The sequence below is a fragment of the Balaenoptera ricei genome, chromosome 10 (assembly GCF_028023285.1).
Source record: "Balaenoptera ricei isolate mBalRic1 chromosome 10, mBalRic1.hap2, whole genome shotgun sequence".
NCBI classification, from domain to species: Eukaryota; Metazoa; Chordata; class Mammalia; order Artiodactyla; family Balaenopteridae; genus Balaenoptera; species Balaenoptera ricei.
Window position 1 is genome coordinate 40,696,997 of NC_082648.1, and position 72,089 is coordinate 40,769,085.

General features: G+C 40.7%; 3 protein-coding genes across 3 annotated transcripts; 1 reads left to right on the plus strand and 2 right to left on the minus strand.

Annotated features, from left to right (window-relative positions):
• The first annotated feature begins 6,856 nt into the window (after positions 1 to 6,856).
• Positions 6,857 to 7,444, plus strand: CCDC184 (coiled-coil domain containing 184). The gene has a single exon (XM_059934567.1). The coding sequence runs from the start codon at positions 6,857 to 6,859 to the stop codon at positions 7,442 to 7,444; it is 588 nt and encodes a 195-aa protein (XP_059790550.1).
• A 14,904-nt stretch (positions 7,445 to 22,348) lies between these two features.
• LOC132373721 (olfactory receptor 10AD1-like) lies at positions 22,349 to 33,112 on the minus strand. Its single transcript, XM_059937348.1, has 2 exons — positions 33,095 to 33,112; positions 22,349 to 23,299 (listed from the first exon to the last, which is right to left on the minus strand). Exons 1-2 carry the CDS (start codon positions 33,110 to 33,112, stop codon positions 22,349 to 22,351), a joined length of 969 nt encoding a protein of 322 aa, XP_059793331.1.
• Positions 33,113 to 53,574: 20,462 nt separating this feature from the next.
• On the minus strand, positions 53,575 to 54,531 carry LOC132373722 (olfactory receptor 10AD1-like). The gene has a single exon (XM_059937349.1). The coding sequence runs from the start codon at positions 54,529 to 54,531 to the stop codon at positions 53,575 to 53,577; it is 957 nt and encodes a 318-aa protein (XP_059793332.1).
• Positions 54,532 to 72,089: the final 17,558 nt, after the last annotated feature.

Consider the following 72,089-nt stretch of genomic DNA (forward strand, 5'->3'; position numbering starts at 1 on the left):
GTGTATACATGTCAATCCCAATCGCCCAATTCAGCAAGTTCTTGTTGAAATTGTCCTACTTAGGTTGTTTAAAACTAACCTCAATCCCTGGAATACTGTTTTTCTGATCCAGGTTTGATGTTTGGTTTTTAATTTGATTTTACTATCCTGGAAAAACTGATCTTTATATCTCCTTTGTTATATATTTGATCAATGTGGAGACTTTTTGTTTGTTTGTTTTGGTTTGGTCATAGAACAGAAATAGGGAAGGCATAAGCAGAGGACAAAAAGGCCTCAATTTTATTATAGTATAAAGTACCCTGGGCTAACATTACACTAAATTACTAGCCTATCAGCTCAGGAACTCAAAGGGAAGAGAAACCCTAGCTTTACAGCACAGTAACCTTTCTCTTCATAATATCCCTTCTCAGTTAGCTACCAATCTTATAACCAGTAGCAGGGTACTTTTTCTGAGCCTGTCTCTAGTAGAATAAGGGTATAAATCAGGAGTTCTTCTCTGTGACATACAGGATGGGGATACAGGCTTGGCATCATCCCATTCTCAAACATTTGAGGGGAGGGGAGAGCATGCAGTCCTCTGACCTTGAAGTTTGACTAAAACTTGGCCCCATTCTTTGCCACTTTGATGGTGGAATATGCTGCTGGGGGTTCCAGTGGGTGGCTAGGTGATAATTCTTATTTCAAAGCTACAAGCACTTTTTTATCTTGCAAGAGGTGGGGACTTCCATGTGTCTTACAGTAAGTATTCCTTCGTACAAGGAAAGCCAGTAAATGGGCCATTTAACTCTGTGAACATAAGCCATAGATCATCAAAGTAGATGGCTAAAACCAAAGATAACCTGCTCTCTAAGATAAGGCAGAGTTGGAGCTCTGCAGGCTATGTGTCCTTAAGGGAGATGTTTCTTTTTCTAGGTATGGATTCAGGCTTCATTCATTCATCTATTCAACATATATTTATTGAGCATCTCCCAGGTGCCAGGCACTATTCTAGCACTGGAGATATTGCAGTGAACAAAACCAAACCTCTGCCATAATGGATCTTACACCTAGTTGGAGGTGAAAGACAATAAATAAATACATAAATGAATAAACAAACAAGTAAAAATACAGTATCACAGATGGTAATGGCTGTGGAGATGTATAAAGCAAAGTAGAGGGACTAGAGTATTCCAGAGTGAAGGGGATCCTAGTGCCTTAAAACAAATAAAGCAGGCATTGTGTCTATAAACCGTGAATGTGTAGTTGACCACAGAAGATGGAGCTGCTTTCATGTAAGACTTCCTAAAACAGGGGTTTCAGGGTCTTGGTGAAAAAGTTGGAGAAAGGGCCCTCCTCCTCACTTCTGCCTAAGATGCAGCACCTCTGCAGTCCTTTGAAGATGTGGATTACTTTTGGGGGACCCTGTTCATGACATAATCATGAATACTAGTGTAGTTGTGTGTGTTGAACAGAACCATAGTGCACCCTCACAGTGGTTGCTCTACTAGGGCAGCTGACAGTGCCTTGTTGGCCCTTGGAATACCACCTCATAGCAAAAGGGAAGTGGTAGGAACCACTTTTGATAGTATTTTTAGGGCCTTTGAGAAGTCTGGAGAGAGCATAAGTAGAGGCATTAGTAAGAGTGAGACCTGAAAAAATTTTTATATATTGTCCACAGACTTCCTTAAGATATGACAGGTGAGAAGGGGCCTAGAAATTTGCATAAGTCAGTATTAAGGAACTAAATTTCTAAAAATTCTTTTAAACGGAAGAGAAGTCTGAGGCAGGCATACCACAGTCCATACCCTGCCCAGATACTTGGACATAATTTCCTCCAAATTTGACTGATACTCTGGGAGAGGCAATTTGCCAAGCAAAATTGCCCCATGGCACCAGAAATTGTGGGTGTTCTCAGGTGGTGCAGCATTATCCATGCCTGATGAGGATCCTGACTTGGGGACAAACCAGGCCCTGAGCTATTGGCAACTTTCTGGGGGCAGAAAAATATATGGAGAGGATGCATGAGGAGGGTGCACCAGGCCCTGCACCAGAGGTCATGGGTGGCTCCAGAGCTTGGAATGTCTGTGGCTATGGCCAACTGCCCAGCGACACTTGGACAGGAACTAGTCATGTCCAGAGTGGCACAGGATAAATGACTAAACATGCACTGAAAGCGGAAAAACCCTTTGCAAGTGTTGATACAAGAAAAGCTGTTGCAGTGGGCAATGAAGAAAGGGGAAGTAGTGTGAAAACAAGCAAAGCAGGTTTAATTGAAATGACAGGCTATTTTCAGTGGAAGTGCAGACTGCATGAGAAGTCGGAAGGTCCCCTGGTATTCTTGCTCTGAGTAAAGTTAATATGAGTGAAAAAGAAATGGGGAGGGGTGGCCTTTAGGATTCCTAAAATTAGGTTGAAGGCACAAAGCAAGCAACTGAAAGCCCAGCTCTGGGCTTAAGTGAGGGGTGTGTGTGTGTGTGTGTGTGTGTGTGTGTGTGTCTCACCTCATGACCATATCTGTGACAGTAGAGACTCCTGAGTGTGTGAACAGTTGGACCCCCTCTCCAGTCAGAGGCTTATATGGATTTCGGATCTTTGCAAATGGCCATGCCCATTTCTCTGTACAAGTGTGGAGGAGATGAGCAAAGCAGGTTGGCTGTAACATCAGGCCACCCACCCTCTCATGATGAGAAAATTTAGTCTATGTGACAGACAAAATCCACAATAATGTGAGTATTCTCAGCCTCTCAGTCTTTCTTACCCTCTTGGAAGGAGACCCCTGTCACTGACAGCTGGGGCTCCTGGTACCTGTGCAGATCAGGGAACTGAGGAACAGAATCAAAGGAGCTGAAACAAGGACAAGGAGTTTCTTCTTGCAGAAGAGAAAAAGAATACACTCAAGAAGTAAAGGGGGTGGGGGAGTGAAGAAACAAGGGCCAGGCTTGAGAGAAAGTTTGGGGGTGTTGGGGGAGAGAGGAGAGAGAAGGGCAGCAACAGCTATGGTCACATGAGCGAGATGAATAGAGAAGGAGAGAAGAGAAGTTTAAGATGTTTTGCTCTGTGCTAAGAATGTAAACCCCTTTAGAGTTTTTCCAGAGACATAATAAAAATCTCAATTGCTTTTTAATTCTTTTTTGTTATTAGATGTGTTTCTTTTGAATGTGATATCATGCTGAGATGGGCCACAAGGCAGCTCAGCTTCATAAAATTTACATTTGGGGAGTACTGTCTGGGATTGCGGACCTATGGTGCAGCAGTCAGCTGTTCCTTGATTTTGACCATCATTCTAGATCTGAGTCAAGCGAGCATCTTTATTACAATTGCTGGATTTATAGTGCAAAAAGTACACCAGCTATATAAAATAGACACTGGAGATAAACTAGACACGAGACAGAGGAAAATGGCAGAGACTACTAAGAATCACAATTTTAGTGACAATTTGAGGTTTGGAACTAGGTGTACCTGATGGAGACCTTTATCTATGCAGCATGGAGTCTCTTCCCCCCATGAGCTGATGAGATTGGGACGAAGGAATAGAACAGCTAAGGTGATTCCCAGAGGAAAAGAAAAAGGCAGGAAGCAGAAGAGGAGTGCATAGGGCTTATTTTTTCTTGCTGTGTCTGAACACTCTAGTGATATGGCCAGAGTACCTACCCATTCAGCTTGGGGATGGACCCAATTAACAAACCCCAGGGCCCTGGCTTCCAAGAGGGCCCAGCACTGTAACCCAAACAGCTGACTGAGGCTCTGCTCCACTCTCTGCATCTGTCCCCCTTATTTTTCTGAGACTAGACCTCTCCTATTTCCCCTTGTCTCAATTTCACAGAGAATTCCTAAAATTATCTGGTTCTGAATCTGAGGCGCCAATTGTCTCCTTGTATTTTCAAGTCTTGGTACTAGTCCACACTCCAGATCCCACCTACCCTTGGCTCTCCAATGTCTGACTTGGAACTTGACTGGATCAGCCACACCCCTTGATCTCTGCACTGTTTCCCATATTCTTTCATGCTTCTCCAATAATTTCCCCTCCCTCTAGGCTCAGACCCCTGTACTCTCAGCATACCTCATGCCAGCGTCTCTGGGGAGCATGATGTAATCTTATGCTGAAAGCCTTGACATACATGGTATCCGCAACAACAGTGGCAAAGGGCCTTGTATGATGGCATAACCCAGCTCCTACTGTATGGGGGCTATGTTTAATGTAAGGTTAAGGCTAAGATGGGAGGCCCTGTGTTGGGAACAGGGTCAGTTCTTGTAGGTAGAAGGCAGGGGCCTATCTGAAGAGTGAGGGAGCTGGCAAGGTGAAATCATCCATGTGAAGTGCTGGTCAAGAGATGTGAAGTAACAGACCCAGGCAAAAAATCTGAAAATCATGCCAGTCTTTTCTGACTATAGCAAAAGTCTCCAGGGAAAGACGAACAGCAGGGTTGAATCCATAAGCCCTGAGAATATGCTTGCTATAAACTTATACTGTGTAAGCTCCGCTGTTTTTGGTGTGTCTTGTCTGTTTCTAGTTTTCCTACAGCTCCTTTTTGGTAAAGTCTTTTCGTGAATACCAGCGCACTTTGGCTCTGCTTAGGGAAACCAAGGAAAAGCATTTCTGTCTTCTCCTGAGCTTTAGGAATAACCTGTGGGACACATGGTGGAGGTGGGAGTGATAACTGAGGTGAGAGTCACAAGTCTGTGGAACGGAGGAAGGATGGAATGAGCAAGCAAATAGGATTGAATCATAGAAAATACAATAGGTTTTAAAAATTTCTCCATATATTTGTTTTGGGAAATCAAATTTCTAATGGCTGCATAATACTTTATTGTATCAACACTGCCTTTGATTAAACATTTTGCTGTTTAGGATATTTCCCCACTTGTTTCTATTTTAATAGCAGTAAGACAAGGAATAAGCCAAAGAGTTTTTTAGTGCCAGAAAAGTTTCTCTGGGCCAGCCCCACTCCCCAGTATGCAAGCAGGGAAACCTCAAGGTAACACATTTGCTATCACTGAACCACTAGTATACGAAACACCCATACCTAGCTCTTCCCCATCTTGAAATGATACAGCTTTTCTCTTCCCCAGATTTACTTCTTCTTGTGAACTTCATTTTGGTTTCTGAACACTTGGCTTCTCCAATTTACTAAGGTCATTATTAGTTAATATGCTGCTGCCCAGGTATTGTTTGCTTTGCAATCTGAAGTCATCTGTAAATGTATTAAATTCAATTTTTCTTCCTCCTCCTCCTTTCCCTTTCCCAGGAGTCCTCCTGACTCCGCTCCTCAAAAAGGGAAAGGCATTGTCACAAAGATTGAGACACTCAGTGTATGTCTGTACCTGGGTGGTGGGCCTGCTGAGGGGGAATTACCCTTACATAATCCCTCCTCCCCATCCCTTCCACACATTGTCGACAGTTCGCCCTTTCAACTGTGAGCTGATGCAGTGTTATTCAGAGTTAGAAATAATATTACCCAATATTACCCAGTCCAATCCCCTAACAGATCAGGAAAATGATTTATTCAGGGTCTCTGAACTAATAAATGGAAGAAACAAAACTGAATTCAGGTCTCCTAAAATCCACTACCTGTGAGCTGGAGAGTAATGGATGAGGGAATGGGACCCAGTGGTTCTTGTTAAATTATTCATTCAACAAACGTACTGAGCATTTACTTACTACGCGCCAGGTTCTATTTTAGGTGCTGGGGATTCCGTGCTGGAGGACACGGAGGAGACAAAAATCTCTGTTCTTACGGAGCTTTCTTTCTCAAAACTGAAGCGCTTTGCCTCACCGTGCTGGGTCTCATATGGGAGGGAATCCCATCTTTTCTCGGCTCCTGTACTACCTTACCTACAACGAGGGCTGATTTACTGCAGCAGAAGGGAGTGGCGGAAACCTCCGTAGTGCCCTCCCGCGCCTCTGCACCTCTAAGGCCGGGCGGGGCCGGCTCCAGGGCGCCACCGCGCCCCAGCTCTAGTCTGGGTAATAGGGTCGGCCTCGCTACCCGCTCTGCTTCCCTGCTGGAGGACAGAGAAGCAGGACCGGCTCTAACGTCATCCTCAGAGAAAGGATTTCGGGCGGGTGAAAATCCTTCCAAGGCAGTCGCGCTCAGTGTCTACCACCCAGGCTAGGGGAGGGACGATGTCTCCCCGACCTGGGGATTTATGCAGCAAACTGCTCTCTCATGCTTCCCTATTAAACATTGCAGCCACACGCTCTTTCAGCTGAGGCCACTGCAGCGTCCCCTCCCCTCCCGCTTCGCCCGCTAGCTCAGACTCCAGAGCCCCACTGCAGCTTCCCAACCATCCTCCCTTTTCTTCTCCACTTCCTGGTTGCCATGGAGACACACGTCATTTAAGGGCCGTGCGTCGCCTCGGAAACAGAGGAGCATCCGCGGCTCGGCTGGGAGACCCGCCCTTGTCACTTCCAACCACACTCGCTGGCGCTGCCCGTTAATGGCCGAGGGGAGTCCCGAGCTCGACCCGCTACTGGCCTCTGCCTCGACCTGAGCGCCTGTGCGAGCGCTTCTGTGACCCAGGGAACCCGCAGGCACTTGCCGCTCTTGGCGCCCAGAGGGCGGAGCTGACACGGGTGCAATTCAGGAGGCTAGGTAGGGCAGGGCGCTTTCGCCCCGTGGCGAGCCGGAGAGACGCCGGCCCTGCAACTGTAGCGCGATCCTCGTCCCGCAGGCTCTTCCCGGCCTCCCGATCCTGCCCGCACCCTCCGCCCGAGACTCACCTCCTCACGTCGGCTCCCCGCCCCTCTCGGGAGCCTCCTCTTACCTCCGCTCCTCCCAGCCCCTCCGGGCACCTCTCCCCCTCCCCGTACCTTCCCCCCACCTCGAGGCCGGGCTGGACCGGACCCGGAGCCGCCACCGCCCGCTTCTGCCATTCAATGGAGGACGGTCTGCTGGAGATCATGACGAAGGACGGCGGCGACATGCCGGCACCTCTGGAGGTGTCCACGGTGCCGGCCGTGGGGGACGTGATCTCCGGGGAGTACAACGGCGGCATGAAGGAGCTGATGGAGCACCTCAAGGCCCAGCTGCAGGCCCTGTTTGAGGACGTGAGGGCCATGCGTGGGGCCCTGGACGAGCAGGCCTCGCACATCCAGGTGCTCTCGGACGACGTGTGCGCCAACCAGCGGGCCATCGTCTCCATGTGCCGGATTATGACCACCGCGCCCCGCCAGGGTGGCCTGGGCGTGGTCGGCGGCAAGGGGAGCTTCCCGGGCGCCCCCCAAGAGCCGGAGACCCCTTCGCTTGGGATCGGGGACAGCGGTTTGCTGGGTCGCGATCCTGAGGACGAGGAGGACGACGATTCAGAAGAGAAGGAGATTCCCAGCTCCGCCACACCCACTAGTCACTGTGAGCGCCCCGAGAGCCCCTGTGCTGGCCTCCTTGTGGGGGACAGGCCACTTGTGGAGCCCCTCGATCTGCCCGACATTACCCTGCTGCAGCTGGAGGGAGAGGCCTCTCTGTGAGGGGACTCTGAGGGGGCACTACTTTCCCGGGCTGGCTTGGGGTTTCCGAGCGCATGACGCGAGAGGACTGAACCGCGCGGTGCAACATGCTTCACTCCGACCGCTATTCTTGCGGGTCAGGCGGAAGAGACTCCCTCGAGGAAGCATTTATACGGTGAAGGACTTTGGGAGCATCAAGAATTCTTTCTGCCTGACCAAGCGAGACGTAGCAAACTGCGGAAAGGTGAGGTTGTGGGAGAGGAAGCGCCCATCTCTGGACCCCCATCCAATCCCCTACCCTGCCCTTTCCCCCTCTCCAGCCAACAGGAGAACCCCTGAGTTGTGTAAATAAAATTCTGCTTTTTCTATTCTGAAAAAGGACTTATCTAGGACTCTGGCAAATAATCTCTAACAATTTACCTAGAAATTAAGGAGTTGGGGGTATTCTGTTCTGGCTAACAGAAAATTTACCCTTCTGATGAAATCCAAGTTATTCAGCATTCTGCAGAAGCCTCTCCCCCTCACAGATCTCTGCGGCTGCTGATTGGTAAAAGAAGCTTGAGGAGGGAACTGCAGCCCTGGGAGTCTGGGTGAATGGGGTTCCAAGGGCCTCTGGGCTGGGAGGAGCTGGCTATCAATGTGCATGAAGACATAATAGCTCAGCCTCTAGGATTTTGCATGCAGAGTGGATCCTGCCTTGTCACTGACTTCATCTGGGATTGTTTTATCCACTCACTGAGGCTTAGAGAACAAAGAGCCCAGTTCACAGGCAGAGACTTGGGGATGCTCAGCAACAGCCCAGACTTAGGGGACGCTGAGGGACTCTTGGGGGCCGCAGCCAAAAACTGTCTCTCTTCTGGCTATACCTGCTTAACTTCAGTTTTCTTTTCCTGTCAACACTTCCCTGCCCGCTGCCTCTTGGTGCTGCCTCCATAATGTCTTGTGTGCGTTATGTGTGCCGACCTGTGTAGTAGTGTGTGAGCCCTGAGGGGCAGGGCTTGTGGCTCTGGTGTTAGGTTCAGGGAGCTTCAGACCCTTCTGTGAGGCCCAGGCTCTCATGGCGCTTTCCCCTCTCCTCTCCTCTTTCACCCCCACAACCAGGGCACGGAGCATGTGGCTGCCCTGAGGCTCCTTCCTCAAGTGGTGACTTTATGTGCCCTTTCTCCTCCTCCGTGTATCCCTTCTCAGTGCTTTCCTTGGTGTTAACCTTAATAAAGAGGCGTCATCTCCCCTCCTTGCTGACTGGTACTAGGGCGATGTCAGGGTGGGGCTTCTGGACCCACTGCATGGACACAGGCTTAGTGGCAACTACAGGGACCATGCCTTTCCTCCTTTCTTCTTGCCTCTGGTTCCAAGGAGTTGACTGTCCCTGCCCTGATTGGGACATGCATTGCCAACTCTACCTGCTGTCATTTCCGACCTGGACCTTCACCTCAAGCTGGAGAGGGTACGTGTTGAGACTCCCAAACTAACAAGGGTTTTTAGTAGCTAGAAATCCAGATGTGCAGGAGACTTATTTTCAGTGAAGCACCTGGCTCCTGGGAGATGATTTCCAAATCTGAGTCCTGGAATGGTAGGCATGACACTTGTTCCATGGGAGGGTTAGGGAAGGGGTATTGTTCAGGAGGGATTGCCCGGAATCTCTGGCAGTAGAGTGACATATCACAAAGGAAACCACAAAAACTGCCTCAGGCCTCTTGTGGAGAATGCTCCCCCGGGAGCTTAGATTGACATCAGCTCTAGTCTGCTCCCTTGGGCACTGGAGATTTTCCAGGCTGCTCCAAACAAAATCTGGGAGAAGAATGAGCTGGGGTTCTGTGTGTGTGTGTGCACTTGCACCTGCATATCTGCATATGTATGTATGTGTGCTATGTATTTGTGTGTGTTCTTGCTGCTGGTTGTTGCAGAGAGATGGAAAGAGCACTGGCATTGAATCTCAGTTCCAACAGTAAATGAGTGTTTGAGACTTGCTTCCTTGCTTGAGGCTTAGTTTCTGCCTGTGTAAAATGGGGACAAAAATTGTTGAGGAGAAAAATATCTAAGATCCTTGGGAAGTCTTGTGCAAATGTTAGTTTTTTCTTATAGTTCTCTTGGGATAGGGGGTGATGGTGGTGACTGGCTCCTCTGGGAAAATACAATTACTTAGGGAAGGTCCTAGAAGCTCCTGTTTAGTATAATCCTTCCCTACCTAAAACTCTTATCATTCAAGATAGTCAAGGGGATGATGAGATTCCCAAGCTGACATGGACTTTCTTCATAAATGTCATGTAGTTATGGGTCAAAAAGGACTTAAAGCCAGCTCTGTACACATAGGATGACCAGAGGAAGCTTTGAGTTGTGCAGTGGTTGGGGAATATGTGCCAGGGCCCTAGAGAGGGCAGCTAAAGTATATTAGTGGGGAAGTGTCCCTGAGGGCTGGAAGATAGTTTCCTGTTACAGTTCCAGCATTCTGCACCAATAACAACAATGATAGCTATCATTTATTGAGCACTTACTGTGTGCCAGACACTGTGCCCAATTTTATCTCCCAACAACCTTATGAAGCAGGCACTATTATTATTTTCACTTAACAGTTCCAAAAACAGTCTCCAAGACTTGGTCAAGGTCATACAGCTAGTACTTGGCAGAACCAGGACTTAATCCAGATCTTCTGACTTAAAGAACCCTAGATGGGAACCACTCCGCTAATTGCTCTATTATTTCTTCTTCAGAGAAGGAAATCCCTTACTTCCCCAATCAAGAGTCTAAGAGTCCTGAACAGGAAGAAATGTTAGTTTTACTCACTTTTCATCTTCTCAGTTGGAACAAGTAATTGCAGATCAGGTTTTGGTTAGTGACCCTTCTCAGAGTCTAGTGGGTGATAATTCAATAATGGCACAGAGAAGATGGTCTTCTGGACTTGCTTCTTGAGAGGAAGAAGCTGATGTCCCCAGATATTCCCTGACACAGCTCCATTCTTGTGCCTCTTTCCTGTTCCCTGTAGCTCAGATTCCGCAGAGAGTGACATGAATCTCAAGGCAGCTTAGCTCTTTAGCACCTGTAGAAATGTCTGGTTGAGGCTTTTAATCCTTGATGCCAATTCAGTTCCTCTTCCTATGCCTACCATCCTAAATGGTCATCAGTCCTTTAGCCCAGGGCTCCTGGAATTTCTCTAGCTATTCCTTCCAAGTCCAGATAGATAAAAATCTCCCCAGATAAAGCAATTTTTCAGCTTTCTTTAGTGACCTGCATCAGCATTTCAGAGGGATACAGCACAGGTTTCTCTCCCACCTCCTCCTTTCTCCAGATTCCCCACTCTCCTCTGGCATTTCTCCTTTGTAATGCTTCTGATGAGTGAGTTTCAGGTGAGATTTATAACCTGGGACTCATGGATGGGGTCACTATGAATTTCAGGGGGCCATAGCCCCTTGAAATTGAATGCAAAATCGTGTATGTATATTCTCTAGAGAGAAGATCTATTGTTTTAACTTAATTCTAAAAGGTAAGAATTAAGTAAAAAGGTAAGAATCACTGAGCTAAAAGATAATGAGACTTTTAAATTCAAAAAGTAACAAAGAAGAAATGACCCTGCCTGAACTGATACACCCTTGCCTCCTGGGGCCTCCAGAGTATTTCCTACACTGAATTGAAATCTTTGCATAAACCTGATTACTCATCACTTATTCAACAAATTCAAATTATATTGATACCCATTAGAATGCACTAAGGATCTTGTCTACCATTATTTCCAAGTCTTCCAGTACTTGGGAGTTTGTCAGAGCACTGCTGATGTGTGGCAGTGAGGTGATGGTTCCCACCCCCTCCCCCCATAGCTTTGTGCTGCACTTTATGTCTGAGCCCAGCGCAATGCTGCATGTAAGTCATCACAACTCCTTCTGTTTCTGGCACTCCTATCTCTCATTGGGAAATCTCTCAGGGTTAGCTCTAAATCTCAAAATGAAAACATACAACTTCATAGAAATAAGCTACAACTTTAGCGTGGTACAACTAAAGTCTGTTCTAGAGAAATAGTTATTTCTCTAAGAGATGCAAACCGGCCTACAACCTAAATATGCAGTTTTATGTGGCTTCAGTATCACCAGAGTATGGTCTTTGCTTGATATGTATAATGAAATGGCTCACCTAGAAGTATTCCCAAAACTAAGGGACAGTTCTTCCCCAGATATATTTGAGTCTAATACTCCTTGCAAGACGGAAAACTGCTTGCATCTTTGAAAAGGCAGGTTTTCCTAAGCATCTTTCTCCATTTATATGCCTAGGAATAGAAATTCAGCCAAGAGTCTCAGCTACAATAAGAAATGATATATAGAAGTACAAAAGGAATATTTGTAAAAGTTGAGGGATAGTTGATGTACAGTACAAAAAAGAATATTCTTGAATCTTTAATCCCAGCTACCATTCCCTCCACCCCCCTCCCCAACCCCACACCTCTAGATTGTCCCCAGAAGGTGAATTCCCTCAAAGAAACACAGCCTTTCTGCTTGGAAGCACTGTGCATATAGAAGGAAGTCTGCTCTGTAAGTAATGCTGTAATGGTGCCACCTGGTGAGGGGACCATTACAAAGTTGCAAGGGGACCTTCACAAAGTAAATTTGTGGTTTTCAATTCAGCAAGCACCACCAAATGCTTACTAAAGGCCTGGCTCTGCCAAATAGTGGGTGGCCAGGACAGAAGGGGAACCGAATAAATAGAATGTATCTGAAGGATATAAAAACTAACTGCAATGAACTCCTAAATGGTCTCCCCTGGCCTCTCACACACCTATAATCCTGAAGATTGATTTTCCTAAACCACAGCTCTGAACATTCATTCTCCTCAGAAATCTGCATCATGTCCCATTACTTCTCGAATTAAGCATAAAATACAGTGGCGGTAGTCAAGCTCCCCCCAGTAAGGCCCTGGCATACTTTTAAACCCATACATTTCATTTCCCATTCATTTCATTTTTTAGCCATCATACCATCAGTTGGAAGCCTATATCATCCAGTCAGCTAGAAATGATTCTCAAGTGTATCTCAGCTCTTTTAATCTCTGGATGAGTGGACTGGATGTGTCCCCCTGGCCCTTGCTACAATTTCTCTTAGCCATTCTTCCCAAATGCAGTCAGATCCAAATTTCTCCTTCAGAAAAGGGACTTCTGCTGCCTTGGTCACCTGCACCAGCTTCTCATGGGGTGTCCTGCAAGGCTGCTTTCCCCTCCTCTCTCTTATGCTACCTGTAAATGGGAAATCCCCAGAAACAGTATGCAAAAAACCTTTTGATTATGAAATTTGTGCTTTTATTTCTAGGAATTGGGTTCATAGTTTTCATAAAATTCTTAAAGCCAGAAAACGTTAACAAACCCTTGAATCAAAATATGCTATTCACCATTCTCTAGAAATGCCCATTTTCCTGCAGCTGATTTCTTGCTCTCTATTATTCTTACTCTGTTCCATCTCTGCCAGTTGGAATCCTATCAGTTTTTCGAGGCCCTTCTCAAAGGCTACTTCCTCCATGGAACCTTTCCTAATGTGATCTCTTCCTCCCTTAAATATCCAAATCTTTTTGTTTGTAACTCTTTGGGGGACAATTAGTGTATTTTCCCTCACTTCTACTATTCTTTATGCTTGTTATTCCCCCTTCCAGATTATGAATATCTTGAGCTGGAACTGCTTTCTCATTTTTATAGTCTCTGAAATATTTATCTTATTTTATTGACTTTAAGGCACTATCAATTGTGTGGCACGTCATTATTTTAGGCACCATTAAGAAAGAAAAAAATACTGCCAATTCAACTATCACCATGCTTTCTTATCACATATTTTAAAATTTCATTCTTATTTAAAGAGCTTATTTAGACTTATTTAGAAAACGAACTTTTTTATATCACTACAATGCACACAAACATAACTGAAAGTCATTATAGTATTATTATAATTTCTTCATACTGAGTCTGACACTTCTGAGTCACTTTTTGACTCAGAGTTGTTGATGCCTGTACTTTTCATGCATTTATATTCTCTGGGCCATTTTGAGTGTTAGTGAAGCAGCATTTCTTGAAAGAGAGGGTGACTATTATCTCTGGGAATTTCTTCCAGACCACACCACCTATGCTGAAAGTTTTAAAACGGGGACTTTTTTTGATCTTGCCAGTGAGAGGTCAAGAAAGATGTTCAGACAATGACCAGGACTAATATTTCTTCAGAATATTGAAGAAAGCAAATTCAAACAAATTCTTTTTCTTATCAAATAGTTCATCTCACATTTAGACCCCTGGGTCAGGGAAATTTACCTTATTTCTACCTCAAGTACTTTAAAAAAAAATGTACGGTCTCCTTTTAAGAGGGTTTACAGTGAATAAACATTATGTCATTGCTTATAAATAAAGTAATAGATGGAATGACATGTGCAAGCTTGCATAGTCAATGACAGCATTAGGACTAGAATCCTGTTCGTTTGAAATAAAAATCAGGGGTTTTTTTGTTTTGTTTTGTTTTTTTCTCATTAAATGGGTCTGCATCTTACTCTGTTATAAGTAATTACAGTATGCTAAGGGAAGCTTATGGCGGCTTGGATTCTGCTTTGGGAATAAAAAGGGAAATTGAAAATTCCATTTAGAGTAGGTGAATAATTCTTATAAGGATGATGGAAAAAGACATCCAAGAAGAGACCCACGACTGACTCAATCTACCAGGAAGTGTGTGCCAACTGCTTACCATGTCTCATGGAAGGTGGTAGGCTCTGGGGCAGACTCCAAGAAGTCATGGTACCTGCCCTTATGTTGCTCACAGTCTAATGATGGGGGGATGATATGTTCTTGAACTGGAACACAGTGCTTCTCAGAAGATTGAAGGGAATGTTTTCTGTGAGCAATGTTAACTGAATTAAGAGAACTTCAATTTGAAAATGGGAATGGTGTGTGTGTGTGTGTGTGGGTGTGGGTGTGTGGTGTGTTGGGAGTCAGTGGGAGGGTGGGATGACAAAATAAAAATGGAGAGGACAACAGTGAAAAAAAGTGCTCACAAAACTTTATACCACAGAGGATATCAGATATGACACTGGAAGAAAAGCAGTAGCCGAAGCGGCATCCCATAATTCTCTGGAAAAAGTAAGTAGAAAAGGGTTGGGAAAAAAAAAAAGTAGTTATGGCCTCTACACCAGTGCACAAAGTACAGGTAATATAAAATAGAACTTGAGTTTTTACACAATGAGGAAAATAAAATGTCACATATATAAAGAAACTTGGTAGGATGGGACTCATGCCTGGACCATGGCAGTGAAAAAAGGTGGAGTACGTTGTTCCAAAGAAACAGAACTGGGTTCTGATGTGCAACTGGAAAGGAATTGCCAGTCATGTGACACACACCACCTGTTTGTGGGGAATTTGCTCCTGGGATAGCAGCAGCTTCTTTGCTCTGATCTACAGAAAGCCTGCCCTGGCCCTCAGTATTTGTAAAATTCAGAAAGGAAAGGAGGAAGAAGAAGGGCAGGGAGGGAAAGAAGGAAACAAGAAAAGAGACACAAGGAAGTAAGGAGGAGGAATAAAAACTAAAGAAAATGATAGGAGGAAAGTCAGAGTAGTACTTTACATCACGAAGATAGAGTCTTTTATGGGATTTTATAACCTTGAGAGTGGAAACAAGAAAGGAATTATTTAGGTGAGGATAAAGGAGAGGAAAATAAGTAATATCATTGTAAAAATGTGCTAGAGTCTGCCAAAACAGATAAACTCTATTACAGATTCCAGGACAAATCATGAAATGGCACAAAGCCAAGTTCCAGAAGTGAGGAGAATGTTGATTTAGTGTAGTCTCAGTCTTCATAAGGAAGAAGTTGGCAGAGTAGAGATTGCAACTCTGGGTCTAATTTTGACCAACAAAGATGGAATTGACTAGTGGAATGGGAGTGAGGAAAATCTTGAAAGACAGTAACTATGGTGATTTGGTTCTCCCTGATAGCCAAGGAGATAAGGTGAGATGTGTGTCCAGGATTATGGGAAAATTGACTTCAAATAGATAAAAGATATGAGTTTCATAGCCTGAGATTCTATGGAGGAAAAGGCTCAAGGAAGATGTGATCCTCTTAAGAATGAAACTCAGTCAGTGCAGATACTTTGGAGTCCAATGAAGAGGAGTAGATGCAATGACTACAGGGACCACTCCAGTGAACTCAGATTTAGAGATGCCAGGCTGAGAGTAGGCATAACTAAGAGAGTAGTCCACATATTTCAACACTTTAAAAAGCGTAAACCATATGGCAAAAACTGAGGAATTCGATTAGAAAACAATTAAAGATTTATGTTCTATAAACAGCACCATGGAAGTTAATAGGCAGATGGCAGAATGAAGAAAATATTTGTCTAAAACTGACAAGGATGTAATATCATTCTAAAATATACATGGAACTCCTGCAAATGAGCAGGAAAAAGACAGCAACCCAATAGAAAAAAAGGGTACAAATAATATCAATAGGCAATGTACAGAATAGAAAAACTAATATGGATATGGAAATTTGATCAAAACCATTATTACTCAAATGCAAATTAAACCAACGATGAGATCAGTTTATGTCTATAAAAACAGCAAAAATTAGAAATCTAGACAATTACTAATGTTGTCAGCAATGTGGAAATGTAGAAACTTGCACTGCTGCAAGACTAGTTTCACCACTTCTGGAAAGCAATCTGGCAAAACTTGGATACATTAAATAGATTCATACCCTATAGCCCACGAATTCCTCCCCTAAGAAATATAAAACAAATTCTTTACAAGTCCAGCAGGGGACTACTAGGAGGATGTTCTTTGCAGGGTTACTTGTAGTGGTATGGAGTTGGGGGCAATGTGGGTGTTCATCAATGGAGGAGTGGATAGATGCAACACTGTGAGTGAAGAGTGCACACCATGGAATAGCAGGCAACAAAGTGAAGCAACAGATTAAATATTAGCATCTGGCAATGTGGATGGAGATGAAAAACAGTGCTCAGTGAAAAAAGTAAGACACAGAATGAGACATGTAACAGTAGCTTTGGAGTACATTTAAAAATAAATGCCTACAAAATGATAACTATTTTCTGAAGACACATTTAAACAGAAATATACACACTAGAAAACTGCCTATTTTGGGGGGTGGAGGGAGTGAAGATACAGGATATAAAGATAGAATAAAGCAATAAATAAAGACATAAAACAAGAGAGCCTTTCCTTGCAGGGACCAATGATGGTGTCTCGTGAACTGAGGATTATGATTAATTCCATCCATTGAGGAACAAAAACTTCAAAACAAAACATAGCAAAACACAAACACAAATATATCAGCACTTGGACCATGAACAGAATGGCAACTGGAAAAGGAAAAGCAGGAATGAAGAAAATCTTGCAAAAATACTGACAGCGAAATGGGCTTGTCATTCCAAATAAGAAGTACAAAGAACAGAGAAGTCTGATGCTCAGAGCACATGGGTGCCATTTATAGCTGGAAGGGAGAAAGTAACATTTTTGGAGGCACTGATTTAGATGTTTGAAATACTTTATCTCATTTAGTCCTTATAATCACATTGCGGTAGATACTGCCTCAGCTAAGACTTTTTTGGTTGCAAGAAACAGGAACCCATCTGTAATAATTTTGAGGGGGGGAAAAAAGGAGCTTATTATAAGCATGCAAGGTTATCTCACAAAACCCAAGAGCAAGAATGCAGGTGGGCCTCCAAGGCTGACTAAAACCAGGGCAGTCATTATCTTGGGCTCTTTCTTTAGAGACATGGTGTTTTATCTCTGCTTCCCTCTCCTCTGACTTCAACCTATTCTCCCTGCTAACTTTCTTTGTTTCTTCAGGTACATGGCAGAAGACAATTGCTCCATAGGTTGGGTGTCTGCCTGTTCCAGCCCTGAACTGATTATACCCACTGCATACCAATTCCAAACTCCTGTGAAAGAGGACTTAATCCATCTAGCTTTGCTGCACTGATTGTGCTGATGGTGGAGGGTGGTGTCCCATGGCACTTACTAACTTGATTGCCAGGTTCACCCTTATGGGAGGAGAAGAGGGTTCTTAGGGAATGGGCTGTGTGCATAGCAGATACTCTCTAAAATCTCTACCACAACTGATAGGACTCTGCAGTATCTGCCAAATGAATGAATGATTGAATGACAGGAGACTCAGGTTTCTCCAACTTCAAAGCGCATGCTCTTTCTAATACATCATGTAGCCTTCAAATGTTTGCATGTGAGATAACTGTTTCCATTACCTCAGTAAAAGAGAATGGTCTTGTATAAGGGCATACCCAGGAAACAGATGGCACATTCAAATCACAATAATTTAAGGAAGTTTAATAAAGATTTATTTGCAAAGATGTGGGCATGGTGTAGGGAAATCACAAGGGCAGTGGGCAGTTCCCAGAATCTAGTATTAGAGGGGCTGAGCCTGAAGAGGTAATGGGAGATGGTGGTTCAAACTTAGAAACAGAGAGCTAGGTAGAGGGGGTCACATGGCAGGAGTGAGATCTTAGCAAGGGGACTCAAGCGAGTCCACAACCCTCATAGGGAAACAGAGGATTAAATACCCAACCTCACACTCCTACTTCCCTCTGATATTCTGCCTATGCTACTCACTGGCTGAACCTAATAGAAAGCCAGGGAAGTAAGGGAATCTGTTGATGTGGTCCATACAGGTTAGCCTCAAAGCCCAGAGCTGGGTGAAGAGGATAAGGAATTAAACAGAAGAAAGAAACAGCTATCTAGGTCGTTAGACTGGAAAATAAAAATAAACACGTGTAATCAGATTTGAAACCCCAAAATGAGATTTTTAAGGGTGTTCCTAGAGGCTCTAGATATGTTTAATTTTCGTGTCCTCGGTAAGCTATATATATTAAACTGATTACTTCAGCTGAAGTCACTAATTATGGTGCCTCAGGGGCTTCCTTGGAGGTCCAGGACTCTGGACACTCCCTCTCCACTCCTATCAGAACAGCTTTGCTTTTATTTGGTTAATACAACAGGATTCTGCTTAAGATTTCATTGAGGAAACAGCGCTATAGCACCACCTATAGTCAGGCAATGTGCTAAGGACTCGAACCACAGACTAGTGGGGAAGACAGAAAAGTAACAGTACAGTGTTAGGAAAACGCACAGGTGATGAAGGGTTAAAGAAAGTCCAGTGAACCCAGAAGGGGCGAGGGATCAAGGAAGGCTTCCTGGAGTCGGTAACTGGAAAGGGAGGCAAGGAAGCTCAGAGGACACTGCCTTTGTCTAAAGAGGGAAGAGGAGCCCAATATTACGCAATTCGCTGAAAGGGGGGTTATCACCTGGAAAGAACTAGGATACAGATCCGCGGACAAGGCTGGGAGCTAGTGTGACTGCACGTGACGGGCAAAGATCTTCGCTCAGTCCTGCCCCCAGCCCTGCTCCGCCCCCATCCTATCCCATCCCACCCCACCGTCCGCCAAAGGGGCGCGGCATTTCAACAACTGCACTCGGCTGGGAGGACATCCCAAGCCCGAGGCCCGCATCACCAGCTGGGGCGGATGTCTGCAGAGTCTCCCAGAATAGCTGGTGTCTCCCAGACTGGTCTGGTTAGGGCTCTCCTGCCCGGGAAGGGTAGCCAAGGAGAAGGCGCTCATTGGTTGCCATAGAGGCGATCCGAGAGGCTGGGGAAGGCTGATTGGCCGCAGGTTCTTGGGGCGGACCACGCCCACCTCCTGTGCCAGCTGCAATCAGGTCAGGGCCCCGAGGCCTCTTGGGTTGTTTAGTGGTGCGGCGCCAAACCGGGCTGGTTAACGTGGCGCCGGATTTAGATGGGAGGAGCGCAGGGCCGGACCACAGCTGAGTTCGGGCTGAGTCGGGACTCTCGGTAGAATTTCTGGGTTTTCTTCCCACATTTTCGGCCCTTCGGCCGGGCTGTGGTAACCCTACAGCCTGGTCGCGCGGTCTGGTGACCAGTGACTTTACATCGTGAGATGACGCGCATTTCAGGATGGCTTCTAGTTAATGCATTTACAGGCGTTTTCGCTGTCCCTGTGGGCTCTTCTTGTGCCCCCAGGGACCAAGGCAGAGGCTGCAAGGGTTACACGGCCAGGGCGGTGTATCTTTAGCGCTACAGCCCCACCATGCGTCGGTTCCCGTCTGGCGCCCGTGACTCCTGGGAGCCGGACCTTGAACCAGAAAGTGCGTGGCCTTGAGAAGACAGTTCTAGGTCACTCAGCCTGGTTTTCCAGCATTCCTGGCCAAACTTGCCCTTCTCCATCCACGTTGAACGCAACATTTTTATGACGAATCACGCAGTTCCTCTTGCCTGGAATCACTAGTCCCTGCCAACGCCGCACCCTGCCCCATTTTCTACCTTTTAATTCACTACTTATTCTTTAAGGCTTAGATCTAATATCACCTCAGTATAAAGCCTGCCCATTCTTCAGGATAGTTATTCTATTACCTCTTAAGGAGTGCAGGCTCAGGAAGCGGTGCCCAGTTAGTATTGCGGCTATGCCATTTGAAATGCGCTGTGATTTTGAGCAAATTACTTAACCTCCTTGAGCCTCAGTTTTGCTTCTCAAAATGGAGGCAGTAGTATTACTTCAAGGGTTTTGTGAGGTTTAGATGTAACGTTGTTAGAACCTAAGTGCTTAATAGTTGTGAACGCTGTTATTATCTGTCATCCCAATGTACTTTGTACATTGTACTCTGTTATTATCTGTCATCCCAGTGTACTTTGTATAGGCTTGTTATTAAGTTTGCCCATTGTATTACCATTATTTGTTCTTATCTGCCCTGTTAGAGCTTAAAAGCTGGAACTGTGTTTTGTTTATATCATCAGCATAAACAGTGCTGGGAAATGTTATATTATTTCTCAGAAAACTTTGTAAAAAGCACCCTTTCCTCTCTTTTCGCTTTTTTCCTTTCTTCTTTTTTTCTTTCCTTCACTTTTTCTTTTTACTCTTAAAGGCTCCTTGAGACAGGAATTTTCAAACTTGGAGAAGGAGCTGAGATCCTGAGGCAAGAATAAGCACTTCTTTGTTCTCCATGGTGACCAGGAAAGCCTTAACATTTCCCTTTCCCTTGACTACATTTAGGGCAAGTTTCTTCTTGACTATTGTCTCCTGATCTCTTTTTTCTCAGCGCATTAACTTTAGAAACTTGCAATTACAAATTCTTTCTCTGCCCTTTTGAAATGTATAGAAATCTCCCTAAAAGCCTCTTGCCAGTTTTAAGACCCAGGGAATGTCTTTCTCAAGAGCCATCCCTTTGAAGTGTAATCCTCAAGGAAGATAGCACCCCTATTTCCTAGTCTCTGTGGGAGGGTCGGAGCCCAACTTTAGTGGGTGTCTTGCTCCAAACTGTAAACTACAGCATGTAAACTTACCTTTCCTTTGGGTAAGAACAATTACCACCCACAGGTGGCCTAAGATCTCCCTACTGCAGCTCTTAAAAACTCTCCAGCCACTTGTTTCAGCAGAGTTGAATTCAGTCTCCTACCTCTTGCAGTAGCCTTAAATAAAGTCTTTCTTGCCTGCTTAACTTTGCCTTGGTGTAGTCTTTCTTTCATAATGTAAATGTTTAGGTTCTGTGCTTATTGTTTCTTCTTGATTACAGTGGTGTCTCATTTCTTACTCCTTGCTGTCTGAGAAGTGCTTCTCACATGTCCTCTACTATCTAGAGATTCACCAGTTTGGACTGAAAAGAGTAGAGCTTTGTGGAGTGAAGCTACTGCTTCAATTCACTGCAGGGTAGTTAGTATGTGATGTGCAGGATGTGGAAAGGGCAGTACATCTATTTGAGGGCATCCCAAGTGAGGTGTGTTCATCTTATGGAAGTAGCACCAGAAAACAAAGCACAGGCCTATGCCCTTTCCTTTCCTATCTATTATGAAAGGAGCATGAGAAAGATGTAATTTTCAAAACAGAGAACAGCTGGGAATATAATGCCCTATCAAGGGACACTGGGTTTTGTTAAGAAGAGAAGCTAAGCCAGAGAGGAAGCATTGCAAATAGAAAGCCTTCTGCAGTGGTGGAGGTAGTGTGGAGAGGTGTTCCTTAAAGTACAGGGAATTAAGTGGACCCATTTATGACGAGGAGGTAAGGTGGAATAGGACTGAATTGGAATGAAATGAAAGATGGTTGAGAAAAACAGGCCGTAGGGAGAGGGGAGTTAACTAGGACTATGGGTAACAGGGAAGGAAACTGGTAGTCTGAGAAGCTTGGTAGAGGTACTTATTACTTGGATCTGAAGGGAAATATCAAATAGTCATGTATTTAAGGAAACTAGAAGACTTAGGAAGAAGGGGTTTGACACCTGGCCTCTCCCCCTTGCCCTCCCCCAACACACACAAGCATAAACATACATTGAATGCAGTGTTGATTATTTAATGCCACCACAAATTCTCCCTCGTGGCCTAGTGGAGGCAAACAAGATGAAGCTCAGGCTGCTGATCCTTAGTTTTTCTTTTTCTTCTTTTCTCTAACTGACTTTTCTTAATGTCAACACTGCTCCCTAATTCCCTTTTTCTTACTTCTTCCTCTACTGTTTCTCATATAAGAGCAGGGTGGATGAGGGCAGATTCAGGAAGTGAGAGTGGAGTGTGACAAAGAAAAACAGATTAAAATAAGTTGAAAGAGAAAAAAGTTTACTCCTAAACATATATGCAGAACTCAGGCTGGGAAGAACATATAAAAGTGCTACAGAAAGAAAATGAAACAGAAGTGCACTTATGTGTTTATAGATCCTGTTGTGGTAACTTAGAAGAAAATCACTCAGGAAAGTCTCAAATTCTGTGTTTCCAAGAGAAAACAGTGCTTAAAGTTACATCAGACAGATGAGCATTATACATCAATAGGATCTTCCAGGTCTGATGCTAGTACAAAGGAAGCTATGAATGCTCTTTCCTGGAGCCTTTCAGCACTGGAGAGTTACCCAACTGTCAGGGCTGGAGGAGGGAGCTTCCCCTCCAGGAGTCTTCCCACTAGACAGACTTTGCCTGGGAAAGGCTGCTCCTCCCAAGGGCCCCCACCACGGCCCCTTTCATTTCTTTATTTTGAAAACTGTAGATGATGGGGTTGCACATGGGGGCGATGAGGGTGTAGAGGAGAGAGAAAGGCTTGTCTTTGTCAGGACCGTGTATGCTGCAGGGGTTCATGTAAGAGAATATGGCTGAGGTGTAGAGAAAAATGACCACAGTCAGATGGGAGGCACAAGTAGAGAAGGTCTTCCCCAGACCAGAGGAGGAGGCTCTGCCCAGCATGGAGGCCAGGATGTGGGCATAAGAGATGACAATGAGCACCATGGGGCTGAGCAGCACCACGATGGCATCGGCAAAGATGACTCTCAGACTAAACTGGGGGTCTCCACAAGAGAGGGTGATCACTATGGGGGCCTCACAGAAGAAGTTTTCTATGTGCTTGTCTCTGCAGAAGGGATTCCGGAATGACATATTCTCAAGAAAGATGCCGTTGATCAGCCCGAAGAACCAGGCAGTACTCATCAGCCTCACACAGACCTGCTGGCTCATGATCTGGGCATAGCTAAGTGGGTGGCAGATAGCAACATAATGGTCATAGGCCATGAAAGCCAAGAGGATGCACTGAGCCACACCCACACAGAAGACCAAGTACATCTGGGTCACGCAAGAGACAAAGGAGACAATATGGTTCTTCACCATCAGGTGGATCAGCATCTGTGGGATGGTGGTGGTGATGAAGCAGACATCCAGGAAGGACAGGTGGCCAAGGAAGAAGTACATAGGGCTGTTGAGCCTGGGGTCTGTCCAGGTGATGAAGATGATGCGGCCATTCATGGCCATGGCAAGGCTGTAGAGGGCTAGGAAGAGGGCAAAGAGCAATGCCCGAGTGGAAGGGGAGCTCTGCTCAAAGCCCACGAGGAGAAACTCTGTCACCATGCTGCCATTCCTTAGGTCCTATGGCTTGGACCTGTTTGAGGAGGAAGGACAGGAAAAGCACAAGAGAGACAGCTGTAGGGTAATGCAAGGTACTCACTTGGGGACAGAAACCCAGCTAACATAGATGGATATAATATAATATAATATAATATAATATAAGGATGAGTGGTGGTAAATGTTTTGTATTAAGTAAACATTATTTAATTGGCAACGTTATGGGGCAGTGAAAATGCCAGGGTCACTATAGGCTGCATCCATGGAATCACAGTATCAAAAATTAAGGAAGTGGTGGTTATATTTTATTCTAGTTTAATCAGGCCTCAAGTCAAATAAAGTACCCACTCCAGGATCCTCTATGATGAAGGATTAGCCTTTAGTCAAAATGTATTCAGAAGTGAATAAACAAGATAGTTTTTCAGAACCCATGCCAAACAGAGGAATGGAGTGTTTGAGGGGAGGGTATGGTAGCTATTAGTTTATAGAAGATCATATTGAGGATGTACTTGAAAGATATTTGAATGTGTATTTTTCTAGAAGAAAAAAATGCTCAGTCTTACTGTACCTATTTAAAACAATGAGTGGGTTGAGTTTTTAGAGAAAATAAAAACATGCTAACCCTAAGGATTGTCCCTTATGTGAGAATGATTTTCATATCTCTGGAAACCGTCATGCTTAACTCTTCCCAGTCATCCTACCTCTTTCCAGACTCACTCTCCCATTGGTTGCTGCTGCTGCATTAACCACCCACGCTGTGCATACTGGAGATGGGGCCTGGTTGTGAGCACTTGCAGGCTTCCTAACAGGAGATAGTTTTCCTGCTGGGGTTGGAATTTAGGGCTCTACATCTGTGCATCACTGGGTGAAAAGGATCCAACCATCCCTGTGAGAAAAGGGAAGTTATTAGCAGGGCACAAATTCAATCTTTCTGGATAGACCTTCAGACAACTTCAATCTGCCCCTTTACTAATAGGAGTAAATCTTTTCCTTTTTCTATAATCAAAGAACAAGCATTCAGAATTCTCATGCTCTTTTCTCATTGTTTAACTTTTAGGAAGTCATTATGTTCATATTAAATCTCTCCTACTTTTCATCTTATTTTGGAGTTAGTATATATTTGATAGATCCCTTCCACTTTCAGATGCTTATAGACAGTATATTCCTTCTTAACTTTCAGTTCTGCCAACCACTCTTCTTCATTTTCTCTTCCACTCCCTTTTCTACACACTCTCAATTTTCCCCCTCTGTTGTTTTTTCCCCGGTTTCCCCACTAACTTCCATTTCTCACTCTTTTCTTCTCCCTCTCCCTTTCTCATCTCTGGTGGTGGGTATCTGTCATTGAGCTACCTTTGGCTGAACTCCCTTCTGTTCTCCATGTCTTTAAATCTCTCATGTTGCCTTTCTTAATTTTAGGAGATACCTATGCCATTACTCTCACTCTTTTCAGCTCTGCATTCCCTCTAGGTGTTTCCTGATACGTCTAGGCAGTGTTTGGGCAGTAGGCCATTCCCATCATCTCTACTTTGGAATGATCCCCTGGAAGTTCTCCTCTTGGGGGCCCAGAACGAGAAAAGGGAGGGACAGAGAGAACTGTTTTGAATCCTGGGCCCAGTGCATATGTTGAAGCTGAGGTCAGAGTCTGGGCAACAGAAATAAATGAGCTGGGACAGCTTAGACAGCTGGGACTTGACCAAGAAGAAACTGAAGTTCAACCTATGGAATCACTAGGAAAGTAGTGTATTATACAGCAGTATAAATGCTTATTTGTGGTTCATTGTGCCAGAAAGAATATTCGGTGATACTTGGCATCAAGTGCCTTGTTAACTACCATCAGGGGTTAACCAATCAAACATTTGTGTAAATAAGTGGTACAACATCCTGAAAATCACATATTACCTCATTTTGTTGCTTGGCTGGTAATGATGTTTGTCACTGAATCACTGTGGCAAATAACAGAGAAACTCTCATGGTGTTTGAAGAATTTTTCCACGGAGGATGGTCTGAACTGGTGGGTCACTCTGGGAGAGAAGTTTTGTCTGATGACCTTGTTAGTTCTTTGTCATCTATACCATAGGTGATGAATGTTTATTTAAATATTACTAAGTTATGTGTGTACTGCATTTTATAGAATATGTGCGAAACTTTACATTTCACACATTCCATTTGTTAATAAACTTATTTTGTCCTCACTTTTTTATAGTGTATGTTTTTACTTTCTTAGGATTTTTAATTTTGTCTGTGATAACTAACTGAATTCTAGCACCTTTATTTGAAACCACATTCCCTCATAACTGTTAGTTAAAGAAATACCAGCAGGAAAATAAGAAGACATTCATTCTCCTTTAGCTTCAAATAAGCTCATATTATTCTGTAACATAAAACAAGTACTTGCAAATATTATTTCTGACAAAGAATCTTCTAAGACTGGACATCAGAAATTGTTGCTATGTGCTGTAAAGCTAACCTCGAACATCTAAAATGTAATTTTTATTGGTGGTCTTAATTATGGCTATGGTAATATTTAGATTGATATCTCTCTGATTTCTAAAAGGTACATATACTTGTGAGATTTCTTTGTTAAACCAGAAGAGGATCATGGGATTTTCTTTTGCCAAGTGCATAGAGATAAAATAAATAACCACTCATGACTCCTTGGGTTTCTTATTTAAAGACTGGAGGGTCTGTACTCTCATTTAAATTAACAATAGTTTATAAAATAGTTTACACCCACCATCACATTTGAACCTGAAATTTATTATTGTAATTTAATGATGTGATATAATCTCATTGAAGAAACTCTGTTATGTTGGACGGTGTAGCTGAACACAGTTTGGTAAGGAGAAAAGAATAGGGAATGAATTTTCAGCTGTGCTCTAGACTGACTTCAGATTTGATTTAATTAACTTACTGTTCTGATCCATTTTAGAACCGTCTGCAAGCAAAATAGAACGGCTGAAAAGCTCCAAGAGCCTTTCAACAGAGCAATGATTTGTATTGTAGGAGCAGCCACATGAAGGTGGAAGTAGGACTGTCTTGATACACCACACCCCTGGTTAACCAAAGACTTAATGGGGCAAGAGAACATAATGTTAGATATGGTTAGAGGTGGGTAGGGTGGGGAATAACTTCTTCTATATTCCTGATGTTTCCTTCCATGTGAAAGGAACTGTAGCACCATACTCCTGACCCTTCCCTTCTCCTTCATTCACACCATCTCCTGGGAGATGGAGTGGTTACCTGATTTTAGAAGGAAAACCGACCACATGTGTCTGTCTCTTTCCTCCAGTCTTCCCCTTGGGGGTGAGTGGCATTCTTAAGGGCAGGCCCTACCCCTGTTTGGGGAGGCAATGTTCCTATAGCTGCCAGCTACAGGGAAATAAGTCTGTTTAACTCTGTGTTTTGGCATTAGGAAGTCCAATTGCTCAAATTTCTGCATTGGTATTAATAAAGTTGATATTTTACCCTCCATTTGCAGACTCTACCTTATTTCTCAGTTGATTAAGAAGTGAAGGGAGGAGTAGTGTTATTTACTGGACCCATCAAAGTCCCAATTATTAGTAATATTATCACATACATGGAAATAAAATTGTAAACAAAGAAATATGATAGAGCTTTGGGTATAAAAAAAGAAACTGTGAGTCACAATGATGTCTGGCAGATCCTGAGAGGGAAGAATTCTGCTGATACACATATACTGAATTCTCAAATAACAGTGCTGGTGAGTTGAGAGAAGTCTACATTACATGACCACAGGAGCACCAATGAACAAAGTGTGCTACTGTAGACTAGACTGGTGGGAAAATGTCTCATTATAAAGTAAGACTCTGACTCCTGTCATATTTACCAAAGGGGCCAGGACACTTTTGAATAATTCAACAGTTAGCCACTATGTTTCTGTTGCCTTCCTAGAATGCTATGACCACAGGAAAGAAAATATACTTAGCATCGTATTGCTTATTTATTTTGTAGAGTACGTTTGTTTTAGGGATGAGGTTAGTTCACTCATGTTGTAAGGGAACTCACCAGACTTGTTTAAAATCATGTAAGTTCTTCTCTTAGAAAGTTTCAGCCTCTGTGAGGCTTGAATATCCTCTTACAGGTCTGCTTTAAATAAAACGGGCTTCTAGTAATTTCAAATCTTACCAGCTTGAAATCTGGTTCCTCTTCTGTATACTCTAATTCTTTACTTTTTGGATTAAATACTCATTTCATGGGCTTCCCTTGTGGTGCAGTGGTTAAGAATCCACCTGCCAATACAGGGGACACGGGATTGAGCCCTGGTCCGGGGAGATCCCACATGCCGCGGAGCAACTAAGCCCATGCACCACAACTACTGAGCCTGCGCTCTGGAGCCCACAAGCCACAACTACTGAGCCCGTGCGCCACAACTACTGAAGCCTGTGCTCCTAGAGCCCGTGCTCCACAACAAGAGAGGCCACCGCAATGAGAAGCCCACGCACCGCAATGAGGAGTAGCCCCCACTTGCCGCAGCTAGAGAAAAGCCCGTGCGCAGCAAAAAAGACCCAGTGCAGCCAAAAATAAAATAAATAAAACAAATAAATTAAAAAAACAAACACCATTCACTTACAAAAAAAAAAAAAACTCATTTCATGACCTTAAAGCAGAAAAGCATCATTTTTCTGGGTGAAAAACCTTATGGTAGATATATTCATACTTGGGTTCATGGACCCAAGGGAATCAATAGATATGTTTCAGAATGTCCACTCATGCATCTCTGAAAGGTTATAGGAAATGTTGTGTGTGTGAGAACTATTTTCTTGGAAAGTCCACCGTTTAATCAACTTCTAAAAGGCAGCTGGAACTCACAAAGGGTGAAAAAACTTGTGATTTAGAGATTTAAAGTCACTGAAGTCCCATAGACTTCTCTTCTTTAGACTGAACATGAAAGCACTCTTTCATCTCGCAGAACTGTTTGTTTCCTCAAAAGTGTCTTCTGGGGCTTCCCTGGTGGCACAGTGGTTGAGAATTTGCCTGCCAATGCAGGGGACACGGGTTCGAGCCCTGATCTGGGAAGATCCCACATGCCGCGGAGCGACTAGGCCTGTGAGCCACATTTGCTGAGCCTGCGCGTCTGGAGCCTGTGCTTCGCAACAAGAGAGGCCGCGACAGTGAGAGGCCCGCGCACCGCGACGAGGAGTGGCTCCCACTTGCCGCAACTACAGAAAGCCCTCGCACAGAAATGAAGACCCAACACAGCCATAAATAAATAAATAAATAAATAAATAAATAAATAAATAAATAAATAAATAAAATTTATAAATAAATAAATAAAGCAAATAATTAAAAAAAAAAAGTGTCTCCTGTGCAGAGTGATTGAGTGATGGTTGAGCACCCAATTCCACTGCCAATAACCTCTTGAGACTATAGCTACCTCCAAGATGTCTTAAAGAAGTCCAGGCAAACAGTTTGTTACTGGCTGGGGCTTTGGCTCCCAACCATGTGTTGAGGTACCCTAGCTGTCATGTTTGAGGGGGACCACTTGGTAAGCTTTTTTTCCTGGGCTATTCGGTAGCCTAAGACCTACAGTGCCTAAAGTAGCTGAGAAGCCTCCTTGTTGCTCTTCTCCAGACCTATGCTGCAATCTTGCTTTCAGAATTAAAAGGAGACTAAAATGACCTACGAGCATAGAGAACTGAGTTGGGGTGGTGAGGAGAGTGCAATAAGATGAGTAATTAAATAGCATATTTATGACGTAAGTTCAGAAAATGACATTCTAAATCACCACGGAGGCAGTGCCTCTGGCCATATGAGTAACCAGATCTTACCCAGAGAGAATATTAATATTTTTAATTGGGAGTAGAAGTGGGAGGAGGTGATGGAAGGAAAAAAAGCACTAAAATGGAGCTTCAAGGCACTTAAAGAAGTTCATCCTGGGGAATCCCTCTATGGTGGCCAGTGGTTTCCCATTTCTTTCAAGGTTAGGGCATGCAGATATGGTAGCTAGAGGAACTTCCTGTCCCAAAAGTGCTTTTAAACAATAATATGACTAGCTAAGGGGTGTAATTTCCTGCTCTGTAGGTTTTAGAGAATATTTCTATAAAAGCTTCAGTGTGTCAAGTCTGGTTTAGATTTGGTCTAGTAAAAGACTAAGGACAGATAGCAGTCTGCAGAGTTATCAGTGTACCGAGGAGCATGGATGGCTCTTTGTATTAATCTCCTCCTTAGTTAACGGTATTAATTGAACCCTTAGTAACCTAAATCAAAAACCATGAAGTCACTTTCCACTCCCCTCTTTCTAACCTCTGTATTATATTGCTATTAAGTGTTGATAAATACTCTTTATCTTCCCCTACTCTCCAACAGACACCCTATACCCCAGCTACAACTTTTGTTTCCCAAATACACTGTAGTTTCCTAAACTTCCAAGTCCCAGCTAGTCTTCTTTCTGGAATTCAGTCTTTATATATTTTCTCCATTTCGCAAACTCTTGTTTCTACAAGACCAATCTCAAGTCTTGCAACCATAGTGAAGTCTTCAGTAACTCTTCCCATGTCAGCCTATTTGAAGTTGCACTTGTTCCTGAGCTCCTTAACTGTAGAGATTTTACATCCCTATCTCCTGGCACACTGCCTAAGACATAGTAGTTGTTCAATATATTGAATATGTATGTTGAAGGAATAGTGGAGTAAATGACCATCTGAGCTCCAATTTTCTACATTATTTAATGTTGTCCATGATAAAACCTTAAAAATCAACTCCTAAAAACCCGTTTTGTCATCTGTAAAATGAAGAAAACTATATTTGTCTGTGTAGTTGTTGTGAAGATTAGGAGGAAATTATTCACTCAGTCAAAAGATATATTTATATAAAAATATACATGTAAACCACACAGAACAATATCTACAATAGGAAAAGTGCTCAAAAAATTTTAATCTACTGTTCCTTTTTGTAGGTCACTGATTAAATGAAAATATTAATTAGGACATTCATGTTTTTAAATGTCTGTAATCCTCAAATTCCTAACGCCTTTTAAAAACTGAATCTGCATATTAAAAATGCATTTCTCAAATACTGTTAAGTTCTGGCAGAGCATGCAGTACAGTTGAGGGCAGGGATGTTTTACAAATTAAATATAATATGATATGGTTAAGAGCTCTAATAGGGCTTCAATAAAATATTGGGGGATCTGAAGGATAATGAAATAATAAAGTACTCAGGAAAAAATGTGCACAAGAAGAAAAAATATCAGATGCAAAAAAAATATTTGCTAATGACTGACAGATTTAAAAAGGCTGTTCTTGGAAAAAGGCATCTTTGGTAAAAGAAAAAATGATCACTCTAAGTGAGAAACTGAGTTAAGCCCAAAATGTTTCAAATTAGGTATAAAGCTGAAATTACATCTAAATTTTGAAAAGACTTTAAGAGGCAGAAAGTAGCCATAAAAAGATGTTCTTTTAGTAAATTTAATTGTTAGTGGATATAAAGCAGTTCCTCTTCAATCTTTATTAGGGAAGATAGAAATTCCTGCTCTCAATTTGACAATGTGAGAATAGATTGTAGGTACCAAATTCCATAATGGCCAATATGCAATAATTTTGAAATCAAATACATACAATAAAAAGTGTAAACTAATTGTGGCTTATTTGAGGATTGAGTGAAGATTGCCCTTGCTTCTCAAGGCCGGGAACTAAAAGCCTGTTCTTAGTACATATAAGGCTTGTATTCCCTCTTCCAACTCTGAAAATTCTCCTAATCAAATAGGAGTAGATCAACAGGCAACCTGCAGGAAGAAGGCAAAGGCATCCACCCACCTGATTCCAGCTCAGAGAATGGGTAGTTCACCCTAAAGTGGCTAATCAATTTCTCTTTGTTAACTAAGAGTGAGACAACATAACTTTTTACTAAATAGGAAAACTAAGAGAACTTAGAAATCAGATTTAAAAATGTAATATAGGGCCATTCATCATTTAAAAATACAGACATGGGGCTTCCCTGGTGGCGCAGTGGTTGAGAATCTGCCTGCCAATGCAGGGGACACGGGTTCAAGCTCTGGTCTGGGAAGATCCCACATGCCGTGGAGCAACTAGGCCCGTGAGCCACAACTACTGAGCCTGCGCGTCTGGAGCCTGTGCTCTGCAACAAGAGAGGCCGCGATAGTGAGAGGCCCGCGCACCGTGATGAAGAGTGGCCCCTGCTTGCCGCAACTAGAGAAAGCCCTCGCACAGAAACGAAGACCCAACACAACCAAAAATAAATAAATAAATAAATAAATAAATTTATTAAAAAAAAAAAAAAACAGACATGATGACAAGCCCCAGAAATCAATGAGGGATGAGCCCTGAATTAGCCCTGTTAAAATAGAAGGGCAACCAGGATCTACAGAGATCCTTGTTAGTGAGACCCCAGTCGTCCACAACCAGAGATCAGAGAGAATGCACAATTGAAGGGCTGTTTAGAAGATTTTGGTAAGTGCACAGGAAGAGAACCAAATAGTTGTCGCACAGCAGGAATGTCAGAAAGAGAGGAAACTACAGTGGGTCCTTTCACTAGGAGCAAAAAGGAGAGAAATTAGAAAGACCTTGTAAGACCAGAGCCCTTGTTCTCCAGGCCTCTCTGACCCTGCATCCTATGACACTAACCGCATCATTATAAAGACAGGCCAGGCTCTTACCAAATCCTTAAATGATCGGAAAAGAATAATTGTTTTCCCTGCACATATTATTCATAATGCCCTGGAATTATGGCATTTTAAAAAAATTTATTTATTTTTATTTATTTATGGTTGTGTTGGGTCTTCATTTCTGTGCGAGGGCTTTCTCCAGTTGCAGCAAGCGGGGGCCACTCTTCATCGCGGTGCGCGGGCCTCTCACTATCGCGGCCTCTCCTGTTGCGGAGCACAGGCTCCAGACGCACAGGCTCAATAGCTGTGGCGCACGGGCCTAGTTGCTCCGCGGCAATGTGGGATCTTCCCAGACCAGGGCTCGAACCCGTGTCCCCTGCATTGGCAGGCAGATTCTCAACCACTGCGCCACCAGGGAAGCCCCATGGCATTTTTAAAGGTTTTAAAATGTGACATGTAACTTTGGAACTCAGTGATTTTCACTAACACATCTACATGAACTTTGAGGAATTTAGGAATAATATTGGGAGATAATAGGAAATAAAATTTTGCCATGTAATACTTAACAAAGTTGTGTAGACAAAATCATATGGATCCATGGACGGAAAGATATTTTGAGGACAGATGTAAATGACTTTTAAGGAAGGAAAACTAATTGTTAGTGTGAGTCCCTGGAGGCCTCTGCTGGTAACTCTGTTACAACTTAGCAAGCTATCCCAATGTCTTACGAATTTACTTAGAAGTATTTCTATAGGCCTACCTGTTTCCTCTCTTTTCTATATTAACTTTATTCCCATTTCCCTTTTCTTAAGCAAGATGGACAATGCTCTTTTTGCTCCTCATAGTGCCTTGCTAATAATCGGCTTGCAACAGAGATTAATCCAATTGAGTTAAATTGTAGAAATCTTCTAAATTCTCTCGTCTCTCTCAGTCTTCTGCCTTCTTTTTGCTTCATCCTCCTCCTTGCTACTGGATCCACATCAGTTTCTCTATTTCTTTCTGAAACAGAACCTCTGAAGTGCCTGCACCCCCTGATGATGGCCTGGTGAGGACTAAGTGTTATAAATGCACCACAGCTGGGCATTTCAGATGCCTGTGATGACCAGATCCCTGTGATGTCCAAAGGTCCATGTAGGTCACAAACTCTCCCAGAAGACCATTCATGTAGATCTGCACTAATAGGAGATACCATAAATAATGGAAGTACTGAAAATAACCTCAATTTCATTTTATACCTGAGGTTTTAACTCCATATTGTACCTCCTTCCATCTCTTGAAACTTGATCTCCTTCCATCATCCCTGTTCATTCTCCAGCTGACCCCTAAAGTGAATTCACTATTCCAGTAGAAGCTGTAATGAAACCAGACTAGATCTGTTGCTCCTCTCCCTTCTCACAGTCACCTTCAATATGGAGACTTAAACAAAGAGTAAAACAACTAGATAACCAAGGAAAAGAGACAGGAAATGATACACAGAAGTATCCATAATGATATTCCTCTGAATATTCAGAGCCTGTGTATAAGTCCAAAGATGTATTAATAAGAAATCTGGGAGGAGGGACTTCCCTGGTGGTGCAGTGGTTAAGACTCCACGCTCCCAATGCAGGGGGCCCAGGTTCGATTCCTGGTCAGGGTGCTGGATCCCACGTGCCTGCCACAACTAGGGGTTCACGTGCCACAACTAAGGTGGCCATGAGCCACAACTAAGGAGCCCACCTGCCACAACTAAGGAGCCCACGTGCTGCAACTAAGGAGCTGGCAAGCTGCAATTAAGGAGCCCTCAAGCTGCAACTAAGGAGCCTGCTTGCTGCAACTAAGACCCAGCACAACCAAATAAATCAATATTAAAAAAAAAAGAGAAATCTGGGAGGAAAACTTAGTAATCAAGGAGAATTATTGAACGTCAGTGGATTGGATAACTTCAGTTATTCCGTGTCATTGGTTAATCTCAGCTATTTTGGTACTTAAAGTGTGTGGAAAAAAATTTGCAATGACTCTAATTAGCTTCAAGAAGGGAATAAAGAGAGAGAAAAAGTGAGGGATAATGTGAGAGAGAAAGAAGGAAAGGGAGAGAGTGAGATGTGTACCAACACAATAGAAGAGAAAAAAGCTGAAACTCAGAAAGATTCTTAGACTAAGAAATAAATGATTTTGAGAGGTGAACAGATATATTTAGAGATTAAAAAATATTATCTCGGGGGAGCTTCAAGATGGCGGAAGAGTAAGGCGTGGAGATCACCTTCCTCCCCACAAATACATCAGAAATACATCTACATGTGGAACAACTCCTACAGAACACCTACTGAACGCTGGCAGAGACCTCAGACCTCCCAAAAGGCAAGAAACTCCCCACGTACCTGGGTAGGGCAAAAGAAAAAAGAAAAAGCAGAGACAAAAGAATAGGGACAGGACCTGCACCAGTGAGAGGGAGCTGTGAAGAAGGAAAGGTTTCCACACACTAGGAAGCCCTTTTGCTGGAGGAGACTGCGGGTGGCAGAGGGGGGAGCTTTGGAGTCACGGAGGAGAGCGCAGCAACAGGGGTGCGGAGGGCAAAAGAGAGAGATTCCCGCATGGAGGATGGGTGCCGACCTGCACTCACCAGCCCGAGAGGCTTGTCTGCTCACCCGCCAGGGTGGGCGGGGCCTGGGAGCTGAGGCTCGGGCTTCGGTGGGATCCTGAAGAGAGAGGGGACTGGGGTTGGCTGCGTGAACACAGCCTGAAGGGGGCTAGTGCGCCACAGCTAGCTGGGAGGGAGTCCGGGGAAAAGTCTGGACCTGCCGAAGAGGCAAGAGACTTTTTCTTGCTTCTTTGTTTCCTGGTGCACGAGGAGAGGGGATTAAGAGCGCCGCTTAAAGGAGCTCCAGAGAAGGACACAAGCCGCGGCTATCAGCGCAGACCCCAGAGACGGGCATGAGACACTAAGGCTGCTGCTGCCGCCACCAAGAAGCCTGTGTGCGAGCACAGGTCACTATCCACACCTCCCCTCCTGGGAACCTGTGCAGCCGCCACTGCCAAGGTCCCGTGATCCAGGGACAACTTCCCCGGGAGAACGCACGGCGCGCCTCGGGCTGCTGCAACGTCACGCCGGCCTCTGCCGCCACAGGCTCGCCCCGCACTCCATACCCCTCCCTCCCCCAGGCCTGAGTGAGCCAGAGCCCCCGAATTAGCTGCTTCTTTAACCCCGTCTTGTCTGAGCGAAGAACAGACACCCTCAGGTGACCTACACGCAGAGGTGGGGCCAAATCCAAAGCTGAACCCCAGGAGCTGAGCGAACAAAGAAGAGAAAGGGAAATCTCTCCCAGCAGCCTCAGGAGCAGCGGATTAAATCTCCACAATCAACTTGATGTACCCTGCATCTGTGGAATACCTGAATAGATAACGAATCATCCCAAATTGAGGAGGTGGACTTTGGGAACAATGATATACATATATTTTCCCCTTTTTCTCTTTCTGTGAGTGTGTATGTGTATGCTTCTGTGGGTGATTTTGTCTGTATAGCTTTGCTTTTACCATTTGTCCTGGGGTTCTGTCTGCCCGTTTTTTTTTTTTTTTAGTATAGTTTTTAGCACTTATTATTGGTGGATTTGTTTTTTGGTTTGGTTGCTCTCTTCTTTCTTTTTTTTTAATACTTAAAACAAATTTATTTTAATAATTAGTTTTTATTTTAATAACTTTATTTTATTTTATTTTATCTTCTTCTTTCTTTCTTTCTTTTCTCCCTTTTATTCTGAGCCATGTGGATGACAGGCTCTTGGTGTTCCAGCCAGACATCAGGGCTGTGTCTCTGAGGTGGGAGAGCCAAGTTCAGGACACTGGTCTACAAGAGACCTCCCAGCTCCATGTACTATCAAATGGCAAAAATCTCCCAGAGATCTCCATCTCAACACCAAGACCCAGCTCCACTCAACGACGAGCAAGTTACAGTGCTGGACACCCTATATCAAACAACTGGCAAGAAAGGAACACAACCTCATCCATTAGCAGAGAGGCTGCCTAAAATCATAATAAGGCCACAGACACCCCAAAACACACCACCAGAAGTGGACCTGCCCACCAGAAACACAAGATCCAGCCTCATCCACCAGAACACAGGAACTAGTCCCCTCCACCAGGAAGCCTACACAACCCATTGAACCAACCTGAGCCACTGGGGACAGACACCAAAAACAATAGGAACTACCAACATGCAGCCTGCGAAAAGGAGACCCCAAAAACAGTAAGTTAAACAAAATGAGAAGACAGAGAAACACACAGCAGATGAGGGAGCAAGGCAAAAACCCACCAGACCTAACAAATGAAGAGGAAATAGGCAGTCTACCTGAAAAAGAATTCAGAATAATGATAGTAAAGATGATCCAAAATCTAGGAAATAGAATGGAGAAAATACAAGAAACGTTTAACAAGGACCTAGAAGAACTAAAGAGCAAACAAACAGTGATGAACAACACAATAAATGAAATTAAAAATTCTCTAGAAGGGATCAATAGCAGAATAACTGAGGCAGAAGGATGGATAAGTGACCTGGAAGATAAAATAGTGGAAATAACTACTGCAGAGCAGAATAAAGAAAAAAGAATGAAAAGAATTGAGGACAGTGTCAGAGAACTCAGGGACAACATTAAACCCACCAACATTCGAATTATAGTGGTCTCAGAAGAAGAAGAGAAAAACAAAGGGACAGAGAAAATATTTGAAGAGATTATAGTTGAAAACTTCCCTAATATGGGAAAGGAAATAGTTAATCAAGTCCAGGAAGCACAGAGAGTCCCACACAGGATAAATACAAGGAGAAACACTCCAAGACACATATTAATCAAATTATCAAAAATTAAATACAAAGAAAAAATATTAAAAGCAGCAAGGGAAAAACAACAAATAACACACAAGGGAATCCCCATAAGGTTAACAGCTGATCTTTCAGCAGAAACTCCGCTACGCAGAAGGGAGTGGCAGGACATATTTAAAGTGATGAAGGAGAAAAACCTACAACCAAGATTACTCTACCCAGCAAGGATCTCATTCAGATTTGATGGAGATGAATGGATAAAAAAGATGTGGCACATATATACAATGGAATATTACTCAGCCATAAAAAGAAACGAAATTGAGTTATTTGTAGTGAGGTAGATGGACCTAGAGTCTGTCATACAGAGTGAAGTAAGTCAGAAAGAGAAAAACAACTACCGTATGCCAACACATATATATGGAATCTAAGAAAAAAAAAAAAAAGGTCATGAAGAACCTAGGGGCAAGATGGGAATAAAGACACAGACCTACTAGAGAATGGACTTGAGGATATGGGGAGGGGGTGGGGTGAGATGTGACAGGGTGAGAGAGTGTCATGGACATATATACACTACCAAACGTAAAATAGATAGCTAGTGGGAAGCAGCCACATAGCACAGGGAGATCAGCTCGGTGCTTTGTGACCACCTAGAGGGGTGGGATAGGGAGGGTGGGAGGGAGGGAGACGCAAGAGGGAAGAGATATGGGAACATATGTATATGTATAACTGATTCACTTTGTTATAAAGCAGAAACTAACACACCATTGTAAAGCAATTATACTCCAATAAAGATGTTAAAAAATAAATAAATAAATACATAAAAGTTCCATTTCTACCTCTCAGAAAAAAAAACAAAACTTTACAGACAAGCAAAAGCTAAGAGAATTCAGCACCACCAAACCAGCTTTACAACAAATGCTAAAGGAACTTCTCTAGGCAAGAAACACAAGAGAAGGAAAACACCTACAATAACAAACCCAAAACAATTAAGAAAATGGTAATAGGAATGTACATATTGATAATTACCTTATGTAAATGGCTTAAATGCTTCAACAAAAAGACATAGACTGGCTGAATGGATACAAAAACAAGACCCGTATATATGCTGTCTACAAGAGACCCACTTCAGACCTAGGGACACATACAGACTGAAATTTAGGGGATGGAAAAAGATATTCCATGCATATGGAAATCAAAAGAAAGCTGGAGTAGCAATTCTCATATCAGACAAAATAGACTTTAAAACAAAGATTGTTACAAGAGACAAAGAAGGACACTACATAATGATCAAGGGATCAATCCAAGAAGAAGATGTAACAATTGTAAATATTTATGCACCCAACATAGGAGCACCTCAATACATAAGGCAAATACTAACAGCCATAAAAGGGGAAATCGACAGTAACACAATCATAGTAGGGGACTTTAACACCCCACTTTCACCAATGGACAGATCATCCAAAATGAAAATGAATAAGGAAACACAAGCTTTAAATAATACATTAAACAAGATGGACTTAATTGATATTTATAGGACATTCCATCCAAAAACAACAGAATACACTTTCTTCTCAAGTGCTCATGAAACATTCTCCAGGATACATCATATCTTGGGTCACAAATCAAGCCTTGGTAAATTTAAGAAAACTGAAATCGTATCAAGTATCTTTTCCAACCACAATGCTATGAGACTAGATATCAATTATAGGAAAAAATCTGTAAAAGATACAAACACATAGAGGCTAAACAATACACTACTTAATAACCAAGAGACCACTGAAGAAATCAAAGAGGAAATCAAAAAATACCTAGAAACAAATGACAATGAAAACACAATGACCCAAAACCTATGAGATGCAGCAAAAGCAGTTCTAAGAGGGAAGTTTATAGCAATACAATCCTACCTCTAGAAACAAGAAACATCTCAAATAAACAACCTAACCTTACACCTAAAGTAATTAGAGAAAGAAGAACAAAAACCCCCAAAGTTAGCAGAAGGAAGGAAATCATAAAGATCAGATCAGAAATAAATGAAAAAGAAATGAAGGAAACGATAGCGAAGATCAATAAAACTAAAAGCTGGTTCTTTGAGAAGATAAACGAAATTGATAAACCATTAGCCAGACTCATCAAGAAAAAAAGGGAGAGGACTCAAATCAACAGAATTAGCAATGAAAAAGGAGAAGTAACAACGGACACTGCAGAAATACAAAGGATCATGAGAGATTACTACAAGCAACTAAATGCCAATAAAATGGACAACCTGGAAGAAACGGACAAATTCTTAGAAATGCACAAACTGCCGAGACTGAACCAAGAAGAAATAGAAAATATGAACAGACCAATCACAAGCACTGAAATAGAAACTGTGATTAAAAATCTTCCAACAAACAAAAGCCCAGGACCAGATGGCTTCACAGGCGAACTCTGTCAAACATTTAGAGAAGAGGTAACACTCATCCTTCTCAAGCTCTTCCAAAATATAGCAGAGGGAGGAACACTCCCAAACTCGTTCTACGAGGTTACCATCACCTTTATACCAAAACCAGACAAAAAGGTCACAAAGAAAGAAAACTACAGGCCAATATCACTGATGAACATAGATGCAAAAATCCTCAACAAAATACTAGCAAACAGAAACCAACAGCACATTAAAAGGATTATACAACATGATCAAGTGGGGTTTATCCCAGGAATGCAAGGATTCTTCAATATACGCAAATCAATCAACGTGATACACCATATTAACAAATTGAAGGAGAAAAACCATATGATTATCTCAATAGATGCAGAGAAAGAGTTCAACAAAATTCAACACCCATTTATGATAAAAGCCCTGCAGAAAGTAGGCATAGAGGGAACTTTCCTCAACATAATAAAGGCCATATATGACAAACCCACAGCCAACATCGTCCTCAATGGTGAAAAACTGAAACCATTTCCACTAAGATCAGGAACAAGACAAGGTTGCCCACTCTCACCACTATTATTCAACATAGTTTTGGAAGTGTTAGCCACAGCCATCAGAGAACAAAAAGAAATAAAAGGAATCCAAATCAGAAAAAAAGAAGTAAAGCTGTCTCTGTTTGCAGATGACATGATATTATACATAGCGAATCCTGAAGATGCTACCAGAAAACTACTAGAGCTAATCAATGAATTTGGTAAAGTAGCAGGATATAAAATTAATGCACAGAAATCTCTTGCATTCCTATACACTAATGATGAAAAATCTGAAAGTGAAATTAAGAAAACACTCCCATTTACCATTGCAACAAAAAGAATAAAATATCTAGGAATAAACCTATCTAAGGAGACAAAAGACCTGTATGCAGAAAATTATAAGACACTGATGAAAGAAATTAAAGATGATACAAATAGATGGAGAGATATATCATGTTCTTGGATTGGAAGAATCAACATTGTGAAAATGACTCTACTACCCAAAGCAATCTACAGATTCAATGCAATCCCTATCAAACTACCAATGGCATTTCTTACAGAAGTAGAACAAAAAATTTCACAATTTATATGGAAACACAAAAGACCCCGAATAGCCAAAGCAATTTGAGAAGTAAAAACGGAGCTGGAGGAATCAGGCTCCCTGACTTCAGCCTATACTACAAAGCTACAGTAATCAAGACAGTATGGTACTGGCACAAAAACAGAAATATAGATCAATGGAACAGGATAGCAAGACCAGAGATAAACCCACGCACATATGGTCACCTTATCTTTGATAAAGGAGGCAAGAATATACAGTGGAGAAAAGACAGCATCTTCAATAAGCGGTGCTGGGAAAACTGGACAGCTACATGTAAAAGAATGAAATTAGAACACTCACTAACACCATACACAAGAATAAACTCAAAATGGATTAAAGACCTAAATGTAAGGCCAGACACTGTCAAACTCTTAGAGGAAAACATAGGCAGAACACTCTATGACATAAATCACAGCAAGATCCTTTTTGACCCACTTCCTAGAGAAAAGGAAATAAAAACAAAAATAAACAAATGGGACCTAATGAAACTTAAAAGCTTCTGCACAGCACAGGAAACCATAAACAAGTTGAAAAGACAACCCTCAGATGGGAGAAAATATTTGCAAACGAATCAACAGACAAAGGATTAATCTCCAAAATTTACAAGCAGCTCATGCAGCTCAATATCAAAACAACAAACAACCTAATCCAAAAATGGGCAAAAGACCTAAATAGACATTTCTCCAAAGAAGATATACAGATTGCCAACAAACACATGAAAGAATGCTCAACATCATTAATCATTAGAGAAATGCAAATCAAAACTACAATGAGTTATCATCTCACACCAGTCAGAATGGCCATCAACAAAAAATCTACAAACAATAAATGCTGGAGACGGTGTGGAGAAAAGGGAAACCTCTTGCACTGTTGGTGGGAATGTAAATTGATACCGCCACTATGGAGAACAGTATGGAGGTTCCTTAAAAAGCTAAAAATAGAACTACCATATGACCCAGCAATCCCTCTACTGGGCCTATACCCTGAGAAAACTCTAATTCAAAAAGAGTCATGTACCAAAATGTTCATTGCAGTTCTAATTACAATAGCCAGGACATGGAAGCAACCTAAGTGTCCATTGACAGATGAATGGATAAAGAAGATGTGGCCCATATATACAATGGAATACTACTCAGCCCTAAAAAGAAATGAAATTGAGTTATTTGTAGTGAGGTGGATGGAACTAGAGACTGTTATACAGAGTGAAGTAAGTCAGAAAGAGAAAAACAAATATCGTATGCTGACACACATATATGGAATAAAAAAAAAAAAAGTTCTGAAGAACCTAGGGGCAAGACGGGAATAAAGACACAGACCTGCTAGAGAATGGACTTGAGGATACAGGGAGGGGGAAGGGTAAGCTGGAACAAAGTGAGAGAGTGGCATGGACATATATACACTACCAAACGTAAAATAGATAGCTAATGGGAAGCAGCCGCATAGCACAGGGAGATCAGCTTGGTGCTTTGTGACCACCTAGAGGGATGGGATAGGGAGGGTGGGAGGGAGGGAGATGCAAGAGGGAAGAGATATGGGAACATATGTATATGTATAACTGATTCACTTTGTTATAAAGCAGAGAGTAACACACCATTGTAAAGCAATTATACTCCAATAAAGATGTTAAAAAAAATCTGAGGACAATTAAAAAATGGGCAGAAAATCTGAATAGACATTTTTCCAAAGAAGACATACAGCTGGCCAACAGGCACATGAAAAGATCCTCAACATCACTAATCATCAGGGAAAAGAAAATCAAAACCACAATGAGATATCACCCTTATAACTGTCAGAATGGCAATTATCAAAAAGAGAACAAATAACAAATGCTGGTGAAGATGTGGAGAAAAGGGAACCCTCCCACACTTTTGGTGGGAATGTAAATTGGAACAGCCACTATGGAAAACAGTATGGAGGTTCTTCAAAAAACTGAAAATGGAACTACCATACGACCCAGCAATTCCACTCCTGGGTATTTATGCAAAGAAAATAAAAACACTAATTAGAAAAGATATATGAACCCCTATGTTCATTGCAGTATTATCTACAATAGCCAATATACGGAAGCAGCCTAAGTGCCCATCAATAGATAAATGGATAGAGAAGATGTGGTACACACACACACACACACACACACGAAAACCTGATCTCATCACTTTGTAAGGAGGCAGTGAAGCACGGGGTAAAGTACAGGGACTTTGGAGGCAGGCATACCTGAAATTCAGCCTTGACGTTGTCACTTACTATAATGTGGAGTTGGCTAGCTGATTCTCAAGTTTTTTCTACTATAAAATGAGGATTAATTAAAATAAGATATAATTAGTGCTGGTACAGATTGGACAATAAACATTAGTTGTGATTTCTGTTTTCTCTCCCTCTCCCTGTGGTTTCACTTCACTTGTGAAAGAAATACTGTAAAGACTTGGCCAGTGTCCCAGTTGGAAGCCAAACTGGCCCTGCAGAAACCTGGAAAGAGGAGAGGATCTCATTCACAGTTTATAATCCATCTTAATGGTTCCTGCTTCTCCCTGTCAGAAGGGTCTTTCCATTTAACACAGGTTTTTCCCCTGATATTAAAGTCCCACTTTCTCTTAATCTTGCTCCTCAAAACACTGCAAAAAATATGGACCTCAGCTCTGTATCACAACCTCTGAAAGAGAATCATCCTAGAGTCACTTCTAAGCTTCCTTTTCTCCAGGGAATAAGAAAGAAAAATGTTAAAATTCTAGAAAATGCCAACATGCACAAACATGAAGAGGAAGGTTGAAAAAGAAAGAAATGAAAAAAAGTACTCCTAGAGATAGGATTGTCTCCTTCTCTGCAGCAATGGGTGACAGGCCTTTGTCACTGTCATGAGCATGAAAGAATGCTCAAAATCATTAATCATTAGAGAAATGCAAATCAAAACTACAATGAGATATCATCTCACACCAGTCAGAATGGCCATCAACAAAAAATCTGCAAAAAATAAACGCTGGAGAGTGTGTGGAGAAAAGGGAACTGTTAACCAGAAGGGCCCTGTCAGACACACCCAAGCCATCTGTCCCTCAGCCAGAGCTGGGAGGGCCAGTGGGCAGTCTCTGAGAGCCTGATGGAAAGTTGGAGGGGAGATCTAGAGAACAGACTAGCTGGAGAGAGTTGGAAAAGCAGAGACAGTTAGATGTCTAGAGAGGGAGAAAGGAGCAAGGTGGAGGTTAATGGAGTCAAAATCTGTGACATCTCCTCCATGGCCACTGTGTGCAGAGTCCTGGTGTGATCTAAACACAGGTGGTCACTGAGGAACCCAGGGATGTTTATCTCTGATGGATGCCAACAGAGTCAGGGTCAGCTTTCACTGGAGAAGTGAACACATTTACTGACCTTCTGCATTGACTTCGGCACACCCTGCTGATGACATTGGCTGTGCTGATCTCAGGCCCAGAGGAGGGATCAATAGGCATAGAGTGAGGGTGCAGTGAGTTCTGCTGCAAACCAGCTGCTCATTTATAGGGTAGGGAGTATGGGCTCCTTGCGCACACACACACACACACACACACACACACACACACTCAGGCAGGCATGAGCTTCTACCTGGTTACTGTTGGGAGCCAAGCGTAATAAGGCCAACTATCTCATCTTGAAGTCTTACCATTTTAACTGGACCCCTGGTCTCACAAGGGTATGAGACTATGTCCATGGTAAGTGGCCTGGAAGGTCTAGAATGGTCTCAGGGTTTCCCAGGAAAGTTCTGTTCCGGTTATAAGACGAGCTGATATTTAAGGGGCCCTGGCAAGTGTCATTATCCTGTGTCCTTAGCTTCAAATCTTGGAGCCCTTTAACTCTTGACCACCTATTTCGCAATTTTATTTTGAATTAATTTTCTAGTTAGGGTTTCTTATGACTTAGATATCACTCCTTGTGCCCCCAATTCAATATTTTTTCATATCATTATACTATGTTCAACACAACAATAAATATTGGCTGAATACACAAATGAAGCAGTCACCTTATTAAATGCTGCTGACAGGGTGAAAGACAGTCAAAAGTGCTCCCTGGTGGAGCACACATATTTGATAACATGCTCCCCTCCTAACCTCCATCCTCTACCTTTTCATTATCACAATTCTATTCTTCAAATCTCAAATAACCTTCTTCTCCTTAATTCACCCACTGTTCTCCCCAGATCCTGCCTGATACTGAATTAGATTATGCATAACTCCAAGAACTTCTCTCACTCCTTCAATCCTCTGCAGCACCGGTCTCCAACATTTTTGGCACCAGGGACCGGTTTTGTGGAAGACAATTTTTCCATGGACTGGGGTGGGGGATGGTTTTGGGATGACTCAAGCGCATTACATTTATTGTGTACTTTATTTCTATTATTATTACATTGTAATATATAATGAAATAGTTATACAACTCACCATAATGTTGACAGGAGGCGGCGCTCAGGCAGTAATGCAAGTGATGCAGAGCTGCTGTAAATACAGATGAAGCTTCGCTCGCTCGCCCGCCGCTCGCCTCCTGCTGTGCGGCCTGGTTCCTAACAGGCCACGGACCAGTACCGGTCTGTGGCCCGGGTGTTGGGGACCCCTGCTCTGCAGCTCCTCTTACTACTTTTGGAGCACTTGGATTCCTATAAAGTTGAAGTTTATGCTGCTTGTGCCCTGACTCATTCTAATTGTGTAGGATGGTTTCACCCCCAGCTTCACCCTATAACATATATCTCAAGCACCATCTCCAAGTGTGGGTCTTGGAGAAATCTAATACAATTGGGGTATTTTTGTAACATAAATGAGTTTGGAGGAAAGTGCAATTTTTAAGCATAACGCACAAAAGTTAAGCTTCAGGAAACTGACCTCTGCAGTAAAGATTTTTGATGATCCTTCAGATATCCACTCAGAAACGTCTGAAAAAAAGTGAACTTGTCAAGCTCTTTTAAAGCACCTATTTCTACATCATTCATTGGCATGTTAAGAAGGAAGCTCATTGGTCTCCTCACTTCCTTATCACAACTGGTCCATAGTATTTATTGACACAATTCCAATCCAAACATGATGTGCAATTCAAATGTGGGTGAAAAAATAATTATACCAAAAATGAGCAGTCCAAAAATGGTATAACTTCAAGAGTCATTAGGACAAAGAGTATATCTATCGATGTTATGTGTTAAGTCTCTATATATTTCCATTTATTTAGATTTTCCCTAGTGACAGTCCATAAATTTACATGCATCTTTCCATGAAGGATTGCTCTATTTCATTATGGTTATTCCCAAGTACTTTTACATTTTGGATATTATTTAAAATGGTCTTAAAATTTATTTTTCTATTTTGTTTGCTGGAATATAGAAATGCAATTTGATCTTTGCATATTGATTTTGTATCTAGTAAACTTGTTAAATTCTATTAATTTAAATAAATTATCTCTGCCTTCTTTTAATTTTTCTATGAAGATAATCATGCCATCCCTAAATACAGTTTTCCTTTTTCATTGCTAGTTCTTATACCATTTATCTACTTCCCTTGCTTTATTGTACTGTCTAGGATTGTCAATACAATCTTGAATGAAAGTAGGGATAATGGTTACCCTAGGTTTGTTTATAATCTAAAAGTAATTTTAATGTTTCACTATTAAGGATGATGCTTGCAGAGATTTGGTATATGATCACTTTAATAGCTTAAGGAAGTACATATCTATTCCTGGTTGGCTGAGATTTTTTTTTTTTTAATATTATAAACAGGGGTGAATTTTCAGTAAAATCGATGCCTTTCCTACATCTACTAAGATTACCATGTGGTTTTTCTTCATTTGTCTGTTAATGTAGTGATTTATATTAATTCATTTTCTTATGTTAAATAAACTTTGAATGTACTGGGACAGACTCAATTTTGTTCATGATATAAGGTATTATCTTTTTAACACATTGTAGGAGACAATTCTGTTTAGGAATTTTGCAACTCTGTTCATGAGTGAGATTAGATTATTTTATCTTTGTCAAGTTTTGGTTTCAAAGTTATTTAAAAAGTTGAGGTCTTCCCTCTTTTTTTGTTGTTATATTCACTAGTTTATTTTTTAGATTCCACGTGTAAGTGATATCACAGAGTATATATTTTTCTCTGTCTAACTTATTTCGTTTAGCATAATACCCTTCAAGTCCATCCATGTTGTTTGCAAATAGCAAAATTTCATTTTTTTAATGCCTGAGTAGTATTCCACTGTTTTTAAATATACCATATCTTCTTTATTCATTCATCTGTTGATGGACACTTAGGTTGCTTTCATATCTTGGTTATTGTAAATAATGCTGCTATAAACATTGAGATGCATCTATCTTTTTGAATTAGTGTTTTCTTTTTCTTTCGGACATATATCCCAGAGTGGAATTGCTGAGTCATTTGGTAGCTCTATTTTCATTTTTTTTTTTTGAGGTCTTTCCATCTTTTCTAGTATACAGGTATACCTCCATAATATTGCGTGTTCCATTCCAGACTACCACAATAAAGCGAATATTGCAATAAAGCAAGTCACACAGATGTTTTGTTTCCCAGTGCATATAAAAGTTATGTTTACACTATTCTGTAGTCTATTAAGTGTGCAATAACATTATGTCTAAAATACAATGTACATATTCAATTAAATAAACTTTATTGCTAAAAAACGCTAACCATCATCGAGTCTTCAGAGAGTCATGGTAGTAACATCAAAGATCACTGATCACAGATCACCATAACAAATATAATACTAACTAAATATTGCAAGGATTACCATAATGTGACACAGAGACACAAAGTAAGCAAATGTTATTGGAAAAAATGTGCAGATAGACTTGCTCAATGCAGAGTTACCACAAACTTTCAATTTATAAAAATCGCAATATCAATTGGGAGATTGGGATTGATATATATACACTACTATACATAAAATAGATAGCTAATGAGAACCTACTGTATAGCACAGGAAACTCTACTCAGTGCTCTGTGGTGACCTAGATGGGAAGGGAATCTAAAAAAGAGTGGATACCAGGCACCCTAGAGCCCGTGATCTGCAAGAGAAAGCCACTGCAATGAGAAGCCTGTGCACTGCAACGAAGAGTAGCCCCTGCTCACCACAACTAGAGAAAGCCCGCACGCAGCAATGAAGACCCAACCTAGCCAAAAATAAATAAAATTAATTAATTAAAAAAAATTTTTTGTGCTACACTGGTATGATTAGATAAATATTTAAAGTGGATCTTATAAAATGTGATGGCTATATTTTCTTTCTTATAAGCTTGTTTTATTCCTACATTAAAAACAGCCTTCTTTAAAAAGAAAAAAAGAGTGGATATATGTGTATGTATAACTGTTTCACTTTGCTGTACAGCTGAAACTAACACAACATTGTAAAGCAACTATACGCCAATAAAAATTAATTAAAAATCGCAGTATCTGTGAAGCACAATAAAACAAGGAATACCTCCATCTAAAATTAGAATTTTTTGTTGTTGTTGGCAGTATTTGCCTTAAAAGCATATGTCTGGCTCTTTATAGAGAAAAAATTTTAACTACTGATTTAAATTCGTGCATATAGGTGTGTTCAAGTTTTCTATTTTTTCCTCTGTCAGTTTTGGAAAATAATATTTTTCTAGTGATTTTCCATTCATCTAAGTTAGCAGATTTAATGTCATAAATTTTTCCATAGTATTCTCTTAGAATTTTAAAGACTTGTATTAGTTTTCTATTGCTGTGTAACAAACTACCACAAGTTCAGTGGCTTAAAGTAAAACAAACTTATTATCCTTACAATTTCCTTGGGTCAGGAGCCTGGGTAGGATTAGCTGGGTCTTCTGCTCAGGACCTCACCAGGCTGAAATCAAGGTGTCAACCAGGCTATGATTCTCATCTGTGGTTCAGGGTCCTCTTCCATGCTCACTGGTTATTAGAAAAATCCATTTCTTTGAAGTTGTACTACTGAGGTACCTGTCTACTTACTAGCCATCAGCCAGGTACTGCTCTCAGCTCCTAGAGGCTGCCCACGGTTCCTTGACACATGGCCCCATAGGTGGTTCACAGCATGAATGTTTGCTCTCTGCCCCACCATCTGGAGCATTTGTTTTGACTTCCAACTATCTCTAGTCTGCTATGATGTAGTTTTATATGAGATAAACTTTATACCTTGACTTTCATTGTTGAGAAGAGAGCTTTCAGTCTAATTGTGATTCCTTTGAAAAGAACCTCTCTTTTTATTTAGGTGGCTATTGTTCTTTTTTCTTTGTCTTTCATTTTCAGAAGTTTTAATGGTGTGACCAGGTGTGTTTTTCTTTTTATAAATAATATATTTTGGGGGTACTTAGGACCTCTGTAATCTGTGGACTGATGTTGTTGTTTTTTTTTTTTTTTTTGACTTTGGAAAATTCTTGGCTATTTTCTCTTCAAATTATTGTTATTGCTGTAACCATTCTTTCTTTCATCTTCTTTATGACATATCTCCCACTTTACCAGTTCTGTAAACACACATTGAATGTTCCTGTATCTTGGCTCAGAAAGTCTTCACAGAATTTTTAGTGCTTTAATGCCTTCAAGAAGATCGTTTTAAATAAGTGTCCAGCTTTTGATTGTTCTTAGTGAGATAGTTGTTCCAAATTACCTAGTCCATCTGTATTAGAAGCAGAGGACAATTTTATAATTCAGTCTGCAACATCTGTAATCATGTGCTCCTTTCATTCTTTGTATAGTTTAAGTTTGTTTATTTTTGGTCAGTCACAAATTATCAATCCCTTCTAACTCTATTAATTTAATCAAGCTTTGGATTGGTTGAACAAATCATATGCATTTTCTCCTGCTTTCCTGTGTAATCTATTAATCTGTGATTAAATTGGTAGTTTATTACATTTTAACTTTTTTTCTAATAAAAAAAAGTGCTGCTCTAGCTACATCCTACAAAATTGTATGTAGATCCATCACTATTTTGGGGTTTGTGAAATTTTCTATTTTTTATCATAATTGGCTCTTTTGTTAAAAACCAGACACAAGGTATCAGGTTAAAGGAACTGAGGTAAATAGGCCCTTAGTGGGGGGGTTTATGTTGATCTTGTTAGGTGTTAGGTGGTGTTTAATGTTTGCTGTAGCTGTGGTGTCAGCGGCTAATATTTCCTCTGCTGTCCTTGTTTTTGTCTCCTCTGTTGTCTTTTCATTTCCTTAGAGACGCCTTCCTAAATAGGGACTGAGGGTCACAGGTCTTTCAGCTGTAATCCTTGAAATCCTCCAGCCCTACTGAGGTGGTGGTAAGGTGTGGGGGGATTCTATGGTCCTATGATTAGGTCTCAGTCTTCTAGTGAGCCTGTGTCCTTGGGCTGTGACTTTCACAAGTGCTTCTCAGATTTTCTTTTTCTTGGATCCTTCCCCAGGTTGGTTAGGTTCTCATATGATAGATTTCCATGAAGATAGTCTGTTAAGGAGAACAGAGCTCTCTGGGCTTATTTCAGAATGGTTATTTTCTTTTCCCACTGCTGAAGTATAAGAGGATTTTTTTTCTGATCTTTATCATGAGAATCTGGTGGGGATGCTGGAGATAAAACTCACGGAACTATGAAGACTTCCGTAAGGGTGAGCCTCCAGGAGTTTTTTTCTATGAAGCTAGTCCATGCTCAGTCTTCAGTAACTAGTCAATTTTCCTTTAAGTGTTCTGACCAGGCTCTAGCTGCAGCTTCTGTTCCTAAGGAAGCTGTGATTCTCTGTGTTCACCCGTCTTCCAGTTTTTGGGGTGGTGGTTTGCCCTGTGACTTCAATTTTCTGATGGATCTAAGAAGTGTTGTTGATTTTCAGTTTGTTCATTTTTTTTTTTCTTTTTCACTGATGAGGGTGGAAATGACAAGTTCCAAGCCCTATACTCTTTCCATGTTAGACTAGACTTATAATTCATTCTTTGCTTTGCAGGTAAAATAGAATTATGTTTCTTAATTTCCAAATATATGTGTTTCTTTCCAGTTATCTTTTTGATACTGATTTCTAAGTGAACCGCATTATGACTGTAATAGAGCGCTGCAGTGCACAGCACTTAGCACTCGGCCATTGCTGTGCACCGTTACCCCTCACCCCATTACCAGGCAATGGTTACCGGGTGGGACGGTTAGAGCAGCGTTGGTCTAACCATTGGTCGGCGCTGCAGTGGGCCCCTCCCCCAAGCGAGCGACTGTCAAGGAGCAACCATTAGAGGGGCACTGAGCCAACGGCTGGTGGGGTGGTTGTCGTCAGGTGGAGAGTGAGGTAAGAGGCAGATCCCCGTCTTCTCCCCGGGGCCCTTCAGCTCACCCAGCCTTGGGCTGGCGGGTGAGCTGGGGGGCCCAGGGAACAGGCTGGGGGTGTGTCCTGCAGGGTCCCAGAGCCCTTGCCAGGACCACCCACTGGCCGGGCTCAGGCCCTGAGAAGGCAGTGAACCTTTCCCCCATTCCTGCCTCTGCAACCTAATGGCCACATCGTTCAGGTGGCCTGAGGAGTCACACTGGGCTAGCTGGGTCCTGGGTTCCTGGCTCCCTCAGCGATGTATGACCTGGCCCTGAGGGAGCCACCAACTGAGATCTGCCTCTTCAGCCAGGCCTGGGCACTGGCAGGAGGACCCAGATTGGGTGCTGGACGAATGCTCTGGGGCAGGGTAACGCCCCCGACCCCGCAAGGACCCCCTTCTCTTAGCCAGGCCTGGACCTCAAAGGGTGAAAGTTGTGCCTTGGGACCTTCTCCTTTCTTGTCAGAACAGAGAGTAACATTTGTTTGGTGGAGATTTACAGGAACATCATTACCTGACTTTGACTGACCTCAAGAACAAAGGATCTGACACCAAGACATTTGCAACAACTAACAACGCCCCTCCCTCACCTTTCCTATAAAAGGGCTTTGCTGAAAGCTTTCAGGTAGTTTGGGGGTTTTAAGGCATGAGCCACCCATCTCCTTCATGGCCCTGCAATAAACCTTTCTCTGTTCCAAACTCTGGCGTTTTGGTATTGTTTGGCCTCACTGTGCATCAGGCACACAGACTTGCATTTCGGTAACATGATCAGAGATCTTGGTCTGTGTGATTCCATATCTTTGAAATGTTTTAAGATTTGCTTTATGGACCAACATATGGTCTATTTTGAGAAATTTTCCATTTGTTTTTGTACTAGATGCCTGGTACCTATTACTGAGCCAGTTGGTGTGGTGGAAGGAAATAGTTGGCATACTTACGTAGGGCCAATGAGGGGATGTGGACAAGATTAAGGGGAGTCAAAGAAGGGTGGTAAAACATCCTGGGCTCTCAAGAGGGGGAGAAGGTATTACCTTCCGGGGACAGGGAAGGGAGCTGTAAAACAAGGCCACTTGACAGGGGCTCTGGAACATCAGGGAAGGAGACAGGAAAGTAAACACACTCACTCACTCTCTTCCTGCCTTCCTCTATCCTACTAAGACACTCTTATTAGTTGAACCCAACCAGAGCCTAGAAGGTAATGAAGCCCATTGAGGCAGTCAACAAAGGTTTTTATACCAGGACCCAGATCAGGGGGAGAAGGTGTATATTTATTTCTAGAGGGGCAAAAAAAAAAAAAAAAATCCAGCACACATGAAAGGTAGAGCAGACCCTTCAGGATGGGTGGAACATACGGGTGGGGAAATATAAGCATTGGTAAAAGAAGGAGATTGGTAAAGGGGATGAGAAAAGTGTCAAAATTCTAGGGAGTATTTCCATAAGAGGTTACATGGCTTCCACAGGTTGCACTAAATGGCATTTGTAAGAGTCCCACTGCAAACAAGCAGAGGTGATGAAGGGTAAGACTGAGGTAGGCAAGAATGTGAGATTGGTGGGAACAAGGAAAGGATGGATGTTGGGTGGATGAAGTTTGGTTGGAAGTAACAGAGGAAAAGGGCAGAATTTAAGTAGGAGTCCACACTGGTGATAGACAGAAGGGCATGATTGAATAGGAAATTCCTATAACTTGAAAAAACTTGGGGGGATGGATAGGGGTAAGCTCAAATAGAGACAAACACAGAGGTTTTAGGGAAGGTTTTATTACAAGTACTTACATAGCCTGTTGCCATGGCAGGGCCAGCAGAAATCCTGCCCACAGTCCAGCAGTAAATGACTTTGCAGATAGAATTCTGTGTTCTAAATTCTCCTTGGTTTCCTCCTCTCTCTTCACTCCCCAGATCAATAACTCTCATCTTTATGATTCTGCCCTTTTAATACCTCATCTCTAGATCGGGAATACTCAACCTTGGCATTATTGACATCTTGGGCCACACAATTCTTTATTTTAGGGGCTGTCCTGTGTATTGTAGAATGTTCAGCAGCATCTTTGGCCTCTACCTACTAGATGCCAGCAGCATACTCTTTCTCCAGTAGTGACAAGCAAAAAATGTCTTCAGATATTGCTAAATACCCCTGGGGGGAAAATCATCCCCACTTAGAACCCCTGCTCTAGACTTTGGGTAATGGAATAGTGGTGCGGAAGAAAGAAGGTAGAGGTGGGAGTAGAGTCTCAGGAAATATAGTATATTATAGGTAAAGCAAGAGATAGGAAGGAATCTTCATGAAAAAAAAAAGATACATTTAAACTGCACAAACTGCATCCAGGCTGGTGACAAAATTTACAAGTGGAAGCAAATAAATGTGCAAATAGGTCAAAGTGCACTTTTTATATTCTTGTACAATGCAGATGTCACTCAAACTTTCCCTGACCCTAGGAGATTTTGACCTATAGCTCCCACCCCCAGTTTACAACCTGGGGAAGTGGGTGCTCTCCTCAGACTTTGTTCTTGCTTCTGCCCTTCCTCCTCCCCATCAATAATCCACATGTATTTGGCATACAGCTCCTCCTCTTGCTACCTCTGAGAAGTAATCCTATTAATCAGTTCTTATATGGGGGTACAAATTTCATGGGGAATTTTGAGGCCACCATACAGGGATGGTGTCACACACCTTATGGCATATTTCTCGCACTCATTGCCTTTTTCCTATCTTCCACACATCCCTTTGTTTCCCTCATGGCTCTCAGTCTGCTCCTTTCCCAATCCTAAGTCTCCTACCAATTGACTTTGCCCTGGAAAGAACTGCTCTGGGAAGAATGGACTGGTCATCCTCTTCACTGACTTTCTCTAGAGGACCATACTACCTTTCCCCAAATTTTGGAATATACTTCTCCATTTCATTACACTTGCCCCTCCAATCATGAAAATGTATAACTAAGAGAAGTTTGAAAGGATCAATCTATGGTGGAAGTGAAATCAGATAGATGAGCATTATTAGACATCAACAGGATCTTCCAGGTCTGATACTAGTAGAAAGGAAGCCATGAGTATGCTTTCCTGGAGACTGTCAGCTAGTGAATCTCCTACCTGTGTGGGCTGAGGGAGGGGAAGTCAGGGGAAGTAGCTGGCCTGCCAGGAGTCTTCCCACTAGACAGACTCTGCCTGGGAAAGGCTGCTCCTCCCAAGGGCCCTCACCACGGCCCCTTTCATTTCTTTATTTTGAAAACTGTAGATGATGGGGTTGCACATGGGGGCGATGATGGTGTAGAGGAGAGAGAAAGGCTTGTCTTTGTCAGGACCGTGTGTGCTGCGGGGGTTCATGTAAGAGAACATGGCTGAGGTGTAGAGAAAAATGACCACAGTCAGATGGGAGGCACAAGTAGAGAAGGTCTTCCCCAGACCAGAGCAGGAGGCTCTGCCCAGGATGGAGGCCAGGATGCGGGCATAAGAGATGACAATGAGCACCATGGGGCTGAGCAGCACCACGATGGCATCGGCAAAGATGACTCTCAGACTAAACTGGGGGTCTCCACAAGAGAGGGTGATCACTATGGGGGCCTCACAGAAGAAGTTTTCTATGTGGTTGTCTCTGCAGAAGGGATTCCGGAATGACATATACTCAAGAAAGATGCCGTTGATCAGCCCAAAGAACCAGGCAGTACTTACCAGCCTCACACAGACCTGCTGGCTCATGATCTGGGCATAGCTAAGTGGGTGGCAGATAGCAACATAACGGTCATAGGCCATGAAAGCCAAGAGGATGCACTGAGCCACACCCACACAGAAGACCAAGTACATCTGGGTCACGCAAGAGACAAAGGAGACAATATGGTTCTTCACCATCAGGTGGATCAGCATCTGTGGGATGGTGGTGGTGATGAAGCAGACATCCAGGAAGGACAGGTGGCCAAGGAAGAAGTACATAGGGCTGTTGAGCCTGGGGTCTGTCCAGGTGATGAAGATGATGAGGCCATTCATGGCCATGGCAAGGCTGTAGAGGGCTAGGAAGAGGGCAAAGAGCAATGCCCGAGTGGAAGGGGAGCTCTGCTCAAAGCCCACGAGGATAAACTCTGTCACTATGCTCTCATTCCTTGTGTCTACCATCTGGGGCCTGCTTGAGAAAAGAGGACATATAAAGCACAGATAAGATAGTTGTGTATAGGTTTTACCCACTTGTATAAAAATAGATTAAGGGAAAATGCATGAAAAAGATGGGAATTTCAGTAAACTCTATGCGAGTCAGCAGTGTCATGGGCACTGAAAATCTAATACTATTGTAGGCAGCAATAATGGAACCATATATGAAACAAGGGAGACTCTATTGTTCTTTGTGTGAATCAGGCTGTACCTGAAATACTGTATCCTGTTCTGACCTCTATTTTAAATGATTATCCACCAAAGGGATTATGTTCAGAGACAAAAAAGATGGTGAATGATCTAGGAACCACATGACAAACTTTTAAAGGAAACTTTAAAGGGAAGACTTAGGGAAACTCTGAGAGGTCCCTTTAAATGTAGATAGGTGTTTCATGTAGAAGAGAGAATTTACTTTTTCTGTGTAACCTCAATGAGTAGGACTCAAGCCAAAGAGTAGAAATATTAGAGAAGAAAACGACTGTTATTTCTAATTACAATTTTTTTTGTTCTTTTAACTATAAAACTAATGCTTGCTCATTGTAGAACATCTGGAAAATACCAAAAAGCAAAAGCAAAATAAATAAATAAAAAGAATCAACCAGAGGGAAACCACATCTATATTTTAGTTCATGTCTTTTCAGTAGTTTCTTTTTTTCTATGTTTATATATCAAAATCTTTTAAGACCAACACAAAGCCTGAGTAGGACCTTCCATAGTAACTTAAGTGAGGGGGAGAAGTATATTTTCAAGAAGAAATGCAGTATTTACAGTTGATTCCAGGTTGGGGGATGCAATACAAGTTGAATAGGGAGAAACTAAAAAAGGATAAGAATTCATTCTTCATTTGAATGGGGGAACTGGGAACAATTGCACTCCGCTCCACTTTACAGTCAAAAATGTTTTATTCATTTAATAAATGAAAGCCTACTGTATTCAGACATTGAGCTAGGTGCCAAGGATATTCAATCATGCATGAGAACTTCCTCACTGACCTCATGGAGATTATACTATATCTTAAGACATTAGATCAGGGGGTAAGAGTATAGATAATCCATATAAAATATGGATAATATTAACCAAAAAGCACACATTTATAAGTAGATATATTTCAAACTTCATTGCCTCCATACAGGGAATATATCTTTTTGAAGGGTCATGGAACACTTGCAACATATTATTGGTATATTAGAGTATAAAAAAATCTTAAACGAATTCCAAAGATCCAAAACAGTTCAGACCATATTCACTACACTAAAACTAGGTATTGAAATCCTTAAATTTCCATATAGAGGCGATTTTTAAAAATTCTATTTATTTTCTCCCCTTGATGAGAGAAAAAGAGCACAGGTGTCAGCTTGTGTATGGGGATTTCCTTAGGAATATTGTTTATCATCACATTGCACACTTAAATATCGTACACTTTTTAAAATTATACCTCAATGAAGATGAAAAAAACCCTGTCAAATCCAAGTGGGAAAAAAAAGGAATGTTGTTTGCTTATTATTTTTTTACTTCAAGAAAAGAAGTAAACTCTTACTGAATATTTAAATTAGAAAGAATTTTTTTTTTGGCTGCGTTGGGTCTTCGTAGCTGCGCATGGGCTTTTCTCTAGCTGTGGCGAGTGGGGGCTACTCTTCACTGCCCTTCGTGGGCTTCTCATTGCGGTGGCTTCTCTTGTTGCGGAGCACGGGCTCTAGGCACGCGGGCTTCAGTAGTTGCAGCACACAGGCTAAGTAGTTGTGGCGCGCAGGCTCTAGGACGTGCGGGCTTCAGTAGTTGTAGCGCGGGGGCTCAGTATCTGTGGCTCACGGCTCTAGCACGCAGGTTCAGCAGCTGTGGCACACAGGCTTAGTTGCTCTGCAGCAAGTGGGATCTTGCCAGACCAGGGATTGAACCCGTGTCCCCTGCATTGGCAGGCAGATTCTTAACCACTGTGCCACCAGGGAAGTCCTGAATATTTAAATTTAGAATGTATTGCTTTGATAAATTGTAGATAACATTCTTTTGATCAGCAGGGCTGCCAAGAGTGTTGTACCATTGTGCACTGTACAAAGGCTCCTGAAGGGAAGAGTGGATGCTGAAGTCCAGCCTTTGCTCAACTTACCATGCTGTGCACCCTGGTGAGGGGCTGTGTGAATTCAGAGGAAGTGGTGCCTTTCTTCTAATCCTTCCCTGAGAGGGAGTGACTTTTTTAAATTAACCCAAATGTACCAGATATGTTAGGTAGGAAGATCTGGCCATGTGAATATTTAAATTTCACCACTGAATTTTTTTCGTGCCACTTGTTTTTCTGTTTATTAAACTTATACCAGTTGCTTTTCCTTTTTAAGTGCCTGGTGTTACACATGTTCAATTAAGATCAAGCAGATGTTTTAGAAGGATTGTCTAACTAATTCAGAAGGGATTTTGTGACAATAAAACTAGACATGATTATGAAAAACACCCCACCTACTTGAAAATTGGAAAAGAAAAAGTCCTCTGAAAACAACTCTTAGATCAAACAGGAAATCAAAACAGTAATTACAGACAATCTAAAAAATGATAATAAAAGGTAGCATATATTAATAAATATATACACAGATATTTGTTAAAGGAAAAGTTAATAGCCTGAAATACTTGTATTAAGAAAAAGAAATAGAGATAAATGAAATGAAATAAAATGAAATGAAATAGCTCAAGAGATTAGAAGCAGATAAACAAAATTAACATAAGGAAGACCAGAAAGGGAATATATGGAAAGATCAAAGGAGAAATTATTGAATACCAAAACAGAAAAAAATAGAGTTAATAAATAAATTCAGGAATTGGTCCTTTGAAAAAACCAATAAAATAGACAAACTATTATTTATGTAATAACAACAACAAAAATGAGATGGGAGGAAGAAAGCATAAATACACAAATTATAAATAGAAAAGTTGAAATAATAACAGCCACAAAGGAAATAAAAATAATTATGCAACAATACTTTGCTAAACACTATGACAATCTGTTTGAAAGCCTGGAAGAAAAGATAACTTTCTAGGTAAATATCAATCACTAAAATTCATTAAAGAAAATACAGAAACCAAATTAAACTAACATCCTGAATGAAACGCAGCAGTTCTGAACTTTGGCTTCACATTATAGTCACTTGAAGAAAATGTCCCCATGCCCAGGCTGCATACCAGACATAATTAAAACAGAATGTACTGAGAGGGACTCAGGCCTCAGTGTTTTTAAAAGCTTCCCAGGTGATTCCAATGTTGTAGCCAAGTTTGAGAACTACTATTGATAAAATAGAGAAAGTTGACAAAGAGCTATGCCCCAAATAGCTCCAGGCCCTGAGAGCTCCCTAAGTGAGTTGTTTCTAATCTTGCAGCAATCAGATATATGTGAAGGCTACTGAAACTGTTTATAAGGACAGAAAAAATAATGGCTCCCTGGTTACTTTTACGAAGTCATCAAACCATTGATACCAAAACCTGAAAAAAGTACACAAAAGAAAATTATAACTAAGATAATTTATTAATAATGATGACATAGGCAAAGTTAACTATTAGTAAATGGAATTAATCAGTGCATTCAAAGAATACTGCACCATGACCAAGTGAAATCCATTCCAGTGATTTAAGGATCTGCTTATATTAGGAATTTTAGTACTGTAACTACCATAGTAATATGTCAAAGGTGAGAAAATTCTGATCAATGAGATATTAAGGCATTTGATAAAATTCAGTAGTGACACCTGATTTTTAAAATTTCTTAGTATTATAAAATAGTACTTTAAAGAGGATTCCATGTCATAATTTTAAAATTTATCTAAAGTAAAATAATTGATATGTACTATGTGTTACGTCTTGTTTGTTCTGATGTGTTATAGGTAGTAAGTTTTTAAAGCTTCAAAACCGTACATGGAGAAGGTAGTCTTTCTTTTATCCTTATTTTACAAATACACAGAAAAGGTCAGTAATTTGCCCAATGTCACACAGGGAGTAAGTAGTGAAGCTTGAATTCAAATCTGAGGAGTCTGATTCCACAAGCTGCACTGTCAACTATCCCCACAGCTTCAGGCTTTTGGATGCCCTACAATTACTAGCCAAAGCATTTGACAAATGAATTAAAGGAGTAGTAAGTTGGTACGTGTTTAACAGATGGCTCCAATAGGGTCACCTGATTTGTAGCATTTGCCAATCTCCATGGTATAAATACACCCACTATGACCTATTTCACTAGAAATGTGATACCACTAAACGTGGAGTTAGGAAGGGATGCAAATTAGGTCACTATTGTATGGTTTTCCAACCATATAGATACAATAGATGTAAATATATAACCTTGAGAGCATAGATAATAGTAAAATGTAGTGAAAAACTTAGGAAGTGATGAATTTTGAGTATTACCTTTGTTTTGTAATATATTTAGTAGTTAATTAAAATTTGTTTATAATGTCTGTGTTTAACAACCAGTTCTTGAAATTCCTCAAAATTTAACACTTGGCTCTTCAGAGCTGGTACCAAATGGGTCCGGCATACCACCGGAATGAAAAGGAATGGGCAGAATTATTTGCAGAAGGTATTTTAGGATTAGGGTGAATTTCTTCCTCTCTCTTTATGTTTCTGCCACAACCTATAGGGAGGCCAGATTTTCTACTTAGGAGGGAATAGAATAATGTTACAGAAAACACTTATGACCCCACTGTTCATCTTTGCTCTAGAAATAACTTAAATATCCCTCAATTGGGCACTGGTTATATATATTATGGTACAAACATAAAATGCGAAAATCTTACCTCATTCTGTTGCTATAGCTGGAAATGGAAGTCATGTCTTACCTCATTCTGTTGCTATAGCTGGAAATGGTCTGTTTGTCATCAAGTCACTTCAACAGGTAAGAAAGATAGTCTCACGGAGGCTGCAGATGAGCTGGCCCAGGGAGGACATCTGACGTTGGGGTCCTCTCTGGAAGAGATGGTACCCCGTTAGCTTATATCCCTTACATGAAATTTCTCAAATCATTACAGATGAATGTCTACTCAGATAAAATTTCTTTACTCATTTACAGCAATTTACAGCTTACAAATCATATTCACATATATTATCCCATTTAACTCTTACAAAAACCTATGAAGTAGATACTATCTCTATTTTACAGATGAGGACAACTGAAGCTCAGAGAGCTAAAGTAACTTGCGCAAGGTCATACAGCTAGTAAATGAAAGTAATGAGATTCAGACCAGGCCTTTTAAGTTCTTAGACTACCTTTTCCACTATACCAAGGTGCCTAGGGCAGAGATGTCACTACCTCCTGTAGGTTATACAATTGATTAATGTCCCATTTCAGTCAGGAATACACACACACTATGCACACACACATATGTTATAATCCATATTTCATTATAGTTATAGGCTTCATTCTTTGAAATTAGTCCCTAATATTATGAGGGGGGAATTCCCTTTGAGATTTGGGTATAGTGATTAACCATTTTAGCCTTTTTTCCTTAGGCTAAACATTCACAGGCCCTTTTACCATGCCTTGCTATCCTTATTTCTTCATTACCTTTAAAGTTTCCAGAAATAAGGAAAGAAACAACTAAAGAAGACATGATGGGAGGCATGGAGGAAAGTATAAGAACTAAAGAAGTGCATAAACTTTGTATTAAAAAAATACAATGTATATAATACCCTTGGCCAACCGGCTGATCAGATCATCCTTGAAAAAGATGGCCAACCGGCTGATCAGATCATCCTTGAAAAAGAATATATTATGGAGGGCGTTGAATCAGAAGAACACTGAAAAGAAAGATTTAAGAGGTTAAGAAGGAACATTCTGGGAGATACCCCTATTCAAATATGGTGACCAGCTCTTCTCCAACTCTTGCAAGACAGAATAATAGGAAATGGAGGTAAGTACAACAAGAGTATTAGGTTAGACTAAAGGAATATTTTACTGATTTTAATGAGGAATTTGAAAGCATCAAAGTGACTGACCAAGGAGTAATGAGAGATCTTTTCTGTGGTCTTTGCAAAAAAGACAGATTCCAGTGCCTCAGGTCTCATTTCGGGTCAAAATGGTGCAAAAGCAGAGTGGACTGGAGCCTGTGCTTCCTTCTGTGTTTGCTTCTGTGTTTAATAGCATCAAGATTCAGCCACTGAGGGTGGGAGGGAGACGCAAGAGGGAGGAGATATGGGGATATATGTATATGTATAGCTGATTCACTTTGTTATAAAGCAGAAACTAACACACCATTGTAAAGCAATTATACTCCAATAAAGATGTTAAAAAAAAAAAAGATACAGCCACTAATTTAAGTGGGACACGGAGTGATCTCTTTCACTTCTCTGTCACTCATCTCCATACCCAATTAGCATTTCGTTCTCTCATTTCAACCTCCTCTACCCGTTTTATGCACCCTACACTCCATTTACTATTTACCATACACAAACCCATTTATTTATTCATTCAGTTTTTATTTGGTGCCTACCATGCACACACTCCACTCCCTGACTCCACGCTTTTACACATACTGGTCGTTTTCTATGTAATGCCCTTCACCCCTATTGGCATCTGGTGAATTCTTTCTCATCTTTTGTGATGCAAATCATACACTGCCTCCGCAGCGAAGCCTTCCCCAAACCTATCATCTCCTCCCCACCTTTCTTTTAGTGAAAAATCACTTAATTTTTTTAGAAGTAAGCTTTTTTGATCCCATTAGTTGCTCTTTCAGCCACAATTGTTGTGAACAGTTTATACAAGGGTCCCAAAATAATCAGAAGAATTAAATTAGCTTTATAACAGACAATTCTGGCAATAGACCGATACTGAGATATTTAACAATTTTATCATGGATTAGCTAAGAAATAAATACCAAATATAACTGAGAGAAATAATCAATACAAAATAAAACTGAAAATGGGTAAAACTGTATGTGGTAAGATTTAGATCTATAAATTTTGACTTGGGAAAATGGGACTGGATAAAAATAATGCCCACAAAACAAATCTCATAGTAGCAGAAGCTATTATGGTAAAATTGATTTGGACAAAAGACTGATAGAACTGTGTTGATAAGTTAAACATAAATGAATTAGTCTGGATCAAAATAATTTCAGTATTTTTATTCACATGACAAAATTGTAAATATTTTAAGTACTATACTAGAAAACTGATCAAGGAATTAATTTGGGTTAATGGAATTATTAAGTGTAATTCATGTCAATAATTCATTGGTGCTGGTATAATTCTGACTTAAATGCTTTTATTCACTAACATAAAATCAATCCCAGGGCCAAAATAGTGAGAGAAAAATAACTATAGAATCATAATAGTGGAACAAAAATATCTACTGGTTCTCCAGCACAAAGTAAGCTCTCGATTAATGGTTTTTGAACAAATAAATGAATATTTAAACAGCATGATTTTTGTTGATCACTTTCTAACTATGTAACCCACTAACTGAAATCTCTCTGAAATTCATATTTATCAAATTTGCAATATTTAGTACATAATTAGATAGATTGTTTTAATCTGAAAAATTTGCATTACTTTGTGTACTTCTCCCTTTCTATCTAGCTTTCTTTTGAGCATATCAAGGAGTTTTAAATTCCAATTGATCTATGTATCCTCCTGCCTTAATTTTAAACAAACAAAAACATATTCTATTAATCAGGAAATGAGAACATTCAATATAAGTCCATCATATAGAGAAAAAGGGACAACTGTTCCTTTAAATTAGAGAAACCACCATAATAATGTTTAATATTTCTTCATTACTTCATTGATCCTTCTGCTTTCGAAGAACAAAAGAGAGAAACTTGAGGGCAAGGGAACAGGACTGAGAAATGTAAATTAATCTTTTCTTTAGTTTGTTTTAAGCTTCACACCACAACTTAATTATAGTTGTATAAAATTTTGAATATATTTCAAAAGCTCACAGAAAACTGGAAGAAAATAGAACTGAATTTTGAATGAAGGGGAACTTCTGTGCCAAAGGTGATAAATCATCAGTCTTCTGGCTCACACAGATGTGTTTTATTAAGCCACAGCTTCCCTCTGAAGGACATCGCACATAAAACTCTAGATGCTAACTTCTCAGGGAAAAACAATCAGAAGATCTTGCTGCACTGTGCCTATTCTCATCAACAACTAGTGGAGTTCAGTGATGGTCTCCCTGTTTGGACAAGCCTCTAGTCCTTCCCAGTCCCAAGACTCCTAATTGTCACTCAATTGCAGTATCTGACTCCTATAGGAATTCAGGCTTTTCCTAAGTCACACAAAAAATCATGAAGAATCAAACAGAACACTTTGGTAGAACAACAAAAACAAAAAAAGCAAATATAAGAGGCAATAATATATTAAATTTATTTTTAAAGAGCTTATCAAAACACCAAGATCTTAAGAGATAAAAAGACAAGCACTAATAATTCATAAAAGTGGAAAACCATCCAAAAGTATTCAAACTCATTAATAACAAACAACAGTTTTAAAACAATTAGGTACCATTTCTGATCCATTAAATTAAAGAAATTTTAAAATTATAACATCAGTGCTGGTTAAATGGTATTCCATTCTTGGCTGGAAAGCAGTTTGGCAAGATGTACCAAAAGCTTTAAAAATGTTCATTCCTTTTAATGTAGGTCTTTTTAATAATACAGACCCCAGAGTCCAATTATCTGGATTAAAATTCTGGCTTCAACACTTACCAACTGTGTAAACTTAGGTGACTTAAATTAACATGGCTCAGCTTCCTCATCTCTAAGATAAGAATTATAATGACAATACCTACATTATTGGATCATTATGAGGATTAAATGGATCAATACATGTGAAGTTTTTGGTCTAGTGCCTGGCACATAGTGCTAAATAAGTTTTCTAAATGTGAATAGGATCAACTATTTAAAAAATTTACTCCAAAAAATTAATTACCAGAGCTTTATACACAAAATTGCAAATCATAGCATTATTTATAACAGCAAAAAATAACAAGCTATAATAGAGAAATGGTTAACTATACCATAGAAAATTAGAGTAATGAAATATGCAGTCATTAAAATTATGTTTTGTAATTACATTACAACTCTGTGTAATGATGTTGAAATACTTATAATTTTAAGTGAAACAAAAAGCAAAATATAAATCAGCATATTTGGTATACTCATGACTGCATTAATTAAAAAGAAATTTCCTTTGCATTGATAAAAGATCAAAGGAAGTTCACCAAAATGTTAAAAGTGGTTCCTTGTACTTTTATATGTTGCTTGATACACATTTTTAAGGTATAAAGTGATATTATGCATAATAATATTATTTCGCTATGACTTATAAAGTGCACCAAAGATAAACAGACTTCTCATTTACCCATTGCATCTTCTTACTCTTAGTGTTTAAAATACCCTTCTTAAACTGAATAAATATTGTGTATAACTAGTTTGTTAATAAATAAATAGTTACATGTGTATGTAATTAAAATATATTAGATATATTAAAAAGGAATAAACAACTTAATAAATATCTAATTTATTCATTCACTCAACAAATATTTATTAAGAACTTATTGTGAGCCAGGCCCCGTTTTAGACACTCGGGAAATAGCAAGTGATCAAGATTATTGTCATCATGATGCTTCCATTCTATTGGAACTAAGAAAATAAAGTGGGAATGGCTTTGCTAAAAGAATCTTGAAGTGTCTAAAAATACACATCTCAAAGGACCAAAAAGGATTTAGAAGGGTTAAACTCACGGTATTATTAACCAAAGTCTATCAAATTTAATAATTCCTAGACATATGAACTTCAATCATATTCTGCGATGATTTCCTTGGATGTTAAAATTTAGAGAAATACAGACCCCTAAGCAGATGCAAAAATAGAAAACTCTTAAAGAGTCGAGATCATTTAACTACATACAAGCTGTTATGAATTTATTAAATGTGAATTTTAGGTGAATCTGTCATTGTGAAAATTAATCATTAAGCTTACAGGAGGATTGGTTTTAGGACACTTAGTTTACTCCCTTTAGGCTATGGTGGAATTAATATCTAAATAGCTTCTGTGATTTTTATGGGAATTAAAAGGAATATTGCTATCAAATACCTGGCTAGGTCTAACCTACAACTATTATAGAGCAATTTATGTTGTCATAGCCTGAGCAAAAAATAAGGTTTATGTTCAATCTTTTCTTTACCATGTAGCATACAAATATTACAAATTTGTTAAATTATAATATTTTCTATTATGTTACCTAGACATTTTTCAAGGTAAATGTGGCTTATCCCCCTTACTCTGTCTCTTCTAGATTTATAGTTAGATCCACTGCAAAGTCTCCACATTTCTGCAATTGAGGGACCCTGAACTATGCTTCATATCTCATGTTGGTCTGATTGACATTGTGAGGGCCCTTGCTTGGTATGACAGATCTTTACTACTATGGACAAGATGGAAGCACAGGCTGCATTCACAAGGAAACTTCTGGCATCCACGAGTGAGATGTGATTTTAGATCTTTCTCTCAATCTACTTTCTTAATTCTAGATGGATCTCAAATCCACTTATCCTTTCCACTTGATAGTTGTTCATCGTTTCCTCTACAGAGACACAGTCTAAGCTATAAAGCAAAAATCAAATAAAACCTCCTGACAATAGCCACCCCTGGAATGGGGTTTAAATAATTTGGAAAAAAGTCCACCAATGAAAAAAACCCCTCCTTCCAACACTCTAAAAGGTAGAGGGAAAACAAGATGAAAAGGTGACCAGTTAATCCACTTTTAGAATGATTAGTCCCTGAATATTAAGGGTTTGGCTATTTGCACAAGATGAGGTTGCTGGAAATTATACAGAGGTACTTTGTGATTGATGAGGTCAAAACTGAGCAGTAGATTGGCTCTTTTCTGCATTTTTAGGGCCACAGTTAATGTAACTACAGTGTCATTTATGCTGTCTTGAAAAATTGTACTGATTGTAAAAAGAACCAGAAATACAAAGATAGGGAGATTAGACAGTTACATCTGAAAGTCTTGGAAAGAACTAGAGAGTTATCTGGTCAATGACATACATAGTGTTTAGGGGTGACATAGCTACGTTTTTGAAATCTAACATCCACATGTGAAATACACACATATATGGCAGATGTATAGAAAAAGCTTAGGGTTTGGAATTAGATAAACTTACTAATAGCATTTTGTTGACTGGTGTAAAGATTAATTGATAAGGAAAATACTATACTCAATGTGACTGACAAACAGTAATTGCTTAGTACACATAGATTACCTTCTTCACTTTTGTTCTCCCTTCTTTTCTTCTTTGCACTTCATATGTTGGAAGAAATCTTTTAAGGTCTTGAACCAATATTCCACTGCCATGGAAAATTCTTGGGTAGAAACTATGGTTTTTAAAAATCACTGTTCTGGATGAGGAAATTCTTTTGTATATCAGATTAAACTCCTGTCCTATCTTGACTCCTTGCCCTACCTCCTTTTAAATTTATTTATTTTGTATATCTTAGAAAAAATGGGAAAAGCCAAATTTTCATATTATTTGCCTTATTTTGTAATATATTCACAAACCTCTTTGAGAGCCCTCAGCCATCTTTTCTCAAAGGAGCAGGAAAGAAAAATGCACAGATAAACAGGAAAACTATTCATGCAGGCAAATGAATTGAGAGAAAAGCACAAATGGGAAAGGAGGAAGAGAAATACATTGTGAGGCAGATAAAAGAAAAAAGGTGGATGGACAGAAAACAGAAGATGAAGTCAAATTGGGGAATAAAGTGAAAATTAGAAATAAGACAAGAAAAGATTGTGAAAACATAATTGCAACAATCCCTTCCACTTCTGTGACTCTCCATGGTTTGGATTCTCTCACATATGCCTCACAACAACGTGGGAGGAACTTCATGCTCTAAAAAGGTGTCACTAACAGGACTTTAAAGTGGGGAAATGGAACCTCAGGAGAGTAAGTGACCTGACGTGTCAAGTAGCTAGAGAGAGATAGAGGCAAGACTCTAATTGTGGCCTTTTAGTACTCAAACCCCCTGTGGATCAAGGCCACTTATCAATAAAATATGAATACCAAAAGAAAATTTCTGGTCCTGGGACAGTGCCCTTTCTGCTACTCATGCTGAAAGAGAATGGAAAAATTACTAAAGATGGGGATCGAGAGAGAAGGAGATGAAGGACATGGTGAAGGCAGACAGAAAGCGAGAAAAAGACAGAAAAAACTCTCAGAAAGATGAAAAGCCAAATAGGAAACAGATGGAGAGGCCCACATAAGCATAATGGTACATGTCCTTGGATGGTATAGAACCGAACCCTTAATCTAGGAGTTTGGAACCCTCTCACTTCAACCAGGTGACCCAGAAGAACTGGGGTCTCTGGGCTCTTTCTGCCTTGTAGATAAGTCACCTCAAAACCAGACCAGCCCTCTCATCCAAGCCATCTGCCCCTCAGCCAGAGCCAGAAGGGCAGGTGGGCAGACTCAGAGAGCTGATGGAAACATGGAGGGGAGATACAGAGGAAGAAGCAACTAACCGGAGAGAGTTGGGAAAGCAGACATAGCTAGGCATCTAGAGAGGGAGAAACAGAGCAAGGGGTTAACTGAGTCAAGATCTGTGACATCTCATCTATGGCCACTGTGTGCTGAGCCCTGGTGTGATCTGAACACAGGTGGTTTCTGAGGGAGACATTGAGTGTTCATCTCTGATGAATACCAACAGAAGCAGAGTCAGTTTTCAGAAGCGAATACATTCACTGACCTTCTCCATTGGCTTTGGCATACGCAGGTGAGGACATTGGCTGTGCTGATATCAGGCCCAGAGTGAAGGTGCTGTGAGTTCTGCTGTAAACCAGCTGCTCATTTATAGACTGTGAGCTTCTGAGTCTCTACTCCCTCTGACAGTACGGTACTCTCCATGCTCTCTCTCTCACTCTCTCATCACAAACACACACACTGATGTAGCAGGACATCCAACAGGCTCTCAACATCAGGGAGGTAGAGGTTGCTTCTCACTGGCTACTGATAGGAAACTTACTGTAACAGATAAAGAATCCATTTTTGAAGTCTGTCTTCGTCTGACCAGGTCTCAGGAGTTTAAGCAGATCAGAGCAGTCCTAGGATCCTCAGGGAGACTTCTCCACTGGCAAACGGCCCTGGAATTTCTGGGTGAGTTTCAGATTTCCCAGGCAGAATCTTTTTTTCCCCACCCAATTCTGCTGTTTGGAAGAACATGATATTTGGAAGGTCATGATATTTCTGTGTTTCTTGCCCCCTTATGCCAGACATAGAATCCCCATCCCCAGAGGTAGAACCTACCTAGAGCGTGTCACCATCACACCCAACCCTAGGGATTTAGGAAGATCCAGTCCAATGTGGGATGCAAGGAAATGAAGAGGTTAGAATGTTTTCTTTGGAAAAATGTTTATTCAGAGTAGTTCCTAAGTGGAATCAATTATCTAGTCATGTTTGAAATTTCCTTCTTGTCTTGTATACTCTTTTTTTTATAGTTGGTTTGTTAGAATGAGAATCCAAACAAGACCTAGTACTTATAGGCAGCACAGCACAGGAAAGAGTGGGCCATGTCAAGAAGACTAATTTTGCATACCTCTGCTGGCAGAGGGGAGGTTCTAATTTCCTCCCTTGCCTTGTTCAGATGGGCTTAGCAATTGCACACACATACACACACACACACGTATATATAATGGAATATTAGCGACAAAGCCAAATGAAATTCTGCCATTTGCAGCAACATGGATGGACCTAGAGAATATCAATGTTTAGTGAAATAAGTCAAAGATAAATACTATATGAATCACTTATCTGTGGAATATAAAATATAATACAAATGAGTGTATATGGAAAACAGAAACAGATTCACAGAAATAGAAAACAAACGTGGTTATCAAAGGGGAAAGGGAAGGAGGAGAGACAAATTTGGGGTATGGGATTTACAGGGACAAACTACTATATATAAAATAGATAAGCAACAAGGATATATTTTATAGCATAGGGAATTATACCCATTATCCTGTAATAACCTATAATAGAATATAATCTGCAAAAATACTGAATCACTATGCTGTATACCTGAAACTAACACAATATTGTAAATCAACTACACTTCAATTTTTAAAAGTCTACAAATAACAAATGTTGGTGAGGATGTAGAGAAAAGGGAACTCTGATACACTGTTGGTGGGAATGTAAACTAGTGCAGCCACTCTTGAAAACGGTGTGAAGGTTCCTCAAAAAACTAAAAATAAAATTACCATATGATCCAGCAATTCCAATTCTGGGTACATATCTGGAAAAAATGAAAATACTAATTCAAAAATATACACACACCCTAATGTTCATAGCAGTACTATTTACAATAGCCAATATATGGAAGTCACTCAAGTATCCATCAACAGACAAATGGATAAAGAAGATGTGGTATTAGATATGGAATGGAATACTACTGAGTCATAAAGAAGAATGAAATTCTACCATTGGCAGCAATATGGATGAACCTAGAGAATATTATGCTTAGTGAAATAAGTCAGAGAAAGAAAAATACTGTGTGAGATCACATATGTGGAATCTATGTGTGTGTGTATATATATACACGCTACATGTGTATATGTATACACACACACACACACACACACACACACACACCACTTAATCCAATCATCTGTTTTTGTTGTTGTTTTTTGGCCATGCTGTGTGGCTTGTGGGATCTTAGCTCTCCAACCAGAGGTTGAACCCAGTCCCAGGGCAGTGAAAGCACAAAGTCTTAACCACTGGACCACCAAGGAATTCCCCCAATCATCTGTTGATGGGCACTTTGGTTGCTTCCATGTCTTGGCTATTGTAAATAATGTTACTATAAACATTGGGGTGCATGTATACTTTCAAATTAGTGTTTTCATTTTTTCTGGATATATACCCTGGAATGGAATTGCTGGATCATATGGTAGTCCTATTTTTAGTTTTTGAGGAAATTCCATACTGTTTTCTATAGTGGATGCACCAATTTACATTCCTATCAACATTATATGAGGGTTCCATTTTCTCCACATCCTCTCCAACTGTTGTTACTTGTAGACTTTTTGAGGATAGGCTTTCTGACAGGTGTGAAGTAATACCTCATTGTGGTTTTGATTTGCATTTCTCTAATAATTTGTGATGTTGAGCATCTTTTCATGTGCCTGTTAGCCATCTGTATATCTTCTTTGGAAAAGAAGGTCTTCTGCCCATTTTTTGATTGGACTGTTGCTGTTGTTGTCTTGATATTGGGGTGTATGAACTCTTTGTATATTTTGGATATTAACCCTTTGTCGGTCACATCATTTGCAAATATTTTCTCCCATTCCATAGGTTGTCTTTTCATTTTGTTGATGGTTTCCTTTGCTGTGCAAAAGCTTTTAAGTTTAATTAGGTCCCACTTTTTTAGTTTTGCTTTTATTTCTTATATATGCTTTTATTTCTTTTGCCTTAGAAGAATGATCCAAGAAAATATTGCTATGATTTATGTTAGCATTTTGCCTATGTTCTCTCCTAGGATTTTTATGGTTTCATGTCTTATATTTAGACCTTAAGTTTTAAGATTATTATTGTATATGTTGTAATGGAATGTTCTACTTTCATTGTTCTACATGTGGCTGTTCAGTTTTCCCAGCATGACCTGTTGAAGAGACTGTCTTTTCTCCATTGTATAGTCTTGTCTCCCTTATCATAGATTAATTGACTGTAAGTGTGTGGGTTTATTTGTGGGCCCTCTCTTCTGTCCCAATGATCTATGTGTCTGTTTTTCTGCCAATACCATGCTGTTTTTATTTATTTTTATTATTTTTTTTTTCAGAGCTGCACTTTCTGGAGACTTTAATAAGGATATAACATGCTGTTTTTATTACTATAGCTTTGTAGTATAGTCTGAAGCCTACTCGGATGATACCACCAGCTTTGTTCTTTTTTCTCAGGATTGTTTTGGCAATTTGGGGTCTTTTATGATTCCATATGAATTTTTGGATTATTCATTTAGTTCTGTGAAAAATGTCATGAGTATTTTGATAGGAATTGTATTAAATCTATATACTACTTTGGGTAGTATGGCCATTTTAATAATATTAATTCTCCCAATCCAAGAGCATAGGATACCTTTCGGTTTCTTTGTATCATCTTCAGTTTCCTTCATCAATGTTTTATAGTTTTCAGTGTATAAGTATTTCACTTCCTTGGTGAAGTTTATTCCTAGGTATTTTTTTTTCAGTTTTAAATGGCATTTATTTTTTTTACTTTCTCTTTCTGATATTTCATTATTAGTGTAAAGAAACACGATTTTTGTATGTTAATCCTGTATCCTGCAACCTTGCTGAATTCATTTATTAATTCTAATAGTTTTTGCATGGAGACTTTAGGATTCTCTATACAGAGTGTCATGTCATCCCCAAGTAGGGATAGTTTTACTTCTTCCATTCCAATTTGGATACCTTTAATTTCTTTTTCTTATCTGATTGTTGTGGCTAGGGCTTCCAATACTATGTTAAATAAAGGTATCGAGAGTGGGCATCCTTGTGTTGTTCCTGAATTTAGTGGGAAGGCTTTCAGATTTTCACCATTGAGTATGATGTTGGCTGTGGGTTTGTCATAAATGGCTATTATTATGTTGACATATGTTCCCTCTATACTCACTTCGTTGAGAGTTTTTATCATGAATGGATATTGAATTTTGTCAAAAGCTTTTTCTGCATCTATTGAGATGATCATGTGGTTTTTGTCTTTCCTTTTATTAATGTGGTGTATCACAACTTGATCATGGTGTAGAATTCTTTTTATGTTTCATTGGATTATGTTTGCTAATATCAATAATTTGTTGAGGATTTTTGCATCTATATTCATCAAAGATATTGGCCTCTAATTTTCTTTTTTGGTAGTGTCTTTGTCTGGTTTTGGTATCAGGGTAATGGCCCAATAGAATGAATTTGGGAGTGTTCTCTCTTCTTCAATTTTTGGGAATAGTTTGGGAAGGATAGGTATAAGTTCTTATTTATATGTTTGGTAGAATTCCCCTGTGAAGCCATTCTGTCTGGGGCTTTTGTTTGCTGGGAGCTTTTTAAATTAAAGATGCAATTTCACTTCTAGTGATTGGTCTGTTCAAATTACCTGTTTCTTCATGACTCGGTCTTGGCAGGTTATATGTTTCTAGAAATTTGTCCATTTCTTCTAGATTATCCCATTTGTTGGCATATAACTGTTCATGGTACTCTCTTACAATTTTTTGTGTCTCTGTGGTATTGGTTGTAATTTCCCCTTTCATTTCTTATTTTGTTTATTTGGGTCATCTCTCTTTTCTTCTTGGTGAGCCTAGCTAAAGGCTTCTCAATTTTGTTTATCTTTTCAAAAATCCAGCTCTTGCTTTCATTGATATTTTCTATATTTTAATCTCTATTTTATTTATTTCCTCCCTGATCCTTATTATTTCCTTCCTTCTTCTGACTTTGGGCTTTATTTGTTCTTATTTTTCTAATTCTTTCAGGTGGTAGGTTAGGTTGTTTATTTCAGATTTTTCTTGTTTCTT

What these genes read in the sequence shown, in the direction of transcription:
- CCDC184 (XM_059934567.1), top strand. Translation starts at nt 6,857, where the DNA reads ATGGAGGACGGTCTGCTGGAGATCATGACGAAGGACGGCGGCGACATG.
- LOC132373722 (XM_059937349.1), bottom strand. Translation starts at nt 54,531, where the DNA reads ATGGTAGACACAAGGAATGAGAGCATAGTGACAGAGTTTATCCTCGTG.